General features: G+C 35.8%; 3 protein-coding genes and 1 long non-coding RNA gene across 5 annotated transcripts; 2 read left to right on the forward strand and 2 right to left on the reverse strand.

The window, feature by feature from the left end:
• Positions 1 to 1,978: 1,978 nt before the first annotated feature.
• Positions 1,979 to 4,232, reverse strand: LOC127988547 (uncharacterized). The gene is made up of 3 exons (XR_008161740.1): positions 4,073 to 4,232; positions 3,653 to 3,723; positions 1,979 to 3,194 (listed from the first exon to the last, which is right to left on the reverse strand). It is a non-coding gene; the product is annotated as an uncharacterized LOC127988547 (long non-coding RNA).
• Positions 4,233 to 4,898: 666 nt separating this feature from the next.
• On the forward strand, positions 4,899 to 8,348 carry LOC127988514 (elastase-1-like). Its single transcript, XM_052591320.1, has 8 exons — positions 4,899 to 5,039; positions 5,212 to 5,300; positions 5,657 to 5,757; positions 6,403 to 6,528; positions 7,491 to 7,627; positions 7,716 to 7,858; positions 7,947 to 8,096; positions 8,237 to 8,348. The coding sequence occupies exons 1-8, from the start codon at positions 5,000 to 5,002 to the stop codon at positions 8,246 to 8,248; spliced, it is 798 nt and encodes a 265-aa protein (XP_052447280.1). The 5' UTR covers positions 4,899 to 4,999; the 3' UTR covers positions 8,249 to 8,348.
• Positions 8,349 to 10,218: 1,870 nt separating this feature from the next.
• On the reverse strand, positions 10,219 to 39,614 carry LOC127988467 (uncharacterized). The gene is made up of 8 exons (XM_052591227.1): positions 39,262 to 39,614; positions 14,009 to 14,329; positions 13,813 to 13,923; positions 13,035 to 13,382; positions 12,576 to 12,881; positions 11,665 to 11,976; positions 11,173 to 11,478; positions 10,219 to 10,500 (listed from the first exon to the last, which is right to left on the reverse strand). Exons 1-8 carry the CDS (start codon positions 39,569 to 39,571, stop codon positions 10,439 to 10,441), a joined length of 2,076 nt encoding a protein of 691 aa, XP_052447187.1. The 5' UTR covers positions 39,572 to 39,614; the 3' UTR covers positions 10,219 to 10,438.
• A 9,299-nt stretch (positions 39,615 to 48,913) lies between these two features.
• LOC127988512 (T-cell surface antigen CD2-like) lies at positions 48,914 to 52,019 on the forward strand. 2 transcript variants are annotated; one of them, XM_052591317.1, is made up of 4 exons: positions 48,914 to 49,191; positions 50,400 to 50,717; positions 50,893 to 51,180; positions 51,283 to 52,019. In XM_052591317.1, exons 1-4 carry the CDS (start codon positions 49,125 to 49,127, stop codon positions 51,291 to 51,293), a joined length of 684 nt encoding a protein of 227 aa, XP_052447277.1. In that variant the 5' UTR covers positions 48,914 to 49,124; the 3' UTR covers positions 51,294 to 52,019. The 2 variants fall into 2 exon arrangements, with proteins under 2 accessions (XP_052447277.1, XP_052447276.1); XM_052591316.1 differs by having other exon boundaries at positions 48,941 to 49,191; positions 51,480 to 52,019.
• Positions 52,020 to 52,556: the final 537 nt, after the last annotated feature.

Genomic DNA, 52,556 nt, shown 5'->3' on the forward strand with positions numbered 1-52,556 from the left:
CAGACAGACAGACAGACAGACAGACAGACAGATAGATAGATAGATAGATAGATAGATAGATAGATAGATAGATAGATAGATAGATAGATAGATAGATAGATAGATAGATAGATAGATGTTCTCTCGGTTCTTCTGGGTGTGATGCTCTGTTTGGTTTTGTAGCCTGATCAGTTTCACGGTCACTGATTGCTGCTCGGCCTTGCTCTCGGTCTTGCGTTGGCCGCTGTCAACATGGTCATGTGACCCTGACCTGTGACATCACTCAAGACCACCTGCAGATAGAAGAGGAATGATGAAGTCAATACACCACACGTCAGCCAGTGCCAATCAATCAAAACATCACCCGGCGCTTCGCTCAGATCATTTATGGAAATGCAGAGCTGTCTAGCTCACATTTTAAAATCCAAACTGCCGATACACAATCTTCTGATGAAGAGCTGCCTCAAATCCGTGTGATTTTCAGGCTCTGTGCTACAAATAAATTGAATGTGAGTTGAAATCGTAAATATCTGTATGTATAACTATGTTTTTATGTTTACAAACTCTTACTAAGATAGTAAGTGATTGCTAGAGCATCACTATGCAGTTGCTAAGCTGTTTTAGTGTGTTGCTATGTGATTTATTGGGAATTCTAATTGTTTACACATACTGGCCCAAGTTTAGAACTTGTTTGGGACTGTTCAAATCACCCTAAACAAAAAATAAATGATTCTAAATCAATAACATGCATGAGTGTACCAATAGATAAGGGTTATTATAGTTAACCAAAACTAAAAGTAAAACCATTAATAATAATAATAATAATAAAGAATTTAAATTAAATAAATTTTAACTGAAATAAAATATAAAAACATTTCTTATTTTAATTTTGGTGTACAAAAATAACAAAACCAAAATTTTACTGAATAAAAGTTAAATAGACATAAACAAAAACTATTAAAATGAAAAAAAAAAATGACTAAAATAATATAAATTAAATAAATAATTTAAATCACATGACATGTTGCATTAAAAATAAAAATGGAAAATAAAAATGGCTTATTCTGGCAAAAAAATCTGGCATTAAATAATTATGTTAGACACATAGGCCTATATGCTTGTGGTATGATATTATGATCTACAAAGTTTTAAATATTGCATATACTATTTCTAAATAATATATTTAAATTCCAAATGTGTGCCCTTACCATATTTGATATGGCATTACTATACCTGATTCAAAATTTAAACTTCTTGTATCTCAATATAATGTAAAATTATTATTACAGCCTTAATAACATAGGAATCAATATATTCTAAGGCGGACTATCAAGTATGTATGAATAAAATAAAGCAGTGTTTGTTTGACCTCTGTGAATGTGACGTGTCTCTGGGGAACACGCGGTTGTTGACATGACAAGCTCTGAGAGCTTTCACCTGCATGTGACGTCATGAACCTGCATCAATGCGCGCAGGGAACGTATGTCCGCGGGGGTCACGGCCAGTGTGTGTGAGATGGAGCGTTCAGAGCGTGTTCTCGAACCCCACGGGATCTGCAGCATTCTTTGCAGACTGCGAGGCGCTCTCAGAAATGGAATAAAATCTCCCGATATGGCGTCGAGTTTCCCGTTATCTGATGGAGTGCTGCTGGATGATGAGCTGGGACACAGCTACCTCTGCTGACACCCTCATGACGACAGGACACAGCGGAAGAGAGACCTGCAGTGAGGGTCTATATATAAAATATATAGACATAATTTTATAAATAAAAATGATCAGAGGTAAAATACATAAAGAAAGAAATATTATAAAACGTATTAATCTTTATATAGTTTCTAAAGAACTCAAATTGAATTATAACTCAAATGTTAAACCACATTTTTAAAGCTGGTTTGAGGCCGTTTGCAAAGAGGCATTCATTATGTTTATGCTGTGGTACTTACTATTTCTCTCAATCTGCAATTCTGAAACATCTACTGCAATTCAAGTCATCTAAAAAGAGACCTATAGCTTTAAAAATGTATCGGCAGATGAACCAGAGAGATTCTAAAAATGCACTTTCACATAGCGTACATGGAAAGTATTATACAGGGCGTATTTTCTTGTAGACAAGAACATTTACTCCAACTTTTGGGGGTTATCTAACCGTTTTAAAGTTCTGACTTAATGCAGTCTCGTTCCGTGAGAAAAATCTCGGAAATGTTCTGAATGCCCCCCATGAATTTCATCAGCACAAGTCATTAACTTTTAAACCTCACATACTCATTTGTGGGAGCTCAAATCCTCCCTTCATTAAGTGATGACATTCTATCGTGAACAAACATCTTTAATTAAAACATCCTCCCCATCTGATCCACACGTTTGATTCAGACGTGATTCTCAGAGGTGCCGTGATAGTTAAGGATGAAGCGACTGAAGCCTGTGTGAAGTGGTAGAGCCACAGACGGGCCACTTCTGCTCTCAGCCCAAAGGCCCCGATGTTGGCGTCAGCGCCGGCTCAATTTCCAGTCAGGAATACTATCTTTCTAATGGACTCTGATAAGAAAATAATCCAAACGCAGGCGCTTTAATGACTTCTGCTTTAATTAGTGATGGTATTAAAGGTGATTTGGTCTTCCTATTGTGCTTGGATCTTTTGTGCGAGCAATCACGAGTTTTGGATGGCCGCTATTTGCATCGTGAAGCTGTGTGAAAGAAGTTTTTATGAGCTCAGGACTGAAGACTGAGCTGGGAATGAGCCAAATGAAGCTAAAACCAAAGTCAAGGCCAATGTCAAAGAGTTAGACATGCAAGATATGACTAAAGATGCTCACATGTAGAGTCAGTCTGGTAAATGTGCCACTGCTTAGTATTTTGAGTTTTGAGAATCAAACTCATAATCTGTACAGCTATAGAAGGTCTGAAGTTGTTGTTGTTTTTTGTTGATGTTGTTTTACTTTTCTGAGCAGCAATGTAGAAAAAGTAAAATTTTGCAGGGGGTGAACAATATCAAAGATAACTCAATATTATTCAGTCAGGATTTTTTTCACATCATAGTGCTACTGCTGTCAGAATCACTAATTACCTGCTGATGGCAGAAGATTCTGGTCTTTTGGCTCAATCTGAGTGCATTTTCTAAAATTAAATCAAAGATCAATCAAAGCAATCTCAAGTTACCTCTGGTGTTCCTCAAGGTTCAGTGTAGGGTCCGCTTCTGTTCATTATTACTTACTGCCCTTTAGTAATATTTTTTTAGGAAAATGTGGAATTAAAATGTAAATAGTCATATTTATTCACATTTAAGTATTATAATAACATAATATAGAATATCTGTTTTTGTCTACAGAAAAAAATGCCCAATTTTGTTTTTAAAATTGGATAGGATTACATTTTTTTAATATATTACATTTTAAAAATTTAATTAAATTTATGCATTTAGCAGACACTTTTATCCAAAGCGACTTACAGTGCATTGAGGCTATCAATTTTCACCTATCATGTGTTTCCAGGGAATCAAACCCCCAACCTTGGGCTTGTTAATGCAATGCTCTACCACTTGATCTACAGGAACACTTATATATGAATAATAGATGAAAAAATTCTACAAAATCCATTGACATTCATCTTGCAAAATCTACAAAAATACGGTAAGAAAAAAATGTGTTCAAGATTAAGACAAATAATTCAGTCAGACCTGCTCAGATTTCCCCCTGATTTAAATGGGATGTGATTTCTTTGAAGGAACCTCGGTGACCAGCATGTGACCTTTGGAAAGAAGTGAGAAGAATAAATATTTTTAGTCAGAGTGAAAGGTCACGTCATCACATTGAGGTCAGCGGTGGTCAGCAACTCCTCAAACACACAGAGTGCAGCGAATAAATTACCTGTGTACCACATGATGTTCGCGTCAACAGTGGAAAAGAACAGAAGGTAAAGGAAGGCTCTGAGCCACACCAATGGAAGTTTCCAGAAGAGAATAAGTTTAATATGCAGGTTTCAGTATGCTGTGTAATGCCTCCCTCTAGTGTTCAGCTAAAAAAGTGTCATTGAAACCCAGTAAAGCAGTAGAAGTTACATTGACAGTAGTAGTTTAGTCAAAGTAAGAGTTACTCACAGTATCTGTGTTGTCACAGTATAGTAAACAGATTTCTGGCGGTCTTGTAACATACTGTATGAGCTCTCTGTAATCACTTGAGTCGTAAGATCTCTGTGCTCTGCATCGAATATTAAATTTAGTCTTGTTTAAATAGTCCATTTCTCTTCAACAGTTGACATTTGTGACTCCTGGAAATGATAAATATAAGTCTTATCATGCCGAGGCCAACGTTTCCTTATCAATATTGGCAGTGAACCAGCAAACACACCCCACAATTCACACAACAAAACCATCAGCATAAATGGAAACTAGTTAAGTAATAAAAAGTCATTCACTTAAGCACCTGATTCAGATATCATTATGAATATATTTAGAACTGTTCCATGCTACAAAATTACACAATTATGGTGTATAATTATTATTATATATATATAGCGTTTTTGACATTTAATAGTATAGCATTTTTGAGTTTTTGTTGTCATTTTGTTGTCATTTATATATATATATATATATATATATATATATATATATATATATATATATATATATATATATATATATATATATATATAAACCTACCTTTAATATACTTAAATAAATAAAATAAAAATAATTATTTATAGCAATATAATATAATCAAGAGTTAATAAACTGACTGTCATCATGTTCATAAAAATTATATTATACTTTACAGGAGCTTTATATAAGAAGCAAAAGAGTAATGCTGAAAGTTAATACAGGTCAAGTGTTTGTGTCATGCTGGATAAACAAGTTTATTCCACAAACACAACTGGCACATTGGCCTTGGCAGTGGTGAAATGTGTGAGGTTCACACACCTGTGGGCATCAGCCTTGAGAAAACACCTGTTCTGTCCACTTCTGCGGCCACATAAATATGGATGACAGAAGTGTTCAGAGTGCAGAAAGTTCAGACAGACTGCAAACATGCTGAGGATCCTGTTGTTGAGCGTGCTGGTCGCCCTGGGTAAGACATCTGTCTGTTTCTATTGAGAGAATCATTTGCATTAAACTTTTTTATATTTATCCAAATTAACAAATGCATGCAATACTCAGAACTTTAAATATGAAGTCTATATAAACTTAAACTACAATAATACTGTAGTGCTAGCATGTCTAAGTGTGTATTTTGTATCCAGCCATGGCTGAGCCCAGATATCTGGAGGAGGCCCCTGAGGAGAGGGTCGTTGGAGGAGAGGTGGCTCAACCCAACTCTTGGCCCTGGCAGGTAAAACACCGGAACATTAACTCAATAAATATGCAGTTTTGGTGTTTTTTCCACCTCTAAATGGATATGGTGGTATAAGGTGATCAATATATTTATTCTCAGTATGGTTGAAGGTCTTGACAAAGATGGTCTACAAGCCGGGCTGGCAACAGCCCCACCATAATTCATTAAAAACCAGGTTGATACAAAGTAAAATCACTTCAAGCTGCATTTTCAGCATGAATTAAGTCCGGTCTATACTTGTTGGGTTATTTTAATTAAGTTTCAAAGAACCCTCATATTGAAAGCAGAGTGTTTCTATTGCTTTCCCCCTCAAATCTTCTGATTCTCACACATCCAGTGCCTCTCTTTCCCAGATCTCTCTCCAGTACCTGTCTGGCGGCAGCTACTATCACACCTGCGGTGGGAGTCTGATCAGAGCTAACTGGGTGATGACTGCTGCCCACTGCGTTGACACGTAATGAAAGCTTTCTGTATCTACAGCAGATGGTGAAAAAATAACAAACACATCTGAGACATCTGTGAGAGATCACACATACAGTATAAATGTTGCAGTCTGCCCTCTGGTGGCAGCTATAGCTCACTTTCAGTGTTTGCGAAAGACTTAAAAGATAATCGATTCGTGATACACAATTTTGACTTGTTTTCTCATAGCAATGAAGTCAAAATTGTGGGATATAAATGCTATTTTCTCTTAATTGATATTCAATTGATGTTGAGAGTTTTACAATAACTCGCCATTTCAAGTTTCAAGTCTGACAGTTTTTCTTAGAAGAACTGCGAGACAAAATCACAGGAAAATTTGCCAGAATTGTATGGTGTAAAATTACCACATTTCATTTATTTATTAATTTTTTTAAATCAGTGGTGGAAGTAAGCTTACATAGTGAAATTAAATAGTTTAATAATGAATGAACTTTACATATATTTTTAACTTAATATATTTTCATAACTATAGTTACTGAAATGAACAATCTCTATTGTATAAAGCACTATAAAAATATTTTCCTTGAGGAAAGCGTCGACTAAATGTAATCAATCCAGAAGTGTATGCTTGTTTCCTGACTGTACCTCTGTTCACGCGAACGTGTTTCCTGTGCAGCTCGAGAACTTGGCGTGTTGTCCTGGGTGACCACAACTTAAACACCAACGAGGGTCGCGAGCAGTACATGAGCGTCAGCAACGTCTACATCCACCCCAACTGGAACAGCAACAATGTGGCTTCCGGGTGTGTAAAGAATACACATGACATACGCAACATACATGACAATTATACACAATATATAATAACATGTACAACTTTAACTCAGCAAACTCGACTATATCAACTATTATACATAACTTTAACGAACACAAATAGTAGGCCTACTGTATTGACATATCAGCACACAAGTGCATCAACAGTTATTACAACCTTATTATATCTCACTTCTTCAGCAATTACAACATATTCAACGATCTCTGAAATGTTTGACTGTGACTGGTCTGCTGTGGCATTCAGCTGTCAGAGATTTGCATCAAAATTTTTTTTTTATTATTTCTCTCTTTTTTTGAGTCTTGGTAAATATGTGGCCTATGTGAATGTATTTTCTTGGATTTAAATACATAGACCAAAATATATTTAAAAATGCTTTAAAAATGTAATTATTTATATTTATTTGCTTTAAAAATGTATATAAATTATATATATATATTTATAAAATGTATTTTCAAAAATATACAAAACAATATACTGATAGTAAATATATATATATATATATTTATATATATATATATATATATATATATATATATATATATATATATATATATATATATATATATATATATATATATATATTGTAAATATATTATGGGCCATTTTTGTATAATTTGAAAAATATTTAAATATATTTTAAAAAATTTCTCTATGGGAACAATGCCCAGCTGAGTAATTATTCCTAACACATAAAATACAGTAATTTCAACATATCAATCAATGCAACAATCATGCAATATAACTTTTACCAAGCATTAAATTTTTCCACTTAATTGACTGTATCAACTTTTAGACCTAACGTTAATGTAACATATCTATCACATCAGCACAACAAACACGATTGTTTCAAAGGTTTCCTAATGTTATAGCGCCCCCTAGCATCATAACTGTGTGAAATCTAACTTGTAGCCTGTCCATTCTGTGTATTTCAGATATGACATCGCCCTTCTGCGCCTGTCCTCCAGTGCCACTCTGAACTCATATGTGAAGCTGGCCACCCTGCCACCTTCCGGACAGGTTCTGCCCCACAACAACCCCTGCTACATCACCGGCTGGGGCCGCACGTCCAGTCAGTCTAGCTTCAAGTGCAACACATCAGCCACGATGATGCCTGAAATCATACCTGACTCGTTTCTCTCGCTCTGATCTCTGTGCAGCTGGTGGGTCACTGTCAGCTCAGCTGAAACAGGCCTATCTGCCCGTGGTGGACTACAGCACCTGCACTCGTAGCGACTGGTGGGGAAGCACCGTGAAGAACACCATGGTCTGCGCTGGTGGCGGAGTTGACTCTGGATGTAACGTAAGAATGACTCTCAAACAGATCATGAACTATCAGTATGCAGTGAAATCACAATGCAGTAAAATGCTTTATTTTGCCCTGTTTTTAGGGTGACTCTGGCGGCCCTCTGAACTGTCAGGTCAGTGGTCAGTACGTCGTCCACGGTGTGACCAGCTTTGTGTCTTCATTGGGTTGTAACACCACCAAGAAGCCAACAGTCTTCACCCGTGTGTCTGCCTACTCCAGCTGGATCAGTGGCGTAAGTGCAAGTCATAAGATCTCATCATCATTATTATTATTATAAACACTATATATGTAATTAACAAGCAATACAGATCACAACTGTATCTTATTAAACTATTAAAATATCATGTTTCTTCGCCATTTTGTTCATTTCAGATCATTGGATAAGCAGGAAAGACTGAGATGATGAGAGAGAAACATCCTCCATTTAGAAAGTTTTAACATCTGCAGTGGATAAAAGTACAATAAAGGTGTCATCTAATATTGAGCTGCTTTGGAATCATTTTCAAGATTGTGTCCATGTTTAATCCAGTTTGATCAAAAAACATTAAAAGAATTCAGTGGCGCACTTAAGTATCCAACGTTTTATTATTGCTTTATCTCACATGAACATGTATTCAACAGGCTGTAACACTTGTTTTATTTCAACTGGTCAAATATTGCAAGAGAAAAATAAAACAAAAATAACAGTACAATCTCTTTCAAAGAAGTTATTACTGAAAACAGAGAATCATTCAAAAGGGAGCATCAGCAGCATGAAACATACAATGCAAAAACTCTCACCATTAACATGTGTACCCTCAATGTACAGCCACTTCCAAAAGAAGACATAAGAAATGTTTATTTATGATTAATAGATTTGCTGAAGTATCAGAATTCACACAGAGGTATTGGTATTGGTACTGACTTTTTGGTAAAAAGACAACACTATTATAGCTAATAAACAAAAAGTGTTTTATTAAAGTGTTCCTGTAGCTCAAGTGGTAGAGCATTGCATTGTCAAGCTTTGGTGGGTTCGATTCCCCGGGAACGCATGATAGATAAAAAACTTGATAGCTTGAAAGCACTGTAATTCGCTTTGGATAAAAAAAGCTTATGATGCTGGATGACAGAAAAAAAACAAGATATTTAAAAGAAACAACAAAACCTGAAGAAGGCTCATTAGCACATCACTTATAGTGATAATGGAAAATTCAACTTAAATATAGTGTTTTAAAGATATTTACTGTAGCATTTATTGTATAAGGTACATTTGCAAACAAATTGAGGACTGTAGTTATTTTCTACAAAAATACATTCATTCACACACACACACATATATGCAGTGTTGGGATAGTTACTCAAAAAATTTAATTATTTACTAGTTACTTCTGTAAATTGTAATGAGATTACTTTACTAGTTACTGCATTTGAAAAGTAACTTATTACTTTACTTTTTTTAGGGCCCTATAAAATCCATTTTAATTTTTTTCAACTTCTTTTTAATGGTTATATTTAATTGTATTCATCAAAAAGCATGTCTAATTAATTTAATTCATAACACTTATACATTTTCACAGTAATATTAAAAGTTTAACAAAAACTACGTTTAGGGCCCTATGAAATTTTTTATTTTTTCTTCACTATATTGCAAAAACAGTGCAAATTATTCACAAACTACATACAAAACGAGTGAGAAATATTAAAAGTGAAACAGAAAAAAATAGTGCAACTATCTTTATGAACTGTATAATTATATAATGATTTACATAGTATGCATAATATAAATGATCGATCCATTGGCTGTATGTGTCAGAATCGATTTTACTGGGACAACGCCTAATGAACCAAGAAATAAATTCCAGTGCTTTATCAGATATGTACCACTGTTTCATCCTTGTTTTTTATTTGTTTTATGTCAAAGTACTCTATCGAGTGTTTTTTGTGCTTATTCGGAGAGTTTTCTCATGCAAATGTGTTATTGTGTGTTTGTATTCATGCACTCACGACAGACTTTACTTTCACTTTGTTTTCGTTCATTTTCCAAAGCAGTAGGTTATGTTAAGTAGCCTAGTAGTTCAAAAGACTACTTATTGGTTTAATATGGGAGAGTTTGAACAAATCTGGGCAAGGGGGTGGGACTAAGCATCAATAATCATTTCTGTTTGGCTCAGAGGAACGAAAGCATTGGTTTCTTCTGACAAATCAATGTTGTCAAAATGCGATGACGTAATCATGTACACTATGGCGCCTCTAAGCGCTAAGATCAATCGTTGTCGGGAAACCCAGCCCAGAACTTTACACACAGGCAAACACGGCATGTGTAACGCAGGAAAGCGCGTTCCTATAGTCTAGTAAAGTAGTGTAGTTACCAGTATTATTAGTGTAATGCGTTACTTTATTTCGTTACCCAAAAAAGTAATATCGATACTGTAATCAATTACTTTGTAACTCGTTACCCCCAACACTGCACATATGTAGTATATTTGTGTGATATACTTGTATATAACACTTATGTGTATGTACCATCTTACAAAATGTGCAATACTCTATAAAACCGTTCACAGTTATTCTCAGCTACTATTTCTTTCGCGAGTTTCATTTCTGTACCAGGGGGATCCCTTCCTGCTCAGGCCCAAAGTGTGTGTTTCTTTCACTCTCTGCAAGAAAACAAAGAAATCACAGAAGGTTACAGCTACATTAAATGCTAGCATGAACAGATAAGCAACACAGATGATAGTGTTTGAAACCGGAGAGGAGTTATGAGTGGCAGTGAAGCAACACAACCAAAGCTGGTGATACTGACCATATGGCGTATGTCTAGATTATATTCATACTATAGTGTTTATTCTGTTAACTTTGCAAACTCTTAAAGGGTTAGTTCACCCAATAATCAAAATTATGTCATTAATAACTCAACCTCATGTCGTTCCAAACCCGTGAGACCTCCGTTCATCTTCTGAACACAGTTTAAGAGAAGACAATGCTAAATAAAGGTATAGTTTTTGCTATTTTTGGACCAAAATGTATCTTCGATGCTTCAAAAAATTCTAACTGACCCTCTGATGTCACATGGACTACTTTAATGATGTTTTTCTTACCTTTCTGGACATGGACAGTATACCGTTCATACAGTTTCAATTTACGGACTCTAGGACTAAATCTAAAATATCTTAAACTGTGTTCTGAAGATGAACGGAGGTCTCACGGGTTTGGAACGACATGAGGGTGAGTCATTAATGACATAATTTAGATTGTTGGGTGAACTGACCCTTTAAGATCAAATCAATTGTACACAGAGGCCACATAACTTCGATCAACATGTTACTCACCACGGATGGTAAGTCTGAATATCTTGTATTTGGTTTCTTGGCGGCAGATGACCTGTAGTTTATAAGCTCCAGTGTGTTCAGTTCTGGTGTTTGTAATGGTCAGAGATCCAGACTCATAATTCAGACTCAGTTTGCCTCTGAATCTCCTGTCAGCATCATCATAAGTGGAGATCTTTTCCTTTGTTTCCCCTTTAGCAAGTGGGCAGTCTGCAGGTCCAAACATCCACAGCACAAGGTCGTCTTCTTGTATTTCAATATCAGCGTTCAGCGTGACAGAATCTCCCTCCAACCCAGACACAGTCTTCTCTTTATTTTGTCCCAGCACCACATAAAAGTTAAAAACATGTACGGTATAACAATCTGACTGCTACAGTTACAGTGAAAAAGCTAATTTTCATTAATTCACTTCCTCACCCAAAACCATTATAATTGTTAACATTCATCAAAACATATTAGCTGAACATTTAATTGTTACGGCATCACATAACTCACCATGAGCAATAACCATGAATCTCTTGCATGTGCTCTTTTTGCCGCTGGTGATTTGAAGTGTATAAACGTCTGAATGAGCTCTGCTGATGTTCCTGATGGTCAGATCTCCAGTTCTCTGGTTTAACTCCAGTCGGTCTCTGAATCGACCATCAGGACCTTCATTAAATAAGGTCTGATTGGTGGCTCGGTTGAGTTTGGCGATTAAAATGTCTTCATCACTAAACTTCCAGAGTATCGTGTCATCATTCCTCAGCTCAGGAACATCAGTTTGTAGAGTGACAGAATCTCCCACTGTATGTTTCAGCATATTCACTGCACAAAGTCACAGAACAACATAGGACTGTTAATGTGCAGCTGAGTGATACAGTGTATTGAATACTGATTATAATTGTTTTTGTTTTTTGGCACTCAGTGATCTTAACCTGAAGCGATTGAATGACAGCTTAAGTAATAATAAAATAAGCACTCTTTGGATAATTTGCAGATTGAAGTTTCATTATGCTGCTAGACAAGCAGTGCAAACTGGGATTGAGTTTGAAAAAGCAGTGACTGTGAGTCAAAAATCAAAATAGATCTGTGCATTAAATCTTGGAGTATAAATGCAAACTAATATTTCTCCCACTTGTTCTCACTGTTGCCAGCTTTCAGTGGAAAGTAGCTAAAGCCTGCTCGAAAAGTTGCTAAATGTCAATAAATGAGGTCATATACTAATTAACATATATACATTCTGCCTAATGTCAGCCTTTTATATGTGTTTGCTTCTCTTCTACTCTCTACACTCACATACTGAATTTTGATATAGCCAAATGTAAAATATTTGCTTGTTTCTCATATTTTTATATTGGTACCTTTAAGTTAATCTTCCAGCTTATTGGTTATTGTTTTAAAATATATTATTTTGAGTTACTTACAGCAAACCAGAACGTTGAATTTCTTGTAGGAGACTTTATTTCTGCTCTTGATCTGCAGTTCATAAACTCCAGAGTCAGTGCTTTTAGTGTTCAAGATTGTGAGATCTCCAGTTTGTTCATCCAGCCCCAGTCTGCCTTTGAATTTCTCATCGTTAACATTGTAGACACTGTTGTCACTGCTCTTTCTATTAACTGTGGCTATGATGGCATCTTCAAACGTCCACTGTATCTCTTCATCTTCCTGAAGTTCAGTGACACCGGTCTGCAGATGGACAGGTTCTCCCTCCGTGATTTTTTGTGTGTCCTCTTCATGTAAGAGAAACATGAATATGTTTACATGTAAATCGGCAGATTAACAATTTAACATCTACTAAAAAGCTTAAAAGAAAAAGTAATATTTGTAGTATGAAGGATATTATAATAAAGGATATTTGAAATATATAAAAAAAAAAACATCACCTCGTACAATAACTTTGAATCTTTCAATTTTAGCCAATCTCTTCAATTTAGTCAGTCTCTTAATTTTAGTCAGTCTGCTGCCGGTGATCTTCATCTGATAATCTCCAGAGATTGGGATCCTGATGTCGCTGATGGTCAGATCTCCAGTCTGATGGTCCAGCTGTAGCTTGTCTCTGAATCGCTCATCATCATCGGGGTATGAGATGTTACTGCCATTTTTGTTGATTTGAGCGATGACTATTTCTTGAGGTCCAAACATCCAGAGCACTTCATCGTCTGTCTGAATTTTAGTTGCACCTGTTTTCAGCGAGACGGGATTTCCCTCCGTCACTGACATCGTTTTCTTTTCTGTCTCAACATCAAGTGAATGGAGAAGATGTAAAATGTTTTAACAAACATTTAGAAGAACATGAAAAAGCTTGTACATGAATGAGCAAAGATGAAAGGGTTAACTTTTCTGTAAAATTTAACTAAACATACTGGAATGCTAACAAGTTCATTTACAGCCTATTTTGCTCTTTGCTGTAGTGCTGCAGGAGGAAAAACTGCAGTCATGTTCATTTATTTGGAATACCAAGCCACGTTTGCACTGCCCTAGGAAGATTGTGTTAGCAATTATAGAAATTATCTAGCTGCGCATGTGTTTTTTAATGTGCGTATTGTTGATCAGCCACAAAACTTTCCACTCCCATCAGAGCTTCTTGCTAGGTTTAGTAAATATGGCCCTAAGACCTTTATATGCCTCTCTATTGCTATATTAGCTGTTGATAACACTTACCTTTATGTTTACAGTATCTGAGCAGACAAATCACACACAGAGGTGCAACCACAAACAGCGGGACACAAATGGGCCAGATATAACCAATGGACAGACCCGGTTCTGGAACGGCTGAAGAGAGACGCTCATTAGAGTAAGTAAAAAACATGTAGGATTCCAGTATGAGGAAAACACTCTTTTAATGTGAACTACGTACCAACAAAAACATTGAATCTCTTGTAGAGTGTTTCTTTACTGTTGGAGATCTGTAGTTGATAAACTCCAGCGTCTGAGGTTCTGATGTCTCTGATGGTGAGAGATCCCGTCTGGTTTTCCAGATGTAGTCTCCCTCTGAATATATCATCCGAATTCAGTGTGATCTCATGAATCTTAATGTTCATTTCAGCTATAAGACTGTCTGGATTTGTAGGTCCAAATGTCCATTGTATTAGATCGTGTTTCTGTGAATCAGTAACACCAGCGTGTAGAGTAACAGAATCTCCTTCTTTCTTGTTTTCTAACCCGGCAAAAATCACATCTGGAAAACAAACGGGAGAGAGGAGTAAGGAAAAGAAACATAAAAAATAGTGTTCAAATATCTGAGCTACTCACCGTGGACAGTAACACTGAATGTCTTGAGGAAAGTCTCGTTGCTGATGATCTTTAGATGATATTCTCCAGAGTGTTTGGTTCTGATGTCACTGATGACCAGAGATCCGGTCTTATTGTCCAGCTGCAGTCTGTCTTCAAACCTCCCATCTTCAACATCGTATAATGAGACTGTCTGAGTTTTACCATCGATTTTAGCAATGATAGTGTTTTGAGATCCGTACATCCACATCAATAAAAATATCCTCTGTATTTCAGTGATATCAGTGTGTAGAGTGAGAGAATCTCCCTCCTTCACTGACACTTTTTCAATGTCCCCAAACACACCTGCAATAGAAACCGAAACAGCTTATTATATATATATATAGTAAATCAGTACACTACATTATTACTTTAATAAATAATTTAGGATGATACCAACTGTTAATACAGCCCACAAAATAATACAGAATAATTGTCACATGTTTGTTCCAGTTCTCCTTATATGGTCATGTTTCCTGTACCTGTTCCCAGTTGTGTGCCATTGTGTCATGTGTTTAAATAGTACTCCCTGTGCTCATTTCCTCTGCAGCTGTTAAATGTCCTTTAGTTCCTATGTATGCCTGTTAATGATTAAATGCTATATCTTGAATTCCCCTGCGTCTCCTCACTCCTTCCTGAGTGTCTCGTGACAGAACAGCAAACCAAGTAACTTAAGCGGCACCTCTTTTTTAATGAAGTATTTCGTTTTGTATTTTCCCGCTTGTTCTGCCACACTTAAATGGAAGAATGGGTAATGTTCATTACACTGGCTCAAGCGAGCACAGACCCCATCAACTTCACGAGGGCGTTCATGCCACTTGTTCTCACCAGCTCCCTCGAGGGGGAAACCCTTTTGATGCTGTTAAAAAGTGAAAGTGACATACAGCCAAAAAAAGTGAAAAAAAGTGAAAGTGACGTGACATTTAGCCAAGTATGGTGACCCATACTCTGAATTTGTGCTCTGCATTTAACCCATCCGAAGTGCGCACACAGAGCAGTGAACACACACACACACTGTGCCATGGCCTCCCGAGGCTCCAGGTAACACAGGAAACACATCATCACAGGGCAGGATGAGATGCACGATATGATTTGACATTTTTACCAACAAATCGGCTTTTTTCTGAGATACTTTTGTCTGAGTCACAGTGCGCGAATGGAAGAGTGTAAACTATAGACTTAAAAACATAGACGTAGTGTCCGTGACATCACCCGTAAGTTCCTGAACAGTGTTTTTGAAGCTCACAGTAGGCAGAAAATGGAGAAAATGTCCTGTATCAAATAAAGGCCCACCTTCTGAAATCCAAAATGTGTTGTGATTGGTTAGCTGGGCCAGTCTGTGTTGTGATTGGCTCCACTCGGCGCCTAGTCAGGAAATGTCATGCCTCTTACAATAGCAGCTCAACCAAAGTCTCATCCCTTTCGCTGATATTTGAAATATCACAAATCCAGGAAGATAGGCGTTGTAGTCCAAACAAGTTGTTTGTTGTAGTTTTTGAAAAGTGATTTCTGTTAAATAAAATCTCTCCTTTTGAAAAGGGCTTTGTAACTTTGCAAATATTTTATGCTCAAACAGCAACATTACAGACTAACTTAAGTTGAAAAGATGAACAGTTAAATGGATGAGTTGTAAAAATATATAAATTCACCCCCCTCAATGTTGTCATGAAGGGCCAAATCTATGACGCCGTTTTAGTGCTACGTTGAAAAAAAAAAACCTAAGATAACGAGATTAAAGTCGTAATAATATGATAATAAAGTTGAAATACTTTGATAATAAAGTCCAAATATTAGGAGAATAAAGTCGAAATATTACGAGAATGAAGTCAAAATACATTGAGAAAAAAGTCTAAATACTACGAGAATAAAGTCTAAATACTACGAGAATAAAGTCGAAATATTGTGATAAAGTCGAAATACTTCGAGAATAAAGTTAAAATATTGCGAGAATAAAGGCGAAATATTATGAGAATAAAGTCATAATATTACAAGAATAAAGTCATAATATAACAAGAATAAAGTCAAAATATTACGAGAATAAAGTCATAATATTACAAGAATAAAGTCTAAATATTACGAGAATAAAGTCGAAATACTTTGAGAATAAAGTCGAAATACTTTGAGAAAAGTAAAATAAAGTCAAAATACTTTGAGAATAAAGTCAAATACTTCGAGAATAAAGTTTAAATACTTCAATATTAAAGTCGAAATATTGCGAGAATAAAGTCTAAATACACTGTTAAAAATCGCTGTAAAAAAACGGCCAAATTTCGACAGTAACATACTGTTTTTCAGTAAAACAGTGCATTCTGGGTAATATTCATCGTTTTCGAGAAGGTAGCCTGCTGCTATATATCGTAAATTAACAACGTTCAAAGTCGACACTCAGCGGCTGTGTTTCAAATCACACCCTACTCCCTCATTCACTATTCCCTACATGAGTTTACTAATATAGTCCACCTAACAGAGAGAATGAAAACTAATGAGTGAATTCAGACAATGATCAACAGCTGCTGTTAATGAGTAGAATCACTGAAGAAAAAAGAAACAAGACAAACACAAGAAATACAACTGACTTCAGCCACAGCTTTAGATGAAATCAACTGAAGATTTAAACAATCAACAAACAGCTTTATCAACTTCACTCATTACTAACCGGACTGACTTTATATCTATCAGATCAGAGATCAGAGATCAAAAGATCTTATTGAGAATTACAGAGGTGTAGATGATAATCTTAGTTTCGTTTACCATCACCATTGTGGAGATCAGTGTTTGCTTTAGTTGGGCTCCTGACCCTTGACTTTTGTACTTCAACTTTTGTTTCATTGCTATATTTATATCTTTATGATGCATCTGTTACAGCAGTATTAATTTTGATAGTCAAGTGATTATGGTTGTTTCTAACAGGCATGATCTACTAGACTGACTTAAAGTGTTGCTATAATAATCAAATATTAATTTGGTGTTGAAATATTTGAGTGAATGACACTTAAATTTTGTAAGATTGAAAAGTAGTGTGATAACCAGTATTTATGGATTTAACGACTAGTTTTAGTTAAAAAGTATATCGGGCAGCAGTCCCCACAACACTCAAAGAGAGACATCAACAATCAGCATATGAATCTCAACAATGGTGACAATCAAAAGGTTCATGATGCAATGCATGCTGGGTACCAGCACAGGATAAAACTCATCCATGATTCCCAGCATGCATTGCGGCATGAATAAATTATGCCCCTGAATTGTTCACTTATTTTCTTAAATTCTTATGTGCTTATAATTTTGCATTTGTTTTAAGTTTTAGTAGCATGTGTTGTGATGTTCATAACTGATCTGTTCATTTATTTTGTGGATTGTCACCATTGTTGTGATTCATACGCTGATTCTTGATGTTTCTGTCTAAATTTCAGCAAAGGTTTTTTTTTTATTATGAGTGAAATTATCTTAACAGTCTTTCATAACTAATGGCTCAGTAGTGTTCCTTCTCATGCTGTAGTATCAATAAGAGAAGAGACATGGGATTAGATCAGAAATAATAGTATTTGTTCTTGTCAATCTATAAACAACAATATCAGATTTTTTTTCTTCTGTGTACTTTTGTTTTGCTATAACAGGTTCCAAAGGCGCATTGTTACAGCATGTAAAAAAAAAAAAACCTTAATTGTTGAAAAGTCACGTTCAAGAGCCCAACTAAAGTAAACACTGATCTCCATCATGGTAGTGAAAAAAACACCTAAACCTATTTAACTCTCCATAAGTTCTTCTGTAGACATCTGACAGAAATAAAGTCAGTCTGGTTAGTAATGTGAATCTGGTCAGATCTTGAGAGATTTGATGTATTCTTTTATTCAGTTGATTTCATCTAAGGCTGTGGTTGAAGTAATTTGTAGTTCTTGTGTTTCTCTTTGCTTCAGTGATTCTGCAGGTGTTTATCACTTATGCTCAATCATCAATTAATCACCGAATTATCTCATTAACTTCACTGATTCGGTGTTACTCTAACACTCTGTAGTGTGCACACATTATAAGTGTTAATTTAAAACTGAGGATTTTCTTGTGGGGTTTAAAGGGTTAAAGATTTAAGATGAAGAAAAAACAGCATGAAACATAATTTAACAGTAATAAACTGTAATTAATTTACAGGAAACAAACTGTAGAAAAACAGTTATTTACTGGCACCCCTGCTGCCAGTAAATGACTGTTTTTCTACTGTTTCTTGCCGTAAATAAATGTTTGCCAGCAAAAAAAGTGTTTTTCTACAGTTTGTTGCCGTTAAGTCAAGGAAAAACAGTAATATACTGTAAAATGTAAACGTCAGATTTACCAAATAAAAAAAAAAAGTTAATTTAACTAAAATATTTGTGAACATCCATAGAAAAAAAATTAGGCAGAGTCATACACTGATAATGAGAGTAAATACTGAACTTGACTGTATTAATGTGTGTTTGCACAAGAGAGATCGTTTAGTTTAATGTAGTTTGGTTGTTCACTATTGTGCTGGAGAGTAGAGCCTGTGCTTCAGTCAATGATGAGCCACAAATTCTGATCTTCTGCTGCTTTATATGAACACAGTAAATGTGGAGTCGCTGATACAGTGATGATCTCTGTGTTAAGTACTTCAGCACATACATGTGTAATACAGCTGACAATGAGCTGCAGTGATTTAAATAAAAGTCATGTATTTAGTTACTTTATTACTGCACATTAAGTGTTTCCATCGTTATATTAAGAAATATTCCTTCTCAGTGGACTCAAATGAAATAAGTTCATAGTACTAACATCGTAGGAATGCTAGTTTTAAAAACTCGAACTGTTTGAAGCAGTGGGAGTGGAGTTAATTTCCATGGCAGAATTTACGGTAAAATACTGTTAAAAAATAAGAGCGGTAAATTAATGGTTAAGAGCTGTAAATTAACAGTACTTTACTGGCACCCCTGCTGCCAGAAAATTACTGTTATTTAACGGCAAACTTTTTTACAGTGTACTTTGAGAATAAAGTCTAAATATTACGAGAATAAAGTCGAAATACTTTGAAAATAAAGTCGAAATACTTTGAGAAAAGTAAAATAAAGTCAAAATACTTTGAGAATAAAGTCAAATACTTCGAGAATAAAGTTTAAATACTTCAAGATTAAAGTCAAAATATTGCGAGAATAAAGTCAAAATACTTCGAGAATAAAGTCTAAATATTACGAGAATAAAGTCAAAATACTTTGAGAATAAAGTCAAATACTTTGAGAATAAAGTTTAAGTACTTCAAGATTAAAGTCAAAATATTACGAGAATAAAGTTGAAAAATTGCGAGAATAAAAAGTAGAAATACTTCAAGAATAAAGTTGAAATACTTTGAGAATAAAGTCGAAATACTTTGAGAAAAGTAAAATAAAGTCAAAATACTTTGAGAATAAAGTAAAATACTTCGAGAATAAAGTTTAAATACTTCAATATTAAAGTCGAAATATTGCGAGAATAAAGTCGAAATACTTTGAGAATAAAGTCTAAATATTACGAGAATAAAGTCGAAATACTTTGAGAATAAAGTCGAAATACGTGAGAAAAGTAAAATAAAGTCAAAATACTTTGAGAATAAAGTCAAATACTTCGAGAATAAAGTTTAAATACTTCAAGATTAATGTCAAAATATTGCGAGAATAAAGTCGAAATACTTCGAGAATAAAGTCTAAATATTACGAGAATAAAGTCAAAATACTTTGAGAATAAAGTTTAAGTACTTCAAGATTAAAGTCAAAATATTACGAGAATAAAGTTGAAAAATTGCGAGAATAAAAAGTAGAAATACTTCAAGAATAAAGTTGAAATACTTTGAGAATAAAGTCAAATACTTTGAGAATAAAGTTGAAATATTGCGAGAATACAGGTGAAATATTACGAGAATTAAGTCGAAATATTATTAAAAAATAAAGTCGCAATACTAAGAGAATAATGTTGAGATTAAAGTTATATTATTTTGAGAGTATAGCCTTTATTGAGCATGTAAATGTCCGGGATTGAGAGCACCGGGAGAGGTTGCAGGCCACTGAGATTTATTTGAATATTGTAGCTTCCGAGCGGCCCCAGCATGTTACTGGGATGAAAAAGAGTCTGTTTTAAGGACTCACGGAAACAGCTTAACATCACAAATATGATATTTATTAACAGACTGACCAGGAACAACTTTTTATCTTAACATCAGCTCACACACCCGATCGACATTCCTTCGGGGGCACTGTAGCTCTTTTATTTAATACACTACAGATATACGTACTATGTGGGATTATTAGCAGAAATCATGCCATGTTCCATGCTTGGAATTAATATTTCATATATTCCATTGCATTACTTGTAGTGCGCCAGTCACCCAATAGCAATAAGATCCGTGCCTTTGATAGACCTATTTTAAAGCAAAACAAATTATGTGTCTTACAATAATGTTTTTCAAGCTCTTTAATGATCAGATCGCTGTATTCATGTTAAACAATTCATTAAATTAAACCGTTTTCTTTGTGAAAATTCCAAATATGTGAAGATTTATCGTAATATTTTGACTTTATTCTCTATACATTTCGACTTTATTCTCAAAATATTGACTTCATTGACTTTATTCTTGTAATATTTCTACTTTATTCTCGTAATTTCAACTTTATTTTCATAGTATTTTATTCTCGAAATGTTTCGACTTTATTCTTGAAACACTTTGACTTTATTCTCATATTTCAACTTTATTCTTGTAGTAGGCCTATTACGACTTTATTCTCAAAACATTTCGACATTAATCTTGAAACATTTTGACATTATTCACGTAATATTTCGACTTTATTCTAAAAATATTAAGACTTTAATCTCGTAATCTTTGATTTTTTTTTTTCAATGTGGCATTAAAATGCTGTTGTACAAATCAGCTACATAGACCAAAATAATTTTTGTACCAGGCTGCTTTTTTTTTTTCTTCTGCTGTAAAGTTTGGCATTTTAACATGGGGAGTCCCTTTTGGAGACTGCCTCTAGCAGGCAGTGATTTGCAGTTTAGTAACGTCCTTAGTAGATTGTTGGCTCATATGAGAGAGAGCGGGAGGTTGTATTGCCGCTTTGTGTAAACACAAATAACCAGAGCCGGACAGTAACGGAATACATGTACTTGAGTACAGTACTTAAGTACAATTTTGAGGGATCTGTACTTTACTTGAGTATCATTTTTGGAGAGTACTCATGACTTTACTCAAGAACATTTGAGAGGCAAATATTGTACTCTTTACTCCGCTACATTTCTATCCATAACCACAAGTACCCGTTACTTCTTCTGCCCCGTCCACACGGAGACGGAGTTTACCCAAATCCGATCTTTTATTTTCTCTTGTCTCAAGATGTATACTACAACCACAAAACGATGTAGTATACATGCCAGACCAGCATGTGGCGCTGTAATTCTGTCACAGAGATGCACTTAAAATGGAGAAGAACACATGGACTCTGCTCATAAACCTTGTGCGTGGTAGGCTACACAAACGAACATGGAACAATACATTTATTAATCTGTGTTAATGTTAGTTAATAAAAAGACAATCGTTCAGTGTTTGTTCATGTTTTTGTTGCTGTTACATGACGTAGCGGTGTCTGATTAGGGGCGAGACGTGGGCTGATGACGTCATCATTTCAGAAACGATGGATTCGCTGTCCAAACAAAAACGCAAAGGCGGCGTTTTCAAATTTATCCACTTGTTTAAAAAAAACATTGGTTTCACTCTTCCAAAACACCTATCCGATAAAGAATTTGTGCGTATTCACAGAAATGCCTCTCTGTGGATGGAGGAAAAGGAAAAAAGAAAAATCTCGGAAACCCTGTCAAAAGTGATTGGATAGTGCAGGCGCCTCTGATTGGGACAGCCTATCAGCAATCACCTTTAGCTTTCTGCCAAAGACTTCATGACATTTGATTGAATTGAAGTACAGTACACACACACACACACACACACACACACACACAGATTGTGTGTGAGAATGGTGTTATTCAGCAGAATGTATTTTCTTCTGCCTTTGCCTGTATGTCAATGTGAGAGGAAGGGGCTTAATACTGTCACTCAATTGAGCTGAATAAAATTTTTCCTTCTTTGTACGCTTACCTAAACACAGCTGATTAGCTGATTTTCTTTAATTATTATTATTTTCTCTTCTATGCTGTATAACGCGGTCAGGTTCAGAGGTGTGTCAGAACATTGCCATATTGCCTTCTTTGCTGGTTTAGGTTTATTGATTTGATTGATGAAAAAACAGAGAAACTCACATGTACACACAATTGTTAGCTGAATTTTCTTTTCTGATATTACACATTAATGTAAGCTGACCATTTGCTTTGATGTTCCTGAGCATGTGGTGTGTTAAACGCAGTCAGGTTCAAATGTGGGTGCAAATTTTGAAAGAGGTATCTGTACTTTTACTCAAGTAATGAAGCTGTGTACTCTGCCTGCCTCCGTAAATCAGCACAAAATGAATAGAAATAATAATGTCTGAAGCAATATTAAGCAAGAATACAAATATAAATCTCTCCATGTTTATGCATTTTGGACTATAATCCCTTATTGACGCTATTCAATGAATGTGAACACAAATAAACCGACATGCGTGGTGAATTTCTATTCTTAACTTGACATAATACGAATTCATTATTTTGCACTCCTGACATAAAGTACTAAATTACGGTTACTGCAACAATGTTTCATCGAAACAGTTGTCAAATATCGAAGCTTGATTCTTTAATATTTCTACTGGTTGCAGTTTGTCAAGAGTGTAAACGTGCTGTCAAAGTAATGGGGACCTCGCCTATCTTTGACCGCAAAAGCTTTGTCCCAATCAACCAAAATGATGCTGCCTCATTCAATCAAACCGTGTTTTTCGCAGTTATTAAGTTTCTTAGTAGCCTAAAATGTTTAACTTCTTCATTTGAATATTTCAGTTTTATCAATAGCCTATCATAAAGAGTGGAAGCACACATTCCTTCGCGTTCACGCATCTGTTTTGGATCACAGACTTTGCGCTTTTGGTTGGAACTTTTTCTGAGGTTATAAATACACGATTTGAACTATTCGAGACTGGTTGTTTTTCGCTTCTTCTGCTGGTTATAGTCATGCACGAGATATAACAACATGAAACTGAAGGTACAGAAGAAATAAACCGAAATCAGCTTACCGTCCAAAATTAATACGAAAGAAACAAATAAAAAAACTTTCTTCATATTGTTGCAGGGTTCAAGACCATTATCCTGACTCGAGTTCCGGGTCCTGTCAGTCTGTCAAACAGTATGACGCAGGGCCGGAGAGGGACTTTGATCAGCCCTGGAATTTCATACCATAGACCGGTCCACCTTTGTTTTTTATCTATTATTCGCACGCATATCTCCAACAGGCTGTTGTTGTTGTTTTTATCAAGATGCCGCTGTCAGAGGAGTCAAAAGATATTTATGTCATCAACTGCCAGTTAACTTCAGAAATGGAAAATAAGTGAAAATTGTGGTTATGTAAAAAACGATTGTTTATACTTGTATAGGCTACTTGTAGAAAAAAAGTGTTTATTATTTAAGAAAATAAGGGACAGAATAAGGAATGCTCCTAATATGTGTACCGTACCATAATGTAGGCCTACAGTATATCTGCCTTATGTGCAATTATTTTAAAATTATTTTTAATGTCATACAAAAATGATATCAGCCTGAGTTAATTGTACCATAATAGAATTGTGACTTCATAACAAGTGTAGTAGGCTAATTTAGGAGCTAAAAATACTGTGAAATTAGAAATGGCATGGAATTTGAATGTATAACAACTGAAGGTCTATGAAACGTCAGTCAATAAATCATTCATAAATTCATGATTTTTCAGCCATTTCAATTAAAATTAACCTAAAATTGCTTGTATTACTCATTGTTGCATTTGGTCTGATGCTCCATGCCATGCTTAACTCCTAATATTGCAGCTGGAGTACTTGGCCCCATAATTGCTGCTTGCAGATATATTTTATTGTTTTACTGCCACTACCTGGTATTATAATGACAGTGCTCTTACAACAGTAGCTTAATACATGATAACTGACACTGAATGAGAATAAACACACAAAATAGAAACACAAAATGAAGATGATGCAATCAAATTTATAGGCCTACATTTATTTAGTAATAAATTTTTAAATGTAGGATTTTATTAGCAAATGAGATGTTATAAACCTTAAAATATATTTTACAATGCTAGAAACATTAATCTCATTATGGCTATGGGGTTTCTGCTTGAAAACACACTGTCATTCTGTTTTAGAAAGAAACTGACCACTGGAGTAAGGGAGAAAAATCAAACACACTGACCACTATCATACTCTTGGTTTGATCTTTATAACATATAATGGAGTGCATGCGAGGGATTGTGGGAAATGTAGTGCAGCGGTGATCATGTTAGTACATTAAAAACTGTTATGCATTACTTGTGAACAGCTTTTAAGCAAAATCAGCATTTGTCCACTAGAGGACTGACATGATCAGATACTAATACCAGTGGCTATGATTTTGGCAAGTAAGACATGCTCCTGGATCAACATCTTCTGATGATCCTGGATCAATATTATTGTCCAAAAATATAGACTTAACACGATCCCCTAAACCTAACCCTACCCATAATTTATTCCTAAAATCAGAGGGAAATGATAGCTGATTAACAAGGGTGTAGAAGCACTTAACTCTGGTTGTAAGCCAAAAACATATTTCATGATAAGTTATATCTCAATTCTGATTGGCTGATTGGAATGTTGTTCCAGGATCAACAAGGATGTTGATCCAGGAACATGTTGCACTTGGTGTAATCACACTCTCCTAATACCAGTAGCAGCAGTGTATCTGTATGTGACCGTTTATTCATCAAGCAGACAGTTTTATCTAAATGACTTCTAGATGAGAATATAGCAATGAAACGCAATTATTCCAAGGCACAATACAATAAAAGTAGCGGAATACCAAAATCATGATGATTTAAAGAGAACAGTCACTCAGGGCTCATTCAGTCAATAATAAACATAGCATTTTCTTATAAAGGACATGCAGTAACTAATAACACAGTACCTCCATATACCCGTCGTATAAAGTTTATTTACTCACAAACTGATGTAGTAAAGTGAATTCATGTACACCAAAATATATACAAGTTGAACCAAATGTCGCCTTTTTTTCCACAAACACCAACGTTAAATAGTTAAGGAAACAATCACTCTCACTGGGTATGTAATATCATCTAAAATGTGCAAAACTATCTGAATTCATATTTTCTATTACTGTTATGGTATTGTTATTTGCATTAATGGGGTCCCCTCCTGCTCAGGCCCCCCATCTGGACTTCTTTCACTCCCTGAATGCAAAAATGCAAAAAGTAAAAAAAAGTTTATATTTATGTACTAAGATAAATCGCATTTAGTAAATCTAAGTATTCTGGAAATAGAAATTCCAAGTAATACTTTCCAAGTCAAAGTATAAAACCCAATTGAATATTTTGAAATATGTGAAGAATAAGGTGATTTCCAAATAAAGGCACACTAAATAAGATCACCATGTTACTCACCATGGATTTTAACTTTGAATCTCTTGTATTTGGTCTCTCGGCTGCTGATGAACAACTCCAGGGTGTTCAGTTGTGCTGTTTGTGATGGTCAGATATCCAGTCTAATGAACCAGGTTCAATTTGTCTCTGAAGTTCCCTTCATTGCCATCATATGTACACCGTGGAGGTCCAACTTGGTAATAATGGTGGCTCTGCAGACTTGTACTAAAGCTGTGATGAGAGGATGTGGGTATCGAAACTTCACAGTAATCTTGTTGAGGGTAAATTAATTGCAGTAGCCTCCATTGTTCTTTGCCATGAAGGAGAAGCTCAAAGCAGAAGGGGAAGTCAAAAGACAGATGTAACCTTGTTTTAATGCCTCGTCATTGTACTCCTCCATGGCTTTCTACTCACAAAGCAAAAGAGGGTACATTTTCGTGTCAAGTTGATGGTACAGTGATGGCCTTTTTGGGCAGTGCCAACATACAGAACCGTTTCAATACAGTAGTCTTGAGTTTAAATCCTGGCTCGAGGGTCTTTCCTGATCCTGCTGCTCTCACACTCTCCCACTTCACTTCCTGTCAACTCTTCATTGTCCGATCATAATAAAGGCAAAAACTACATCTTGAAAAATAATTCTTATTCCAAGATGAACGCCTCAGCAGCTGGAAAGGCATTCAAATATCTAGAATTAAACCACAGTGTGAGAAAAATACAAATCATTTTGATGAGGAAGTGGTTAAGTTTTTTTTCAGTGTTGCACTATACATAAGCTGATTTTGCAACTTTATAGGCCTTGTGCAAAACTGCGACTTTATTTCTGACTTCAGTCACTGAGGTGATTCAGCTGTGAGTCATGTGACTCTCTCCTGGTACAAAGGAAACAGTTTATTGTCCAGCATCAGTGAGTCTGATCTCAGCATCAGTCTCTCTCTACCTCTGGAGGTGGAATATCAGGAGAAAAACAGCTACAGCTGTGTGATCAACAATCCCATCACAAACCAGACCACACATCTGGACATCAGCAAACTCTGTCACACATGTCCGGGTATATACATTTTTTTTTTTGTACTGCACAAAGTGAAACATTTTAATCAATTAAAGTTAAGAAATCTGACTGTATGGTATTACTAGCTAGCAAACTAACCCAGATAGGTAAAATGAATAAGGGGCTGTTGTGTGTAAAGACCACCCATTGGCCCAAGTAAGGAATTAACGGAGATGTGTGAAGGTTCACTGTGTAGGTCTTTTACTTGTGCTTCTGTTAAGCTCACTTTATTTATTAGAATTTGTGTTTCAATTTGATTCTAGCACTGTGCTTAATCTGACTACAATTAAAAATTAATACAAAATGTAGACAGATAGATTTATCAGTTTAACTCAGATATTCATTGATTTCTATTATTCACTAAGTCTAATTATTGAACTAGATTTCATTCATTACAGATTTGATGCATTCATTGCTAACATCAATTTCATATTGGTGTGCACATGTATTTTTGAACATCAGTAGTATGCATGTATATGAGAGTAATTTATAGATGTATATGCACATGTTTTATGTATTCATAAGCGAAGTTCGATTTAAATCCTAAGTGGCGCCACACAGAGTCTCATGTCAGTCAGGTCATGGATCTCACGCTCACAAACTCTCAGCTCTGATCTTTGTCAGAGAACGCAGAGCTAACTATACTGTAACTATCTGACCCCCACTGCTTGTAGTTTGCCTAGTCATGTTTGTAAAACTAGGTAAGCCAATGAAGACCTTTTAAGATAATCTTTAGTATGATTATGCTATTATTGTGATGACAGTTCAGACCTAGGAAGAAGAGATAAGAAAAGAAAAAAGGAAACATTTGCACTTTTTTGTTTTAAGTGCAAATTAGGTAAGTTTATCAGTCAAGTGCCCCATAGGCCCTTTAAATTTAGGTCATATTAATTTGACATTCAAATGAGAACAGAAGGAAAAAAGCATGTACAAAAGAGTAATTTTTCCAGAGTGTTTGCACTTTTCCAGAGTAGAAATGTGACCCTGTTCCACAAGACCAGTCAAAAGAAGCACAGGTAGATTTGTAGCAAGGACCAAAAATACATTGTATGGGTCAAAATTTTGTTTTTCTCAGTATTTAGATTTGTTTGCACACTCAGATTCCAGATTTTCAAATAGTTTTATCTCAGCCAAATATCGTCTTGTCCTAACACACCATAAATCAATGCAAAGCACAATTGACCCTTATGACTGCTTTTGTGTTCCTTGGTCACAAATGTGCATGAAATATTTGAATTACAAAAATAATAGGCAAGACTTTACTTTAAAATTTACATTTAGCCATTGTTTATTCCTGATTTCATGTTTCTCTTAAGTGAACAAACAAGGAGGAACATTTAAAAACGTTAGATGAATTGAATATTCAACTTAGCATTCCAAAAAATAAGAATAATTATTTTTTTTCACTAATCTTTTGAGAACATTTTTGTCAAGTCCTACTCTTGTTCAGGTTCCGAAGGACACATGGACAACTCCAATTTCCCACTCAATAAGTTTTTTATTTTTTTTATTTTGGCTTTGTCAGTTGATTGGTCTGTTCATTAAACTAGGTTTTAAACCTTTAAAAACAGAACAGATGTTACCATTTCAATTAAACATTTTAATTAAACGTTTATAATGAATTTTAATTGTTTAAACAATTAAACATTTTATATGAATTTTATGATGAATCACCCATTTAAGCCTTTACATAGAATAAAGAACCCTTTTAACCAGTCAATGCTGCAACGTGTTACTTAACCAATCTACACATCAATTAAACATTTCTTCAGCATGTTATACAGCATTCCAGGAGTAAATAAAACATTTCACTGACGTCTTTGGACTGAACCTACAAGTAAACTACTTCTTTTTTAAATTGGCGGTTGGCAAACAACTTTTAAGTGTGCATTACCGCCACCTTCTGAAATGGAGTGTGGATCCTAATAGTGTTCACTCACTACTCTTTAAAGAACTAGATAAATACATAAATAGATAAATCCAATAAAAAACTTCATAAACATCTAATAAAATTTTTAATTTTAATACCTTACCATTCACATATTATTAACTCCAATATTTTAAGACAACTAAATTCATATCTTCCTAATGAGCCCTGTTTTATTCAAATAATCAAATATTGCACTATACCCCACATGCCCTGAATTCAGTTGTAAAATTTCATTCATTTCAAATCTATTTTTTTCTTTACTTAACCTTTCTTTCAGCCTCAACCTTTCCTCCTTATACCTATCACAATTAATAATTACATGTTCTATGGTTTCACTAATATTACAGACCTCACACATCCCACTTTCATGTTTCCCTATTATTTTAAGCGTACTATTTAATCCAGTATGACCAAATCTCATTCTCGATATAATGTCCTCTTCCTTTTTATTGCTATTATTTTCTCTCATTCCTCCTACCTTCTTCTGGATATTGTAGTACAGTCTCGCTTTTGTTTCCATATTCCACTCTTCCTTCCACTTCTTCCTCATTTCTTCTTTGATTATACTTTTAACCTCCGCCTTACTATAATTTATTACCATATCTATCTCTGTTTTTTTGGTTGCATTTTTTACATATTTGTCTGCCAACTCATTTCCGTCTACCCCTATATGAGCTGGAATCCATATTAATTTTACTATTACTCCTACTCTTTTAATTCTGTAAACAATTTCGGCTATTTCCAACATAATGTCCTGTCTCACGTCCGATTGCATGTTCTTAAAACTATTTAATGCACTGCTTGAATCTGATCCAATCAACACTTTCCTTGGTTTACTATTTTCTACCCACTCAAGTGCTAAGAGAATGGCCAACATTTCTCCTGTAAACACTGACAATTTATCATTTACTCTCTTGTTTAACATAACATTTATTTCTGGTATAATGAACGCAGCTCCTACTCGATTATCATCTGTTTTTGATGCATCTGTATATATCTTAATAAACATTGAATACTTCTCCCCTAGGTATCTACTAACTTGACTCCTGTCAATACTACTCTGTTTTTTAAACTCTAAAAGGTGCATATCTACCTCTAATTTACAAGTAAACTTGAAGTGTCTTCTCAGTGAAGTTTGTTTGTCTGAATGACTGAGGACTCCAGGTTTTTAAACAGGTGCTCCAAATCAGTGAAAAAGACAGAACAGGTGACAAGCAGCCAGATTGCTACTGCTGGTGCACTCTGGGAAGTGTAGTTCTTGGATTCATTCCTGAGATTCCGCTCAACAATTTTTAAACACCATAAACTATTATTATCAAAAGAAAGTTTGTTCGTAACTTTAAGAGAACCTTGGCAGAATGTTAGCTAACGTTTTGATAGCATTCACTGACAATAAGGCATGAAGACATTAAAAACATCATGATTTTCTGTAACAATGTGTACTGTGAAAAGCACAATACCAAAAACAAATTGACAAATAAAAAGTATGTAAAGTTTATTTGTATAGCACCTGTCACAGACAAGAAAGGGTAACAAAGTGCTGCACACTAATATAAAAATAACAACTGTACAAGTACCTAGTAAAACACTACAACTATAAATTCCATAAAACTTCAATAACAAACAAAACATATTGTTAATTAAAAGCTTGTCCAAAAAGATGAGTCTTTAAGTGTTTGTAAAAAGATTCCACAGAACTCATAGTTCTCAGAACTAAAGGGAGCGAGTTCCAGAGCCTTGGAGCCACAACACAGAAAGCACGGTCACCTCTTGTCTTAAGACTTGTTCTGGGAACATTTAAAAGATCTTGGCCGGAAGACCTCAAAGACCGACATGGAGTATGTATATGTATGAGGGTGCTTGACCATGCAAAGCTCTGAAAGTAATAACCAGAATTTTAAAATGTACTCTATACCCAACAGGAAGCCAATGAAGGGCCTTCATTACAGGAGTAATATGTGATCTCCTGCTGGTTCTAGTCAAAAGCCTAGCAGCTGCATTTTGTACAACTTGCAGTCGATCTATAGATGATTTATTCAAACAAGTGTACAAAACATTGCAATAGTCCAGTAGTGAAGAAATAAAAGTATGAACAAGCATCTCCATCTCTTTTTTTGAAACCATAGATCTAACCTTAGAAATGTTCCTCGATCGATTTGTCAAAAATGACACCCTGATTTCTCATGTCACTGCAGTCAGACGATTATAAACCACCAAGGGCCTGCTTAATCTTAAGTGTAATGTTGTCTGGGGCAAAGATCATCACCTCTGTTTTATCCGTATTAAGTTGCAGAAAGTTCTCAGCCATCCATTTATTAATGGAGACTAAACAATTCAGCAAAAGGGAAAAGTTGGTCTAGTCTATCTGGGCTAAAGGTAATAAATAACTGAATTTCATCTGCATAACAATGTTAAGATATTGATTTAAAACTACTTATAATCTTTCCATGCAGGGGTGGACTGGCCATCTGTGTGATCTGGAGAATCACAGAACGGCCGGTACTCCAGATTTCCAGCCCAATTACAGCTTAAAACCCGCCCATTTAAAAAATACCAGCCCAAAATACATACTGTTATTAAAACTGTTTTAGAATAAAAAAAAAAAAAATTCTTATTAAACAACCAGACTAACAAATCGCACATTGGAGAGCACGAGGCTTGCCCCAAGTATATCCAGTGCATCTTTTTTTATGTTATATATATAAATGATAATTTTAATAAAACACAAGGTCTACATCGGAAACCTCAGAAGGGGACAACATTTTTTATTGTTCTTGTGCTACTATTGTCAGAACTACAGTTCTTTTCTAATAGGCCAATTCTCAAATCATTTCATTACTTTTCTTTTTGTATTAGTAGGCAACTTACAAATTTGTGCTTAATTACCAACTAATTATTTTTTTTATATTATCATTATTAAAATTATTATTATTATTTAACTTATAGACCACTGGGCAAATCAACATGAATTCTCGTTTTTTCCTTCTTTTAATTTTAAATAAAATAATGACTGAATGATACACTGAATCGTCATCAGCTATTATGTTTCAGAAATGATCAAACATCAGAATTGTACATCAAAATAAAACTGTAGGCTAATAGCATAAACACGTTTACCTTTTAATATGAACTTAATGTAGATAATCCCTGCAGAACTGATGAAAACGTCTTTATTATAGAACAATTATAGAACTATTTAAAGATAGGACCAACTTTGTACAGTCACAACCAGTTTGATTTATAGATCGTTGAGTCAAATCTCTCCAGCAACTGCCTGGGAGGTTTAAATGTTGCTGAGGTAAACCCATTTCTGACCAGGACAGTGCACACATCCATGATGCTGGAGAGTAAAGGTAGTCCCGTGCAATTCCTAGTGTCATCTTTTAAAAGCGAGACGAGGGAAAATTCCCGCTCAACATGGGCATTCGAAACAGGCAGAACAAGAAGTCTTATAACGAATTAGCCTAGAACAACCCGCCAATCAAGCTTGAAGTCTGATTGGACAGGATTCCCCTGAACCTTATTGGCTAACCTGAACCATACCTAATTTAAACATCATCCTACATTAGCTATATAATTTATTTTATAGTTAGTTTTCATAAATAAATAAAAATAAATAAAGAATACGGTTTATAGTCAAAAATAAATACCCGCCTGTTGTATCAAAAACCAGCCTAAATTTTAAAGACCAAAAGTGGTCGTTACCAAAAGGAGCCCAATTGGGCGGGAACCCGCCCAATCTGGCAACACTGCATGGCCGCTAAGTAAGGAGAAGAAGAAGTGGAAGAGTAGGAAGAAACCAACAGCAAATACATTAACATTAGAAAGAAGAAGCATAGAAACAAACAAACAAACACTATGCATAACGTGGCCTTGGGTAAAAAACGTAAAGAAAAGGGTGGGGCTGAGAAGGCGAGAGTGAAAAAAAATCAGAATTTACATACTGAAGCCCCTAAATGTCCCAAACTAACTGAAATCTATAGCAATATTTTCCAGCAGCAGCACCTTGCAGTTAAATATTAGCAGCAGTGAAGTGAGCCAGACAGCTATGCAGCAACATGCCACCAGTGATGATGATGATGGACAGAAAGATGAGCAGGTTCCACAGGCAGATCCAGATCCAAGTATGGAACATGAGAGGAGAAAGAAATTAATTGCTAGGGATGATGTTCAGGCACGTGCAGAGGGGGGGGCGTTGGGTGCCTGAGCACCTGCCCCTTTGCCCTTTGGTGCCCAAAGTGCCCTTCTGTCAAAGCAAAATTTCCTCAAATTTTTTTTTTTTTTTTTTTGTCATAACGTTTCCTTTTGTGAATGCTTGCTCATGCCCAATCTAAATATTAGTAAAATTTTGAATAATAATTTAGTCGTCAATAAGATGACCAACGTGATGACCTTTGACCTGACGGCGACGACCTCCTCATCCGACCGGGATGATTCGTCACGCACGCGCATTTTTTAATTGTCAGAGGATATTTTCAACACCGCGGAAGCAGGTAAGTGGTGTTTCATTCTCAGCGAAGTGATTTTGATATTTATTTACTTATTATTATTTTACAAGAACGACGTGATGTGATAACACGCAGATATGTTGTTTATATTGCGGTCACGGTGTGTAGACTGTAGTGTAGAGTAACCTTAGCGTGCTGTTTGAGGGAGAAACGTTTCACAGGCATCGAGGGCAGAGGCGTCATGCCCATTCAAAGATTTCTGAGCCAAGTTGATTTTAAATATAGCTTCCAAACGACAAAAACAAAAAAACAGCATAATAATATTTTTATATATTGGATATAATCACACTGTTGTGATTAGATCGTTCAGGGCACAGCATCAGCTGCTAAATTCAAATCTGTGTTCGCTGGCTGGCGCTGAGCCAGAGACGTTCGTACAACGCTTCATGATGATAACCAATCAAGGGTTCTGTTGCGCGAATGCAATGGCCAATCGGAGACGTGCAGAAGAGTCATCATGAAACGCGGTGTTTTTGTTCACTTGCTCGCTGACTGAATTATTTAGCGAATTCTTTCTTCAGAGAGAGAGAGAGAGAGAAAACTAAAAAAAAAACCTGATGTGCATAATGTAATATAAAGTGCTTCAGTGATTTTAATGGGAGTTTTTGAGAGTGCCTGAACTCTGGCTAGACTGAAAATGTTATTTGATAATGTAAATGTTCTTTATTCTCTTTAAAATGAAAGTGTTAAAATAAGTAACTAACAATATTGTTATTAAAATTTACATTTAATGCAAATTCAGTTGTATTAAAAATATTTTATGGCATGATATGGCACGTAAAAAGTCGGGGTTTTATGTGTAGTTAATAGATTACACTACCTTTCCATTTATTGATCAAATAACAATCTATAAAGGTGCAAAACGCGTTTACTTACACGTTTGAGAATCAAGATATTTCCTGATATATTAAGCATGTTTGGAATTGTTTTGAATAAAAAGGAAAAATAAATAAAACATAAGCCTATATAAGTTACACAGTGCTTTCATAGCATGACTAAGTTGTTTATTGTTTTGTATCAATATTTAAGGTGGACTTATTGATTAGGTGCAAGAATAGTAGTGATGGTTAAAATAATAGATTGATAACGAAATAGTAGATTGTGCCTTGTTCCTTGATGGACAAAGACTGGAAAGTAATAGATCAGATGAGGAGATGGAGATAGAGGAAGAAAAAGAGGCAAATGTAGACGCACAAGTGACAGAAAGAGCAGGTAAGCAGAGGCTGGTGAGAAAGAGGAAAATGTAGAGGCCCAAGCGTTTTCTATAGTTTTTACTATAACAGCTGTTCTTAATTATTCTGTTGAACAGAGAAGGAAAAGCCATCAGGTTGGGACAATTTAAGACATTTCAGTTTCTAATCCCAGAGTTATTATTAGGTGGAAATAATTTTTCTTTTTTTACTTTTAAACTTAAAATTGTCTCTTCTAATCTTTTTCTTTTTCAAAACTGCATCACAGCATTTGCTGCCGTATCAATACATAATCATCCATATCAATACGCAAATCGGCAAGGAATGCATCACAATATATTGCTGTATTGCTATTTTGAACCGTGCTATTTAAAGCCTTGTTCCATGTGCCCCTCTTATACTTTGAGCACCTGCCCCTCCAAAGGTCTCTGCACGGCCCTGATGATGTTAGGAAGTGATATTCAAGTCGCTACATTTTTTATGATTAAAGTAGTAAAACAGCTAAATTTCAACGTTTTAGCTGTAAAATGCCACATGCTGTAGCTAATATTAAGAAATATGTTGTGCTTTTTCTTTTAAAAATATTGGTAACATTACAGTTAATGCTTCAAACTTAAAGATTTTGAATACAGAAGTTACATTTAGATGTGGTATTATCTCTGCAGTAAGATTTATTACTGCATAAATTAAGATTATTAAGTATATATTCATTTTAAGACAGCATGGAATAAAACCTGTTTTTTTTTTTGTTTTTTTTATGCATTCCATCATTTGTTTTTTCAGGTTGAGCTTAGACCAAGAGCAGAGAAAGATACCCACTCCAGCTCAACATCTAGTCAACATCAATGCTATTGCAATAATTTGGATGATATAGTATCATGAGCCACAATTAAAGTCTTGTGACACTCGTCCAGGGCCGTTTTTTAGTCCCAGTCCTTCTCTGTTTCCAAGGGGAAGCATGTACAGACTAAACAGCAGGGGGCCAGGCACAGAACCTTGCGGCACACCACAGGACAAAGGAACAGAATCTGCCATGAAAGATCCTGAGGACACTGAAAAACTCAGAAAGATAGGAGGTAAACCAATCCAGACCATATCCAGAAATACCCACTAACAACACAGTACCTGATCCTGAGTATAAAGTTAATACTAACAAGTAGATTTACTAATGAAAGTAATTACATCTATAACAATTAAATTGACCAAGTTTTGTTAAATTATTGTTTTATAAGCATCAAGTCAAATGGTTAATAATAAATTCCCTCTCATTGTGTATGTAATGTCATACAGACGTGCAATACTGCCTGAAATGATCTGAATTCTCAGATACAATACTATATTACTGTTGTGAGTTTGATATTTGCATTAAGGGGATCCCTTCCTGCTCAGCCCCAAAGTCTGGGTTTCTTTCACTCCCTGTAAGAAAACAAAGAACCACAGGAGGTTAAAAAGTTGATGTCTCCGCATTATGCAGAGATACTCCTGTTTAAAAATCAAATCAGATTCATCACACTCAAAGTATCTGAATTGTTGAGTTTAAAACCATGAAGAATCCACATTATTAGAAATATGTGACTACTGAGAATTTTTTTTTTAAATTGGAGACATTACAACTCAGAAATTTAAATAAATAATTAATATTTTGAAATGTAATTATTTTAATTAAAGCTGAAGTATGTCATTTCCAGATGAAGCCTAAATAAATAAGATCACCATGTTACTCACCACGGATTGTAACTTTGAATCTCTTGTATTTGGTCTCTCGGCTGCTGATGATCAATAGTTTATAAACTCCAGAGTGTTCAGTTGTGCTGTTTGTGATGGTCAGAGATCCAGACTGATCCAGGTTCAGTCGGTTTCTGAATTTCCCTTCAGTGGAGTAAATTGTACTGAAACTTGTACTGAAAATTGCTTTATTTCTTTCTCCTCTAGCGATGAGACTGTCTTCAGGTCCAAACATCCACAGCACCAGATCATCTTTTTGTATTTCAATATTGTTGTCAAGCGTGACTGAATCTCCCTCCATCCCAGACACAGTCTTCTCTTTAATTTTATCACAGCACCACATAAAGAGGAAAATCATGAACATTATAACATATGATGACTGCTATGGTAATGTCAAAATAAATGACATCTGATAAACTCTAATTATGTTCAATATTATGGATATTTATTATATTATGGATTTTTATTTCACACATAAGTAAGAACTTGCACAGGTTTGGCATGACATTTTAAGTAACCCTGGCCTGGATGATAAAACCCAGCTTGCATCTCTTTCTGTTCAAAAGATTGCTGTATATAATCTTATCACCTCTTTGCTGCATTATAAATTTTGACAACTGCGTTAATCCACTTTTATGGTGTAAATTTGAGTTAAGAAAAAAATATATGCAATGCAAAATGTGTCTGTTGATCTTATTCTAGTTCATTTATTATTTCTCATGTTCATTGCCAAAATATAATAAAACTAACATTTACCTTTACTTCCATTATGAAAACTGCATTTCTCTTCCTTCATTACTGATGCACCAATGACAATTTGTGAACATCATTTTTAAGTCTTCTTCAGTTTTTTTTTTTTTTTTTTCATCTTTAACTATTAATAGTAGCATTAAAATCATCAAAAGAGTCATAAATTCGATTGAGTTACTCACCATGAGCAATAACCATGAATCTCTTGCATGTGCTCTTTTTGCCGCTGGTGATTTGAAGTGTATAAACGTCTGAATGAGCTCTGCTGATGTTCCTGATGGTCAGATCTCCAGTTCTCTGGTTTAACTGCAGTCGGTCTCTGAATCTGCCATCAGGACCTCCATATAATTTGGTCTGATTGGTGGCTCGGTTGATTTCAGCTATGAAAATGTCTTCATCACTAAACTTCCACAGTATCCGGTCATCTTTGTTCAGTGCAGTAACACCAGTTTGTAGAGTGACAGAATCTCCCACTGTATGTTTCAGTGTGTTCACTGCCAAAGCAAGAAACATGTAGAAGAAACATGTGAGTGTGAACATGAACATGGTTATCGATGTTATTTTTTAATTACTCACGCCAAACAAGAACGTTGAACTTCTTGTAGGAGATTTTATTTCTGTTCTTGATCTGCAGTTCGTAAACTCCAGAGTCAGTGCTTTTAGTGTTCATGATGGTGAGATCTCCAGTTCGATCGTCCAGCACCAATCTGTCTCTGAATCCGTCATCATCATCGTAGACACTGCTCTCATTGGTCAGTCCATCGATTTTGGCGATAAGGGCATTTTTAGGTTCAAACCTCCACAGTATCAGATCATCTTTCTGTATTTCAATAACACCAGTCTGCAGACGGACAGATTCTCCTTCTGTGAATTTCCATGTGTCCTCTTCATTTCATAAACAAACAGAAATACATAAAACTAGTTGATGTGAATGTGGAGGTCAACAAACCACTAAAGAGCCCAACGAAGGTCAAAAACAAATAAAGTAACATATTGACAGACAGTACAGTAGGACATTTGAAGTATTTCAGTTGTGTACCTCTTACAATAACTTTGAATGTCTTTGTTTTTGTCGCTTTACTGCCGGTGATCTTCATCTGATAATCTCCAGAGATTGGGATCCTGATGTCGCTGATGGTCAGATCTCCAGTCTGATGGTCCAGCTGTAGCTTTTCTCTAAATCGCTCATCGTCAGCATATGAGATGTTACAAGCCTTTTTGTCGACTTGAGCGATGACTGTATCTTGAGGTCCAAACATCCAGAGCACTTTGTCTCTCTGGATCTCGACTGCACCAGTTTTTAGCGTGACAGGATTTCCCTCCTTCACGGACACAGTCTCCTTTTCTGTCATGACAGAAAACATCAAGCAAATGGAGAAGATGTAAAATATTTCAAAAGATGTTTTATTGTTCAGCAAGTCAATTTTTTTTTTGTGAAAAATTGGTTATGTAAAAACGAATTACTCTTATAAAAAATTATTCTCCTATATTTACTGTAGATAACGCTCACCTTTCTGTTGTTTGGACATGTATTTTAACATGTAGCACATCACACCCAAAGCTGCAGCCACCAGCAGAAGGACACAAAGACAAATCAGCACAATATCACCAGTGGACAGACCCGGATCTGGAACAGCTGAAGAGACACAGTCAAACTAACAAACAATTTTATTATGAGGAAACATCTAAAGTACACTCTTTTAATCTGATTTGGCATGAACTACGTACCAACAAAAACATTGAATCTCTTGTAGAGTGTTTCTTTACTGTTGGAGATCTGTAGCTGATAAACTCCAGCGTCTGAGGTTCTGATGTCTCTGATGGTGAGAGATCCCGTCTGGTTTTCCAGATGTAGTCTCCCTCTGAATATATCATCCGAATTCAGTGTGATCTCACGAATCTTCATTTTCATTTCAACTACAAAACTGTCTGGATTTGTAGCTCCAAATGTCCATTGTATTAGATCGTGTTTCTGTGAATCAGTAACACCAGTGTGTAGAGTAACAGAATCTCCTTCTTTCTTGTTTTCTAACCCGGCAAAAATTACATCTGGAAAACAAATGGGAGAGAGGAGTAAGGAAAAGAAACATAAAAAATAGTGTTCAAATATCTGAGCTTCTCACCATGGACAGTAACACTGAAAGTCTTGAGGAAAGTCTCGTTGCTGATGATCTTTAGATGATAATCTCCAGAGTGTTTGGTTCTGATGTCACTGATGACCAGAGATCCAGTCTTATTGTCCAGCTGCAGTCTGTCTTCAAACCTCCCATCATCAACATCGTATAATGAGACTGCCTGAGTTTTACCATCGATTTTAGCAATGATAGTGTTTTGAGATCCGAACATCCACATCAAGAAAAATATCCTCTGTATTTCAGTGATATCAGTGTGTAAAGTGAGAGAATCTCCCTCCTTCACTGACACTTTTTCCATTTCCCCAAACACACCTGCAGAACAAACCGAAACAGCTACTTTATTTTTTGAAGAGGTGGTTGATTGCAAATTCACTTTTTAAACGTTAGTTAGTATGAAATGTTGCTATTTGAACATAAATGTAATGATCAGTCCACTGAAGGCGAGCATAGATTAACAAAAGTTCAATTTATTTACAAGGTGCAATCTGAAATCCAAACAATAAACAAAGACTTGATGAGGTATGAACAGACTTGACTAAAATAGATTTGACTGAAGCAGACAAGACTCACCAACAGCAGGAACATACGTTAATACACAACAAGGCACAATGGCAAAAACATGACTGCTTATTACAAACAATACGGGTCACATGACAAGAACAAACCAATGGGAAACAAGACACATGACTAAGCCAACCAATCAGAACATGAACAATAACCAAGAGGAACCAATAGCATAAAGGCAAGAGAGCAAGGGAAGCATGACACTCACAGCATGAAATACACTACACAATAAAGGACTATGAACAAGAAACAAATCCCAAAACAGACTTTGCATATTCCCCCCTCTCAGAGCGGCTCCTGATGACCAAACAAATAAAACCCAAGAAATTCAGGAGAGTGGTGGGGCGGAGGCAGAACAGGGTGAGGGATGGAGGACCAGGCCCGTGAAAAGGAACAGGAACTAGGACCAGTGGTGGATCCGGATCAAAAGCAGTATGGAGCCATGGCGGAGCAGGCCTAGCAGGGAGCCATGGTGGAGCATGCCTAGCGGGATGGTAGAGAGGCACTGGGAGAGCAGGAAACCAAGGTGGAGCAGAGACATGGACAGACCACTTGTCTGTGGCAGAACAGGTAAAGAGTTTTTGAATGGCCTCCGTGGCCATGACAGGACAGGCAGAGGGTTCATGGATAGACTCATTGGCGTGACAGGATAGGCAGAGATATCGTGGACGGCCTCCTTGGCCATGATAGGATAGGCAGGGTTTTTGGAGGGCCTCCGTGGCTGTGAAAGGACAGGCGACTCAGGTGTGGCGGCCATCTTGGCCGGGGACTCAGGCGTGGCAGGCATGACGTAATCAGACTCAGAAATGGGCACCATGTTGTGACGAGACCCTGGAATGGCGGCCATGTCGTGATGAGACCCTGGAATGGCGGCAATGTCGTGAATAGAGCCTGGAAGATCAGCTGCGACATGGCAAGACTCTAAAAGTTCAGCTGAGACGTTACGAGACTCTAAAAGTTCAGCTGAGACATTACAAGACTCTGGAAGTTCAGCTGAGATGTGCTGAGACTCAGGAAGTTCAGCTGAGATGTGACGAGACCCTGGAAGTACAACTGAGATGTGATGAGACTCTGGAAGTACAACTGAGATGTGATGAGACTCTGGAAGTACAACTGAGATGTGATGAGACTCTGGAAGTACAACTGAGATGTGATGAGACTCAGGAAGTTCAGCTGAGATGTGATGAGACCCTGGAAGTACAACTGAGATGTGATGAAACTCTGGAAGTACAACTGAGATGTGATGAGACTCAGGAAGTTCAGCTGAGATGTGATGATACCCTGGAAGTACAACTGAGATGTGATGAAACTCTGGAAGTACAACTGAGATGTGATGAGACTCTGGAAGTACAACTGAGATGTGATGAGACTCTGGAAGTACAACTGAGATGTGATGAGACTCAGGAAGTTCAGCTGAGATGTGATGAGACTCTGGAAGTACAACTGAGATGTGATGAGACTCTGGATGTTCAGCTGTGATGTGACAAGTCTCTGGAAAGCCCACGGTAACACTGGAAGGTCAACGATGGCTTGACTTGACACTGGAAGGTCAACGATGACTTGACTTGCTTGAGGAAGATTGACTGTTACTTGACTGTACTCAGGAAGGTTAGCTGTGGCTAATGACCTAACCTCCCTCTAGAGGGCACATGCGAGCATGTTCTGGACTTTGCTTGCGAGGAGCGGGCTCTGGATTGGTGGCCATTTTGTGCAGTGGGTCTGGGCTGGTGGCCATTTTGTGCAGTGGCTCTGGATTGGCGGCCATTTTGTGCAGTGGGTCTGGGCTGGCGGCCATTTTGTGCAGTGGGTCTGGGCCGGTGGCCATTTTGTGCAGTGGGTCTGGGCCGGTGGCCATTTTGTGCAGTGGCTCTGGGCCGGCGGCCATTTTGTGCAGTGGCTCTGGGCCGGCGGCCATTTTGTGCAGTGGCTCTGGGCCGGTGGCCATTTTGTGCAGTGGGTCTGGGCCGGCGGCCATTTTGTGCAGTGGGTCTGGGCTGGTGGCCATTTTGTGCAGTTGGTCTGGGCCGGTGGCCATTTTGTGCAGTGGCTCTGGGCCGGCGGCCATTTTGTGCAGTGGGTCTGGGCCGGCGGCCATTTTGTGCAGTGGGTCTGGGCTGGTGGCCATTTTGTGCAGTGGCTCTGGGCTGGTGGCCATTTTGTGCAGTGGCTCTGGGCTGGTGGCCATTTTGTGCAGTGGCTCTGGGCTGGTGGCCATGTAGCATATGAACCAATAGCATAAAGACAAGAGGGCAAGGGAAGCATGACAATCACAGCATGAAACAAACTACAAGATATATTTGTTATTAAGTTTCTTAGAGACACAGACTTAGCCATTAGGATTTAATGTTTTTTTTTTGTTTTGTTTTTTTGTTTTAAGATACAATATCTCCTGACTCACACTCCAGCCCAGTCGGTGGCGGTAATGCACCGTTAAATTGGTTTGCCAACAGCCGTAAAAAAAACAAAAGAAGAAGAAGAAGAAACTACAAAATAAAGGACATGAAAACAATGAACAAGAAACAAAGCCCATAACAGACCTTACAATAAACAGTATCTGCAAAGTTATGAAACTGAAAGTTCAATGCAAACGGAGACATCAGCTTTTAAAATTCTGTCAGTTCAATGGCTTCAAAAACTGCTTTTTTCAAAGATGCATGTATCTAATCTGTGTATTTTGTTAAATTGTTGATTATGATAGATTATATGCCAAAGGGGTTTTCAGGGAAGTTGGACAATAATTAAGACTGTAAAGATGTTTAAGAGATGATTTATGAAATACCTGTTCTGTATTTATTGTTAACGATGACACATTCACAAATTGAGTTTGTCGTAAAGAGAACATGAACACGAGTAGAGCAGCTGATGATTCTGTGCATGTGTGATTCAGCGTGAAGCCGACTGACTCACAGCACGTCTGAACCGAACTGATTCTTTTGGTGATTGATTCTGAACTGATAATGTGCTAATTTTATGAGCGCGGGTAAACCCATAACAAATGAATTTCAATGAATTATGTAGCTATAGCAAACTTTTCATGATTATGAGGTTTTTAACTGACTAAAGTTATGATTTGTGACTTTATGTACTTGAATGTTTGATAGACCATAAGTGATTGACGATGACGTCATTACATCGAGCGTAAAAGAACCGGTGAACCAGTTTTTATAACCGGTTTATTGAATCGAACTGTCTGTAAGAACCGGCTTGCAGAAAAGAACCAAACTTTCCCAAAACTACCAAACACAACACAATGGGCTAGCTAACCAATAAGAGCCCATCACCTGTTTCTGAGGGAGGAGCTTCATAAAAGCAGGAAATCATCAGCGCGTTTCCCAGAGAAGGGACAGAGCAGTATGCTAATTAACTGGTGAGGTAAATCATGTGAGAAATTATTTATTTATTTTTTAAACAAAGCATCAACACATGTTAGACTGCACCCCATAAACACAATCAAGCCTAGAAAAAAAACAGTGAACCACCCCTTTAATATCAGTAAACTATATAAACATAGTATTACTGCATTCAATAATTTAAGATAAATGATTCATAAAATAATACAGAATAATAAATATGAGGGAATATATAAACTGTATAAGCAAACAAGTAGGCCTTTATTTTCATTTCACTTTGATGTGCTCACAGAACACAGTTTTAACAAATATCAGAGAATATTTAATAAAATATACATTAATCATTATTTGATGTTTTAATTCCAACGCTAATTTAATTTATAAAGCACCTAAAAGTGCACGATTTGTACTAATGATCCAGACTCGCTGTATTTCACCTCATCTGCTGCTTCCATTCATGTACAAGAAGTAAAAACATGAAAACCAAACTAAAAGAGATAAACCGAAATCAACTTACCATCCAAAATAAATATGAAAGAAAAAAACAAAAACACTTTCTTCATATTTCTCATGACCTTGACTCTTGTTCCTGCCCCGTCAGTTTGTCTTTTTTTACCAACACACCCAAACAGTCTGAGTCTGACAGAAAACTTTCACTTTTGAAACGTCTGTTGGCCAAATGCATTACTGTGCCACCCACTGAATGCACTGCAGAAACTATCGAGAATACACTGCAAGAAGTCACTGTGGTCCTGCCGTCCTAAATTTGCTGGTTTATGCAAATCTGGCTTCAGTCTAATTTCAACTAGCAATTGAATCTTTGTCATTGTGCTCATGGGGGCAGAAATGAGTTGATAAGGTTCATTGAAGAGCCAAGGAGTGATAAACACGTATTACTTATTAAAGGCCAAACTTTAACACACACTCTTAAGAATAATAGCTCTTAACTATACCAGATTAGGATTCTTGTAACAACAGCAGAACCCATTTTATAAGGTTTGGTAAAAAAACATGCTTTTAATTGAAAGTGAAATATATAGTACCATTATGGTGTTATGATTAAACCTTCTTAATAACAGTTTTATTAATATTGCTTTCTTAATATAATTTATTATGATTGTTTTACCACTCTCAATGCCTGGTGTTATAATAAATTGCAGCTTCTATTATTAAAAATGGCAAGCCATGTAAATTATAGTTTTATTTATATATATATATATATTTTTTTTATTGACATGGGAAGCTGTAGGAAAATTGACAGTGCTGTATCAACAGTTATAGCTGAATAATACATAATAACTTAACATGAATAAATACACAAAATAGAAACACAAGATGCAATCAAGTTTCAGTGCAATATCTTCTCAGTCCTCTTTGAAGCCTTTATGTCCTTCATTATGTGTGTATTTGGAGTTGTAATTTCTCTCCACAGATGATCAGAATTGTGGGGTGTGATCTGAGCATGTGTCTGGGAATACACAATTGAGTTTAGAGTTATGGTGCTTCTCTTCCATTTTGTTAAAGTTATTATTTATTTTTTTTTAATTTTTCGTGAACGCCAAAGCCCTTTAAAAAAATAAAATCTATAGACATTTTAAGAATGAAATCATTTACCTGCAGAGAGACTAGCTGGATGGTTGAGCTACAAAAATCTATTATGAGGTGGCTTTGAAAGTTACAGGATTAGGAAAATAAAGGGTGTCCAAGTCTATGGTGAGCACAGTATATGCACATTTATTGCCTCTTTTCAGATTCTTAGTTTAAATATAATTGGAAAATTATTATAAGAATTATTTTTAGATATGGGGTATTAAGGGTTAAGTTGAGCCACCCATTAAACCTGAGGAATTGTGTAGGGCTGCTCCGATCACGATCGGCCGAGAATTGTGCAAAAGGTAATTTGTTAATGATTACGAATGAAGGCATGATTTTCTGCTATGAATAAAATGAAAATAAAAAATATTTGATTACAAAATGGGGTTTTATTTAATATGGTGTGTTATTTTATTTAAGAACAAAATCTAATAAATAAATAAATAAATAAATAAATATATCAGTAAATAAATGTATTTTTATGGGGCACTGATGTTGTAACCAAGGAACTGCACTGAGGACTGATGGAAGAAGCATTTTTCAGCTCTTAGGAACAGATGGAAATATCTCAGGCATTTCAGGACCAACACAATGGCGAAGTTCGGCCATGCTCAGGATGTAAACAAGGATGCCATCAATATAGATGAAGTCCTGGAATACAGAGGGGGAACTGACCAATCCAAATGGCATGACCAGTAACTCACAGTGGCCATTAGGTGTCACAAAAGCCGTCTTTCACTCACCCCCTCACATATCAAGATGAATTTATTAGCACTGGGGAGGTCCAATTTGACAAAATGGTGGCTCTGCAGCTACTGTGATGAGAGGAAGTGGGTATCGAAACTTCACAGTAATCTTGTTGAAGGTAAAGTAGTTGATTCAAGGCTACAAGCCTCCATCATTCTCTGCCACAAAGGAGAAGCTCAAAGCAGAAGGGGAAGTCATTGTACTCCTTCATGGCTTTCTGCTCAGAAAGCGAAAGAGGGTAAATGTTCGTGTCAGGTTGATGGCACAGTCCCATGGTCAATGTGGAGGCAGCTGTGAAGCAACTGTCCTATCAGCAGTGAGATGATAAACACAATCTTGGCTTCATTCAGTTCTCAGTCCAGAATGTAGGAGTGATACCGACATACAGAACCGCTGCAGTATACAGACATCCTAAATTAATCCTGGCTCAGGAACCTTTCCTGATCCTGCTGCTCTCACTGCTCTTTCACTTCCTGTCAACTCTTCATTGTCCTATCATATATATATATATATATATATATATATATATATATATATATATATATATATATATATACAGCTGCTGAAAAAAAAATAATTTAAATAGCTAGAATTAAACCACATTGTGAGAAAAATACAAATCCTTTTGATGAGGAACGATGAGGAAGTGGTTAAAAGTTTTTTCAGTGTTGCACTCTAAATAAGCTGATTTTGCAACTTTATAGGCATTTTCTAACTTTGTGGGGTTATAAACTGAAACATTATAACACTGGCAAATTAAAAAGAAAATTAGATTGTTTACTTGATTTTCTGACTTTATTTTTCACTTTTATTTAATTTTGTTGTCCAGCTCTTCCGCCTGTTCCTGTCGTCTCCAGAAACTGTCCACAGAATCCAAGTTGTACAAATCCATGTTTCTACAACTTGGTAAGTCAATTTAGAATTCGTAAGATATTTGCTTCTACATGCAAAGGAGGTCTGTATTTTTTTAACAATGTGCTAAAAAAATGAGATGTCTCAAGAGTATTCGTTTAAATGATGTAGTTAAATCATACAAATACATATAAAATTATACATCTTTACAATCTAAAGGTTGAGGTGTTCTGTACATGCACTTCATTTCTAACAAACATAAAACTAATAGATCTATATTTACAGCTATTTCCAGAACAGAAGGAAAAATAATAATGACAATGTTTATTTGTTCTAAATGACTGAATATTGCTGTACATTTGTCTATTTGTTATACACCAATATAACAATTTCTGTCATATATGCTGCAGTTTCATTATTATAATAATAATAATAAATAAATTCCCTCTCATGTCATACAGACATGCAATACTGCATTAAATGGTCTGATACTTGTCAGGCACAAGTTTCAACAGGAGACCAGTTTATTTAGCACATCCAAAAGGAACTCCCTCAAAAGAACAAAAACCAGCCGTGGAATAAAATAAATAAATAAATAAAAAGATATAGAAAATATAATGTCCTTGCAAAAACACCAGGCAGGGGGCGCCCAATGGCGCGGCCGTTTAAATTTGACTACTGCTACAAATACACCTGTGCTTCTTTTGACTGGTCTTGTGGTCCAGGTTTACATTTAAAAGTGCAAAGTCTGGGTTTCTTTCACTCCCTGTAAGAAAACAAAGAACCACAGGAGGTTAAAAAGTTGATGTCACAGCATTATGCAGAGATACTCCTGTTTAAAAAGCTAATCAGATTCATCACACTCAAAGTATGAAGTGTCAGACAAATGAAGAATCCACATTGTTATGAATACTGTATGTGACTCTACTGAGAAATGTTGTTACAATTGGAGATATTACAATTCAGAACTGAACTCAAAATGTAATATTTTGAAATGTAATTATTTTAATTAAAGCTGATGTGATTTCAGATAAAACCCAAATATATAAGATCACCAGCTTTAAACCTCTTGTATTTGGTCTCTCGGCTGCTGATGATCAATAGTTTATAAACTCCACTGTGTTCAGTTGTGCTGAAAGTGACATAATATAGCCTACAGCATGGTGACCCATACTCAGAATTCATGCTCTGCATTTAACCCATCCAAACTGCACACACACAGAGCAGTGAACACACACACACACTGTGAACACACACCCGGAGCAGTGGGCAACCATTTATGCTGTGTCACCCAGGGAGCAGTTGGTGGTTTAGTGCTTTGCACATATTGCCATCCCAAGACTCAAACCCACAACTTAAGGGTTAGGAGTCAAGGGTTTGTCTAGCGTGACTGAATCTCCCACCGTCCCGGTTTTCTCTTTAATTTTATCAAAGCACCACATAAAAGAGAAAACTCAAGAACATTATAACACACAATGACTGCTATGGTAAAGTAAAAATTAACAGCACCTGATTAATTAGAATTAGAATCAGTGCTTTTTTTTTTTTTTTTTTTTTTTTTTTGATTGAATCAATACATTTTTTCTTTATTGGTTTAGTCAGTTTATTTACATAAGCTATCTGCTTTCCCAATAATACATTACCTTACACTGGTTGTAAAATCTGTCGTACCAAGGCATTACTGTTAACTCAGTGTAAGCATGTTTGTTAATAAACAAACAAGATGGTCTCGTGACAGAAGGATAATGCACACAAGAATTCACACAGTAAGTGTCTAAAATGATCATTTTCCTCACTTTAGAGATGAACAGATGTTTATTCCAATTGGTGAACTTATGCATTAATGTGTTTTTTTTTTATTATTATTATTATTATTATTAATAGTATGATATGCTCCAGTAAAAATTCCAGAAGGAAAACAATAAGCAAACAATAGCTTTTAAAATGAATTAAAATACATACAGTATGTAATGAGGCAATAATAATTAGTTCAAATAATGTAGCAAAAGCAAGTAATCATACGGGTTTATTGAACAAAACTGTTAAATTACATAATGTATTATAAACAATAGAGCTCATGTACATTACGCATTATAACACATTGCCTGCAGATGGCGCCAAAGACCGGACGATTGTTTTTCACTTTACTGCGCATCTAATCCTCGTTGACCAAACAACATTTAATTCTAATGTCTACTTCATTTTAATATAGGCCATGTCTTTACGGCAGAAATGCTACGACACTGTAATGTGTACATAAAAACGCGTCAACTCAGGGTTTGAGCTTTTATTTTGAAATCACGATAAACAGTTACCACCCCTTCCTCAAATCTTGCCCTCTGGAGCTCCAATGCGCTGCAAACTGTGTCATGTTCATGCGAACTGTAATGTTGGAAATCAGAATAACCTTATATTATACATTCACTAAATGTTGAGTCCATGAATAAGTACATAATGTTAACACAAATGTGTCATTTGCATCAATGCAGGTCAGTAATGGTCAAATACAGACCCGTATGAACAACATGCAACAACCGAGGCGTGCCCACACTAGAGTATTAACTGTCTGCAGACTCGCAGAACATCATTTTACAAACCACAGATGATCATATCACATGCATTTTTCATCATGTGAAATAATGCATGATTTGTCAAAATAACTTAATAAAAATAATGTTTTATTTCAGTAGTATATAGATTAGTATCGCTGTTTTTATTTATAATTTGGAATGTTCTTATCTCATAATGTTCTTAAAACTCTTGAAGACAGTTTCTTATGCATGTATTTTGATATTTTTGTGGCATCTGATTGGTAAGTTATATCTTTGTTCTTCTACGTAGTCTAAACATTTAAATTTACATTATTCAGTATTATAATTATAGTATTATATATAATTGTCTAAACATATTTAAATGTACATTATTCAGTATTATCACCTCACAACAGATCTTTGTGTAACTGAAACAGTTTTTCTAGATAACCACCTTTACTTTTCCAATATTTATGGACATTTTGATTCTCAGAACATTTCCAGAATGTTTTTAACTATTTCTCGACCAGGAAAAAAAGTGTGTGTTTGTAGTTTGTGTGTGATGGCAAAGACAACGTTCCCTTGATCTCTAATTTCTGGAAACAATTCTGCACATAATCTATTTTAACAATGTGCTTTGTTTTGTTTAACTTTCAGTAGTTTACTGATAAACATTAACGTTTAATTTAAAAGTTTTATTTTTATTTAATTATTTAATTATTTTTGCACAGCTATCACAACAATACTAATTTCTTAACACTGAATTTTATCCTCTCTATTCCTAATAAAATGTCTGTGCAGATATCAGACATGCCATTAAGGAAAATAGAAACAAGGCTACGGATAATGACTTGTAATATTTTCACACTTCACTGAACAAACGTATATAGTAAACCTAATAGTTTTAGCTGTAGTTATTTTTTTAACATTATCTTACCACATTTTAGTAAATCCTGGTACTACAATATTTACGCTAATATTGGTCATGCAGTTCTGGGCATGTAGATTAGGATTAAAGTTAAACAATGGTACTTTACCTTTAGAAAATGTTCAGTATAGGTCTATTAGTTTATTATACAAAAACCTCCCTGCAATATTCCTCGGATATTAATTCTGAAGGAACTAAAAAAAGAAAAGAAACCGGGATCATACACTAACATCAGAGAAACTTTCTATAGTTTGCTGTTACACATCATTTATGAACATGGAGATCCAATGTCCACAGTTTTACACTTGAATCAAATTATACTTTTTAATTTATATAAATTTTTTTTTTTTTACAAAATTTGTTTTAAATAGTTAAAAATTACAACATTTAATTATTTTATTAAGAGCTTGATGTAACCAACCAAATAAGAATTAACAATTCTTACAATTTACAATTCTTATTTAGTTTTAAATTGTCTAAAATTTACAATATGTTTTATTAAAAGCTTTATCAAATAAGAGTTGAATCTCTGATTGAGTAACAGTGTGTGTTGTTCTGCAGGTGTGTTTGGTGATGAAGTGAAGATTGTGTCTGTGAAGGAGGGAGATTCTGTCACTCTACACCCTGATGTCACTCAAATACAGAAATTTATTGAGATACGGTGGACGTTTGGAGATAAAGTTATAACTAGATTCGATTTAACAACTCAACAGATCTCAAATAGTGATAGTGCTGAGAGATTCAGAGACAGACTGAAGCTGGATCATCAGACTGGATCTCTGACCATCACAAACACCAGAACCACAGACTCTGGGTGTTATGTATTAGAGATGTATGAAAAAATATATTTGATGAAGACCTTTGAAGTTACTATCTATGGTGAGTAGAGCATTATGTGTTATTTGTCCTGTCTGCTTTATATTTGTGTTTACAAATTGAATCATGGTTAAATTTGTCTAGTTTTTCTTTTTTTCTTTTTTTTGATATATAAAGATTCATTTATTTACTGCGTTTTATCGGAGCATACCTTTTTGTATTTTTGCATATTTTCCAGCTCCTCTGTCCCGTCCTGTCATCACCAGTTACTGTCCTTCATCATCATCATCAGTGTATGGATGTGCATTGTTGTGTTCAGTGGTGAATGTGAGTGATGTGACTCTCTCCTGGTACAAAGGAAACAGTTTATTGTCCAGCATCAGTGTGTCTGATCTCAGCATCAGTCTCTCTCTACCTCTGGAGGTGGAGTATCAGGAGAAAAACAGCTACAGCTGTGTGATCAACAATCCCATCAGAAACCAGACCACACATCTGGACATCAGCAAACTCTGTCACACATGTTCAGGTACAGTAGTGCTGATATTCACTTTGCTGAGCTGGAAAGCATTTCCTGTATAGTGTCAGCTGATTTCCACCATTACTACAAGATTGTGATGCATCAGTGCAGAAACTAACTAGCTGGCCATAACTGTTAAAGAAAAGTAAAACATAGGACACTGCAAATCAGGACATCTTTTCAACTAACCATTTTAATTTTTAGACCAGTCTGAGGTAATAGTCACAAAAGTATACAAAAACTGTTCATTAAATGTGTCTTGATTAAACTGTGTTTTAATTAAATGTTTGAAGTGCATATGTTTGTAGCCCTCTCTGTTGAAGCTTTAATCCGATTGGTCGTCTCTGCTCTGATGGGCGTGGCTGCTGCCGCTGCTGTGGTTGTGCTCATTTATGACATCAGATCCAGAAAAGTTGAACACAGGAGGAGAGAACAGACAAAATGACCAGACCACAATAAATCATCTGATAGACTGTCTCTCTGTCTCTTTTAAGGGTTTTTTTTTTATTTATTTTTTTTTGCCTTTGTTCTGTTTGCTAAAATGATAATAGAAATTTCTACCTGGGCCCCATGTAAGAAGCACAGTCTATATTTAGTTTTCTGTGATGTATTAAAAAAAATGTCGTTAAAATTAAATGTGTGCTGGGGCCAGTGAAAATCATGAAAGGGCAAGAATGAGAACAAATCTGAACTACTGCCCTAAAGGCTTTTTGTCTATTGTCTTTATAAACCCTGCACAATTGATTTGCTTGAATTTCAGAAAAAATAAACTGAAATTGCTTTTTAATCAAGTTGTTGTTGCAAGTCATGTTGTAATGTTGCATTCAATACCCATTAAATACTCAATTAGTGGAAGTCTGTGCCTCTCAAACGTATTTCTTAATCTAACTTATTTTTATGGTAAACATTATTGCACAAGTGGTAATTAAGAATATAAAAATGTACAATGAATTCTTCTAAATACTGATTTAGTATGTTACTCACTAAACAGTCATACTTTTCTAAGTTAACATAACTGTGCAGATATATCTACTGATGCTTCTGGACACATCTTCAGTGATGTTCCTGGACTCATCAGACCACAGCTTGTGTCCAGTGGCAAATCTACCCTTCCCCCATTGGATCTCCTCTCTTTAGCCATAGCCATCTTGAGGCTTTCTCTGCCGCTTCACTGGTGTTGCTGATGGCTCTTCTCCTCCTCACCCCATCTATACCTAACAAACTGAAGGCTCTGGACAGGTAACGGGCTATAAAGCCCCTGCATCCTATAAGCTCCAACAGAACTACTTGTTTGCTGGACTCCAACAAGAGAACGATATCTGGTCTTTAGGTGGTGATCACAACGTGGTTGGGGAACTTGAGTTGCTGCTCCAAGTCCACCAACA

This window comes from Carassius gibelio, chromosome B22 (genome assembly GCF_023724105.1).
Source record: "Carassius gibelio isolate Cgi1373 ecotype wild population from Czech Republic chromosome B22, carGib1.2-hapl.c, whole genome shotgun sequence".
NCBI classification, from domain to species: domain Eukaryota; kingdom Metazoa; phylum Chordata; class Actinopteri; order Cypriniformes; family Cyprinidae; genus Carassius; species Carassius gibelio.

Bases quoted from the DNA above. Each gene is read 5' to 3' on its own strand.
- LOC127988514 (XM_052591320.1), top strand. From the start codon at position 5,000: ATGCTGAGGATCCTGTTGTTGAGCGTGCTGGTCGCCCTGG. The intron at 5,301-5,656 runs GTAAAACACCGG...TCTCTTTCCCAG, and splicing joins CCAACTCTTGGCCCTGGCAG to ATCTCTCTCCAGTACCTGTC. The intron at 5,758-6,402 runs GTAATGAAAGCT...TTTCCTGTGCAG, and splicing joins GCTGCCCACTGCGTTGACAC to CTCGAGAACTTGGCGTGTTG.
- LOC127988467 (XM_052591227.1), bottom strand. From the start codon at position 39,571: ATGGAAAAAGTGTCAGTGAAGGAGGGAGATTCTCTCACTTTACACACT. The intron at 13,383-13,812 runs GTAAGTGTTATC...ATGTTGAGACAG, and splicing joins CAGATACTGTAAACATAAAG to AAAAGAAAACGATGTCAGTG. The intron at 11,479-11,664 runs GTGAGTTATGTG...GACAAAATAAAG, and splicing joins ATTCATGGTTATTGCTCATG to AGAAGACTGTGTCTGGGTTG.
- LOC127988512 (XM_052591316.1), top strand. From the start codon at position 49,125: ATGTTCTTAAAACTCTTGAAGACAGTTTCTTATGCATGTATTTTGATA. The intron at 50,718-50,892 runs GTGAGTAGAGCA...CATATTTTCCAG, and splicing joins CTTTGAAGTTACTATCTATG to CTCCTCTGTCCCGTCCTGTC. The intron at 51,181-51,479 runs GTACAGTAGTGC...ATATGTTTGTAG, and splicing joins ACTCTGTCACACATGTTCAG to CCCTCTCTGTTGAAGCTTTA.